A 55,409-nucleotide genomic window follows, 5' to 3' on the forward strand; every position below is an offset into this window, starting at 1 on the left:
ATTATTCTACTCCTTTACACACACAAACACAAAAGGTCACCTGATATAATTTGCATTATTTGATCATGTTAAATGGATGTTTTCCATACAAGAAGGTCAAGTTTTGCATTAGAACACAAAATGGATGTAACTCTTGACAATGATAAATTGATGGAAGTATCTAATGGTTGATGTGTTTCCACAGGGCTGTCGCTCGGCATATGGTAAAAACACCAGAATTAGAACACTTTGTGTAGTCTCACTGAACGCATGCTCAATTACTTCATGCTTATCAGCATCATCTATAGTCATTTTAGTCGTGGCTAATGAGCCAAACATGTCCTGTGGAGACCAAGACAATAAAACATGTTTATTGGTTCACCCAAGGTTTTGCATAGTGTTTCTCATAAAAATACACAATAAAACAGCATATGATGAGATTTATATGTTTAGTTAGGACCCAAAGAGACTACAGAGGAGAGTGCACAGTTAAATGGAGGTCCCTCTTTTTGTGAGGGACAAATAAAAAGTAATATAATTCAGATATGGAAATATAAATCTCCTAAAGCCAAAGAAATGTGCCATATACATCTAACATATTAATATTTTGAAAGTAAAATTCCAATATTCTTTTTTGCATCTATAATCTGCCCACTCTGTTGTGAAATATATTATAAACTCTCCATAGCTAGCTAGCTACATAGCTAGATAGCTAGATAGCTAGCTAGCTAGCTAGATAGATAGATAGATAGATAGATAGATAGATAGATAGATAGATAGATAGATAGATAGATAGATAGATAGATAGATAGATAGATAGATAGACAGATGGATAGATAAAATAGTTATTCGCTAATCGTGTCAACATCAGCAAACAATGATGTTTGTGTTAGTCTGCATGCTACTATGCCCACTAGCTAGCAGCGTAGATCATAGATATACAAGCAATAGAGCAAGCTGTATGTTTACCTCCAATAAGTTCATTAGAACTCAATGAATTCTTGAGCAATTTTGACACGGATTGGCTTGTTACGGATATCAGACATGCAGCTATGATACACGCCACATGTGTCATTTTATAATCGGGCCTTAAGACCATCACGGGACTTACTCAACAGACAGCCACTCAGAGGGAAGGATCTAGGTATATGTATGCGGACGGCTGTTTGCTTGAAAATATAATGTTTTGCTCCCTTTTTCTAAATGATCGCGTCACATTTCTAAATGTCTTGCGCAGCTCGACAACTTGTTGCTCTGTTGGCATTTGAACAAACAACTGGTCAAATCACAGGAGAAGATTTGCACGGCTATGAAATGATTCAGAGCATTGTCAAAAGAGCATCGATGGTATGATTCCATGTATCAGTAGTACTCCATACACATTCTATTTTAAGATGTGTCAAATGGTGTTCCCTCATTGTTTGAATCCATAACTGTCAAACTGTCAAAAGTGCACTGGCGCTAAACAGGTACCATGTAAACAAAACGTCTGTTCCGGTGACGTCCCAGCGATGATGATTACCATAATAGGTTCCCGAATAAATACGCATAATGCACCGTGTTATTTTTCTTTATTAAAAACACAAATTGTGGGGTTTTAGGGGACATTTCAATTCATTTAAATGTTGAACATTGATAGGCCTACAAGTAACTGAGTAGAGTTTAGTCATGCAACAAATTTAATTTGCACTGAGTCTCACTGTAGGCAATAAGTGTGGTCTGTTTTAATGACTTCTTCAGCTTTTCATTGGGGGCTCACTTTTACCACTTAGGTGGTGGCCACTGAAAAGACTTGAAACCCTCGGCTGTACAGAAGGAGGAGGGGCAGGAGGAGATTTGCTGAGCAGGGCGAGTTGCCACCAGGTGGAGGCGATGTCGCTCCTTCTGTCCGCCACTCGTCTCCTCTCCACTGCTCGACCACAGCTCAGCTCAGTCGACTGGGTGAGATCATTACCAGACACCAGGCTCCAAGCTCTGACATTCACCGATCGGGAAAGCAGAGCGAGAGCAGAAGCGCGAGAGCTCAGAGGGTCCTAGCCTTGATCCCGTGCAAGCGGCGGCGGGAAAGCCACCTTCGACCACGCCGACTCCTCCGTACTGTCGCTTCGGCTCGAAAGCTCGGTCTTGTCGCTGACATTTGCCCGCTCGGAGCCGGCTCCTTGAAGCTCGAAGGCGGATGCGGGCTTGTTTTGACTGCGGTAATAGCCTTCGCACCTCTCCCTCTACTGGAAAGGATTTGTGAGGGATCTTAACTTGACGAAGCTCCGCCAGTGGCCGGCGGTCCTGCAAGGGGCCCCGGGGACGCTTTCTGTCCTGCCGCCAGGCAAGCCGCAAAGGGCCCCGGAGAGAGCTTCTTTCAGCTTGGAGTTGGACATAAACGTCTCTAATTGGATTCCTCCTCCCTTGGCGGCTTCTTTTTTTTCCTTGTCATCCCATCGGCTGCAAACCCCATTTCGCAATTTTTCCCCGTTCCAAAGCAACATTGACGCCATTTTCCTCGGGGTTTTGTGTCAAAAAGCATCCAAGTATAATCCAGGAGCGTGTGACAGCTCCCCGGGAGGCTGTCATCCCATCCGTCGCTTGTGTAAAAATGTGTCTAAATGGATTGTAAATGATCTTGATAAATAATTTACACGTCAGGGCTCAGTGTGTGACAACATTAGACATGGGTAAGTGGCCTCCTCCTGCACCTGAAAACACCTCTCATTAATGTTGAACATAAAAATTTGCATTGTGTCTGTTTTTGTGGTGGATGCTTAAATATTACTGTTATTAATATATCGTGACCTCAAAGGTTGAGATTTAGTACCTTATTTTTTGCGGTTTTTGGAACATGTGCTTGCCAATGGGGGCATTGGCAAAGCTGCAGTTCTCTTGTCAGTAATTTAACCTATGGAGTATATTAGTGTTAATTGTACCTTGAGGGACAAAAATTCACTCTTGGACTCAGTGTAGGTACTAATAGTGGATGGATTTTAATGAAGCTGCTAAAGCGACTGCCCCTGAAGTTGTAAAATTCTGGATTTAACAAAAATGCCTCTAAAGTTGCACACATTTGGCAGAACCACCAACATGCTTGATGTGATGTCAGATCTCTGCAAAAAAATGTTGCAAGACCTTAGTTCAGTGAGTATCAAATGGTGTATTTGCTTTTTATTTGGCTTTTTTTGAGCAATACAAATTCCAACAGAATGGCCAGCCTTAATAAGGAAGGGCCATTAAGCCTAATGAAGAAGATACACCGGAAATGACATAAAGCAAAATGACTCGTATTCAAAGTAGTATGACCTGCATCGTCAGTTGTTATCAAAGTTAAGGCAGACTTCTGAGTTGTTAAAAACTGAGTTACATTTTTTTTTTTTAGTCTTAGCATTAAATGGGTTAACATATTTATACAGTTTTAATTAGATAAAGTGTTCACTAGATGTTGGTAATAGACTAGTTTACCCTTGGTTCACCTGTTTCATCGAATTTCTTGCTCCCCCGAGTGGATGTAGGAACTAGTAGTGGGAGCCCACTTCCATCCCTAAAGGTCCTTTATACAGTGTACACCAATATAGCCCTAATTATTGGCCTCCAAGGATGTTTTGTTTTCATTTGTCCCCTCCTGAACCACATTAATTGGTGTCTCTGAAGGGTTTCATGTGTCCTCTCTGGTGTGTGACACGATGTAACCCAGAATGATTCTACCGTATGTCTGCAGGTGAGGCCTGAAATGGAACGTCAAGGAGGCAGTGGCTGTCAGTAGCCCCCCACAAACCTCAGCCCTGCAAGATAAATAGACACGCATGAATTATCTGAGGAAAGTGTGGAAAATTGGCCAGGTCTGTCGGATATATGGCGTGTGAGGTCTAGAAAAATAAGGCTGACAAGCATATGAAGAAAGGTGCTTGTAAAGAGGTGTAACTAATGGGATTCAGGTAAAACTATAGCAGCATTTTGCAGTGCTAAAGTATGCTCGATAACAAATCCCATATTAGGTAATGGGATGCCCGTGCAATCTTTAAATTAAAGCATGAGGAATCAATAAGGTGCATCCCCATCCGAGCTGGATACCTCGGGTGGAAATAGGATCACAGGGAAAAGGGGGAGGGAATATGAACAGCATCCAAGGACAAACCTAAGTGTTGGCAGGCTCTCTTAGCGGAATATCAGCGCTGGATCACCTTTTGGCAGAGGGCGAGAGGGCGGAGGCAGAAGGGGTGAGGTAGCACTGAGATGAGGCAAACGAATGGAGGTTGGTGGGAGAGAGGTGAGGAGGAGGAGGAGGACGAGGGAGTAGGAGAGGTGTTTTTGCTGACAGCCATTTTGTGGCTTCTGCTGCTGTTAAATGTTAACATTCATCTGCATGTGTCGGGTAATAAGGTGAGAATGGTGCTACCTGGCATACTGTGTGTACACACTGTGTAGCGTTAATCCTTCAAGGGGAAGTCATCCCAAAAATCCACTTAAAGATATTTTATTTATTTCCCCCACTAGTCTAAACAGCTTTCTGATTAATACGTATTTGTGGAATATGAGTTAAGCAGAAAAATCCACCCATTTTAATTAATCTCAGGGGGCGGCCATTTTGTCACTTCACTGAAAATGACATCACAGTTGCTCAGGGCACAAGTAATGCATCAACCAATCATTGTTCAGTTTCAGAAAACAGGGGAGCCCCCACCTGTCCACGGTAGTATGCTGCTGATTAATGAGCATGGGGGATAAGAGCCCTTTAAAAAAAAAACATAGCTTTGATGGTCGTCTTATCTGAGATCACGATTTCGGTCCCAAAATGATAAATTGTTCAGCCCTATAATCTGAACCACAGACGGCTAACATAAAGACCCATTGTGATATCATGTACATGCGTTTCATTCAATTATCTCGACTAGTGAGCACAGCGAGCGCACCCTGAAACAGTGGGAACTTTTCCAGCACCTCAAGGTGCAATTAGGTGTCTTGATCAAGGGCAAATCAGCTGTGAGTGCTTGGTTGGAAAAGAGGTGGCGGAATGGAGTGCTGATAACTGCTGGACTTTCTGCCTGAATCTTGATAGCCAGTCAGGGGAATCGAACTGGCAACTGTTTAGTCACAGGGTGCATTTTTAATCACTCATGCAGACTGTTGTATGTTTTTGGCCCGCTGCACATGAAGCCATGCGAGTGAATATGACTGCTATGTCCTGCAGTGTGCAGGATTCTGCAACTAGTTTTCTTCAATGGTCGACCCGACCGTCAGCCACTAGTTTTGCTGCTATTTGAAATTGTTTCCTGATAAAAACATTAGGAGTCGCAATTTGTTATATGTTTTGTATATTTTTGCAATTGTCTAGGTCGTTATGTTCAGCCACATCACATGGTGTGCGGCGGCCCTATCGGTGTTGTTTTGATTGCCATTTGTTGGCCAATTAACATGGGGAAGGATAAACAAACACGAATACGACTGTTTTGTTAACTAATGTAGAGCGCTATTCTTGTTTGTGTGCGACTTATCCTCTGTCAACAAAGGACACCATGTGTTCATATGTAGTTTGTTTTTACAAGAACTTTGAAACTATGATCAAGATCCAGGAAATTAACAATGGTTGGCTTTTGGTCCACCATCTATTGAATGCCAAATCATCTACTATTAAAGCTTTAATGATATATTTAAACATCATGCTCATTTTACTCTCTTTATTTGACAACTGTGAGGCCCGATTCATCAATATGCTGGTAAAAAAAAAAAAAAAGTTCTTTAAATTCTTCCACATTGTTATTAAAGGTTGTCAATGTCAATTAAAGTCAGTGGGCTCTATTCTCAAGCCCAGCAAAAGGAAGTTTCTTTCTTCCTTTTGGTATTTTCGCAGCTGAGCGCAGTTAGAAATGAACATCTCTGCTGTTGTGAGCGTGAACACAGCCAAACACTTGCTTCCCAGCCAAACGAAGCGGCTCCTCCCATTTTTTTCCTTTTTTTTCTTTGAGAGAGCTCAGTATTGTTCATTTGGTAATTTTACCGATTCAACATGTCATCATCATTGCTGTCTCTCTTTTTTTGTATGTGTATGTGCGTGCATGTGAGTTTGTGCTCATTAATTCACCTGACACCTATTAAAAATCCCATACCCTTCACTTAAACCGAATACTTCAGAATCTCGCTAGTCGTGAAGTTGTCAGGAGACCCGAGGAAGGATCAAAGAAAAGAAAGAAAAGTGAAATCCAGCACAGACCAGACACCACATACTCACCACAGGGTTACAAACCAGAATCTTTCACCAACCCCAGAAACATCTAAATTCGAACAAATAAGGGAGATCTCAAGAGACCAAAGGAAAGACTGAAGGAAGGAAGGGCAAGGACAGGGCAAGGACAACCCCCCAGGGCCCACAGGCCGCGGCAGTGCCAGGGCACAACCCCGGGGCCCCGTGGGGGCTACCGGCAGGAGAGCAAACCCAGAAGCCCTGAGCGCCTCCCACCGCCACGCGACCCAAATCCCGGGGACCCCCCGTACCCAGGAATTGTTGCCGAGAGGGGCCGGACAGTGGAGTAGCGAGGGCACCCGCGCCCACCCCACCTCCCGCCGCATGGTGGGGCGGAACACTGGGGACGGTAGTGGAGAGGGGAGCACCGGGAGACAGACGGCACCCCCGAACCCCAGGCCCGGCGGGGAAAGGTCCCAGTCGTCACGCTAGCGTGCCTAGTGAAAACTAACTCTGTTACTGAGTTTGCCAGCTCGCTCGCTGACATTTCTTTTGAAATCAGTCGATGACATTGCGGAAGAAATAGACTCGCTAAAATCGAAGCGCACAAAGTATGTTCATAAAGACCTGCAAGCAGACCTGCGACTGTTGAAGGTGTAAAGTTGGCCAGGGTGATCACAGATCACCGCTGTAAAGTGGGCAGTTGTAAGACCGCCTTCTAATCCGCTCGTTCATGTCTATGTGAACCCAAGCTTTGTAACGGCTTTGCATGCTGTTGTCATATTTGTGAATGAAATATGATGATACCCACCATGCATATCCGCGGGGTCCAGAATCATTCTGACTACACCTCGATCAAATTCACCATTATCATGTTGCACAACTTACACCACAACTTTGACATGGTTCCAGCTGGTCTAAAGTTTAGTCTACTTTCAACCACCAAACTGCCAGGTGTGTGTGTAAGAAAATGCTTCCAGTCCGCTGGAATGCCCAGCATGGCGCAGCTGCCAAATTCCCAAACATGAGGCTTGCACTGGCATGAAAATCAGGATGCGCCTGTTTTAAAAATAGAGCCCAAAGTGTCACATTGTTTATAAAACATATGTAAGTGAACAAACATTGTTGGGTTTCATGATTGAAAGCAATGGCTATACCTTTTCTCCGTCTATCCATTTTCTATATTGATTTAAGTTCATTTAAAGGGAGAAAAAAAAAGATTGCTTTGACTCACACAAGGTGAGCAACTAGCTGAAGAAATATTTTTACCGTTTAGAAAATGATACATGCCACCTCTGGATTGGAGGTATGGAAAGCTGGTGCCACCCCTTTTGATCAGTCCCCCAAAGATTGGACCCTCCTAGAAACATTGCTTTAGTGATTGGATGGGAATGAAAACGGCAGACTTGCTGAAATGGCTGAAGCTCTGCTCATCAAAGAAAAAAAAATGAATTCACCTTGTGCAACCATACAGGTGTGTGTGTGTGTGTGTGAGAGAGAGAGAGAGAGCACGAGAGGGAGGGAAAGAGAGAGAGCTATTTGTGAATCCACCTCAAGCGCTGGGCTGCTGGGTATGCAGCCTTAAAAGGTTGTGTTTCTGCTGCCATCTCTCGCTCCCCATCTCTCGCGTGCGCACGCACACGCGCACGCACTCGCGCACACATGTTTTTGCCTTCGCTTCTGCGCCATTCACCCCCTCAGCTCTACCCATCTGCATTTCATCACCGCTGTTCTATCATAATGGTCTCCAGAGTGAGAAGCGGGCAAAAATGATGTTGTCCTATTCACAGCCTTTTACATCCAGCTCACTGAGTGAGTGACCTTCTGCTATTTGAGAGAGAAGCTGGTGTAGTGCTGGCAGTTTGGAGAACATAATAAAGCTATTTATGCAGCAAGTCTGGCCTCTCACAATCCCTCCGCTGTCTGAGGCGAGCCGAGGTGCGTATGCATATGTGCATGTTTGTGTACGAGGGAGAGCAAGAGCGAGGGACTAGGTGAGGGAGGCCCGTGGAGGGGTCAGTCTTAGATAAACTCGATGCCTGCCCGCCAGTAACAGAGAACTAACACAGCTTAGGGCATGAGGGAGGAGGGACAGACATGACCCAGCTAAGTAGTTTACGCAGTTATGACCCAGAATGAACATTGTCATAATTCATGTCGACATTTTGTTGTCACGCTGCAGTAGTAGTAATGGGTGGATTCCTCTTTGATGCCTGCGCATGGATGGATGTCTCTATGTGGGATGTTGTGGTTGGCAGCTGTCTCTTTTTCCTGTCATTGTTGCTCAGTCACATGACAGTCAGGGTGGCTTTCACACATGCCATGAGGGCGAGTCACCAAACTGACATTAGCGACGGGGGAGGCTCCCGAGGAACAAACAGGGTCATGTGGGTTTTAATCCACTATGTGTTGACTTTTGAAGACTTCGCATGGACCGACCATGGTTGCGTCTGATCTGCTGCCACTGAATTTAAAAGAGGCATATTGTGGAAAATTGATCTTTTGAGGTTTCTATATAAGCAATTGGGTTTCTCAAATGCTTGGCCAACCATCAAGTGTGAAATTACACAACCAAGTAAATCTTTAGTTGTCTGCATAATTAACATAATAACCACACACTGCACGGAGTTTCCCAGCAAATGACATGACCAGCTTGGATGGCAGAAGTTTTCGAGGGAAAGAACCACTTTGACATGGCGGCCAAAGTACAATCATCTCAGAGCCAGCTCGTACCAGCAGATTCCGCTAATAATGATATAACAAGTTGTCGACATACAGATTGAAAGTATTTGTGTTTGGTGATGTATTGCGCCACACAAATGCACTAATTGACAAATGTGATTCTGCGGTTTGATGATGAAATTCTAATTGAGTCTTTATGGGCAATTGCTTTAAGTGTGCGGGGGTAGTTGTGGGCTGGTAAGTGGTTCTTTTGCACCGTAAGAAGTGTAGCTTTGAGTTTTGTAGGGCCCACGGCATGCTAAAAACACTTACTTGATTGCTACATGAACTTGTTGATGGGGGAAAGAGGGTGCGTTTGTGTTTGGCGGTTTGTAGAGCTGAGCGATATGGTCTAGAATTCATATCGTGGTATGAATTGAATCCTTTCACTGTAATGGCTGGGGAATCCGGGTCCAGAAAGTAAAAACCCTACCTCAGATTGTGTGCTTCTACTCAACTGGCAGGTAAACGAGCTCGTCTCCAGTCCACCTGTTGAGTAGGAGCACCTGTGGCTAAAGCCAAACTCTTATTTCGCAATCTAAATAGAAGTGTAAAATTTATAATATAAATATTTATGAATAGGTCCCTTCGCCAAGTGTGTCTACAGCAACACTTATCTGATGTTTTGCTGCTCAACATTATATATCTTATGGTTTCTCCGCCTTCTCTTGTTTGCTCTTCTTGCTCAATATGTCGCATAATTAGTTACTTCTCATCCCCCTGTAGTGATAACAATACTCGGCAGAAATGTAGATTATTTGACGTCGTTGAGGCGAGGAAGGGGATAGTCACTTAATAGAAAGGACAGTGTTTTTTTTTTTTTGCCAGCTGTAGCTCATAGCCGTTGCAGAGCAGGTTAGCTTAGCATTTAGCATTCCCTCGGTAGGTGTCTGTTAAACGTAGAAATGTATGGCTACCGCAGATACGATGATGTCATCAACAAGCGTTATCCCAATTGGTCGATAGTCCAATAGTCTATTCTGTAGGTCAAATTTATACTGTCTTCTCCATATACTAGACACCCTGAGTATCCTGAGGGTGCCCACTTGTTTTCCATACTCTGAGATGTACTTCCATTAGTAGAATCACGCAGCTCGCCAAGTGTCAAGCAGGGTTATAATAGTTTTGGAATTTTTCAGTTTAGTTAGTTTTTATTTCGTTTTAAGTTTTGTTTTTTAAATGTAGTTAGTTTTAATTATTTTTCAGAGTGGTTCTGTTAGTTTGTATTAGTTTTAGTTATTTCATAAATGCTTAGTTTTAGTTAGTTTCAGTATTAGTTTTAGTTAATTTTTTTAAAGTGTGTATTGTGCGCAATATTTAAAAAACACCATGGGAGCAACGTCATCTGAAGGTGCTTTTCTATTGGCTGCTGCTAGATGACGTCACTTCTGTGTGACACACTTTCAAATGTCCTTATTCTGGGTAATATCAAAATAAATCACTCCCAAAGGCTCGTGCATTAAATTGATTACCAAAGACTAAAACAAAGGACATTTTTGCTATAATTATAGTTAGTTTTAGTTAGTTTTGTAAAAATAAAACGTAGTTTCAGTTAGTTTTCGTTTTTATTTTATTTTGTTAATGAAACAGTTTTTTTTAATTTTAGTTTTAGTTTTTTTGTTACTAACTAAAATAACCTTGGTGTCAAGTGAGACGGAAGAGGAGATGGTCAAACACTGGGCCGCCATGAACGTGCCAGTGAGATTGAACCCACTGGTCGTCATTCTAACGAAAGCGGATCTCTAAAGCTCCCTTTGAATCTAGTTCTACTTTAATCTTAATTCTTTGTCTCACCAAGACATTTTGTCCATTTTTGACGTCCATCTCTCTGGACTGTTTGAGGTAGGTCTTTTACAAAAGCAAGGCTCATAAAGGCAATGTTGGACATGTTCAATATAGAGTTATTTGAGAGCTTCGAAACTTGACCTCAACTCTTCAAGCACCTTTGGTATGAACTAAACAGAAAGGGTGACAGGCCTTCTCTCAGATCCAACATCAGTGACCTCTAACCTCACAAATGTATTTTTGGGTATAAAGAATGCACGTGTTACTGCTTAGCATCTTCACATTTTCCACTTTTTGCAAGTCCCAATCACTGAATGGTCATGTTTTCAACTTTTTAAACCTAGTGTATTTGACAGATGGATATAACTCTGGTCCTGGTGGGGGCCATACACACGGCCAAGCTCCTCTCCCTTGTGGAGGAGGTGTTGACATCTGAGATTACAGATGGCCAAAAAAAGCAGCACAAATCCAACTGCAACGACAAACAAAATATGTTCGGCTGTGACACTGCATTGCTCTCAATATCAACAACAGCTAGCTAGCTACCAGGAAGACAAGGAAATCAATCATAAAACTTATTATTCCATGTGCAAAGTAAATGGATGTCAGTAGTGTTGGAGTTCAGAAGGTTAAACATGCAAAACTGCCGCGAGGGTTCTTTACAGCTTCTTAATACCACACAGGGGTGTTCTGAACCTTTACGAATAATGTTTTATACATCAGAAAACACAATGGCTCAACAGGCTTTTTCTTGACGCGGTACAAAATATCCCTTTAATACTCTGCCTGTGGATTACACACAGTTTGTGTGTGGTCTTGTTGGAGTACTGCTGTGGATTATGATTATTCAATCACACTGTAAGCATGTGGTGTAAGGCCTGTAGGGTATTACGATGCAGATCAGCTGTTAGTACAGTAGCTTGGCCTGGTACTGAGAGAACAGACCAGGAAGGAGCAGGTAATTATTCCATCGAACAGTTTTACTCTAAGCTCGCTAAAAATGTTTGTAAATACAACTTTTCGTCACTTAATTCATCAATTAAGGGTTTGGCTGGACCCACTGATTGTTTTTACTCTTTATCTTACCAAGACATTTTGAGCATTATAAAATGATGGAACCAGTCCATATACAGTGGATTGAACTGTATGTTCAAGGGCACAAAGAAAGGTTCACAAATGAATGAGTGGTTAAATGAGTTTGGTGTGTACGAACAACCTCAACCCCAATGAGCACCCTTGATCCAACATCGGTGACCTCTCACTTGATAAATGTTATTAAAGGAAAATCAACCTTATTATTTATTGTTATTGTTATTATTATTATTATGTTTTTTGTTTTGTTTTGTTTGTTAATTTTTCCTTTCGGACAATCATAGAGACAATTTACAACATTCACTTTTCACATACAATTATACACGAAAAGAAAAAGGGCTAACGTGATGAAGCCAAAGCTTATTATTATTATTATTGACAGTAATATGTTCTATGCAACTGCCTAGTCTAAATATGGTATTCCGGTTAATATTTCTTTAGTAGAATATGAGTTATGCAGCAAAACCCAGTAGTTTTAATCAATATTAGAAGGCGGCCATTTTGCCACTTGCTGACGAGTGAAAATGACGTCACAGTTGCTTAGGTAACAACCAATCACAGCTCAGCTTCAGAAAACTGGTGAGCTGTGATTGGTTGTTGCCTGAGCAACTGTGATGTCATCTTCAGTCGACAGCAAGTGACAAAATGGCCGCCCCCTTGAGATGGATAAAAACGGCTGGATTTTGCTTCATAACTCATTCCATAAATGTAATATTAATCAGAATATCCTGTTTAGACTAGTGAGGTCACATATGACATTTTATTGTCAAAAAATGTTTATAAGGTTGACTTTAAATGGATGGATGGACAAAAAATCTATGAATCCATTTATATTGAATAGAAAGACTTCCCAAAAAAGTGAGAGCAGTTTCTTGTATTTGATGTAATGGTCAGGTTCCAAAACTTTCATTTCGTGTACTTGAGTCATGTACGCAGATAATTTTTGAAAAACATAAGTCAGTCTAACTAATTCAATATGGGAAAATTAGATCTATGCGAATGTTGATAAAGTCATTGCATGACACAGCACTCTACATTTATCTCATTGGCTCACAATGACTGATGGAATTCCCCAAAGCGAAAGACGTGTAGTCCAGTGTTTATTTGGGTTCCTTTTTGTAAAAAAAAAAGAAGAAAAAAAAAGACAGAAAACAGCACGCATGCATGCACAGCTTATGGAAAGAAGCCCAGTTACCTTAGCAAAATGGCTTCCACAACCTTTCTCGACAGCCTCAGGTTTACAGTATTTTAGAGTGCGGGTTTATGCTGTCATTTGCACATGTATTTATTTGTAGAAGTATGAAGGGATTTTCTTTCCATGCAAATGTGTAGATATGCCACTGCATGCATGTGTAAAAAAGTTCAGACTGTGTTTTTTTTCCAGACCAGCTCGTAAACCACATCTGGGGAAGGAATTTAGATTCCTTCTCTTCGTCTTTCTGTGTTGCCTTCCCATTCCCCCTGTGTAATTCCCTCCCTCCTTGCCTGCTCTGGTGAAAGGAAAAAAAAAAAAAACAGAAGTCAGCTTCTTTCATTTTTCCTCCTTTGTGTCCTCGGGGTAACTTCAGCCTGGTTTTGGAGCAGGGAAGAGGAATGTCTTATTTTGCACTGATCACTAGTGTCTGCATAGCTTTGCTTCACATATGCGGGAAGGCTCAAATGAGGGTAGGAGCAAGGGAGGGAAGATTAGCGAGAAGCGATGAAAGACGAGAGCAGGGGGAGAGGATGTCAAGTGAGGCAAAAAGTTTGTTTTTCCTCAGGAGGAAATGTAAATTAGAGCATTTCAGCATGCCTGTGCAGCTCTGTGGCGAGTTTGTATGTTTTTCTAAACATATCACACAACAGGATGCTAACGCTAATAAAGGTTCTGAGATGGGATGGAAGCATTGGGGAGTTGTCATTCTTGTGCTGATCATATCTTTCACCTGCTCTCTCTTCAGATTGTCCCTGGCTTCCCAGCGTGTCAGTGGGCCAACCAAGCCAACCGCAATAGCTGATTGACAACAACCTAGCTGCCCGACACACTTCCATCCTCCTCATTCGCAGCTTCCCCCATCCTGACTGGCTCTGGCGGGAGAGTGGATGGAGCCAAGGGATCTGGTTGGCTCGGCCCGACCCAAAGAGGCGGAGTTACAGGGAGGCGGGGCGGCGCCGAATGAAGACGGAACGGGAGGTATCGGCTTGGCACGTAGCCACGATGTGATTCACGGTGGCGTCAGTGAAGGGGAGGGGCTTGAAGAACACGGGGAGGGGCTTCTGGAAGAGCAGGAGTTTTCCATCAAGGAAGCGAGTTTCCAGGAAGGAAGTCTAAAGCTGAAGATCCAGACCACCAAGCGTACCAAGAAGCCCCCCAAGAGTCTTGAGAACTATATTTGTCCACCGGAGATCAGGATGACCATCAGACCTCCGGCTGGAGAGGGCAAAGGGGGGCGGCAGGGGCGAAATGGAGGTGTGGCCATATCGGGGCGGGCTCAAAAGGATGAAGACAGAGGACCGCCCAGAAAAAGGGTAAGTCTTCCACCGCCGTGATTAGCTTAGTGCACTTAAGAGCAGAATGCAGCTCACGTTTTTTTTTTTTTTTTGCCTCCGTACATGAATGAACCACTCCCTGCCTCGCACGCTCCGAGCTCCCTCTCAGTAGTTCCTGTCCCTGCTTAGTTACACGGGGTCAAAGTTTGCTGTGTAATTGAAACCAGTCATGGCTAGCTGAGATCACAGTGACACACACACAGGAGCTGAGAATAGGGCTGACACAAGCAAGTGACAGCTGGTGTCTGCTCTCCATTTGTGGTCATATGCAGACCCCTCCTATACATCCCCCCACACCCCCACCCACCTACTCCTTCGCACCCGTTACACATGCACCGGTGTTTGGTGCGTGTGACTCCGTGTACGTACAGGTCCATGGGGGAATCGAGTGTTTGCCGAGTGTGTTGACCTACACTGTGGAGTGTGTGCGTGTGTTCAAACCTGACAGCCATCACAGTGGCTCTGAGCTCGACAGGCTCAGCAGGAGCGACGGTGTCATGTAGTCAACAGTACTTCCTTCTAGTGGGCCCTCAAGTTAAATTTATTGACCTTGTGATTGAGGCGTTTCATGACTTACATTTTTACAAGCAGCTTACGTTTGCACTTGTAGGACCATTATGAAGATAAATGTCTTCATACTATTTAATTAGGGGTTGGTCTAGCCTCCCTGAATACTAATTCATCTTACTAAGACTAAAATTCTAGGCTTCCAACTTTATGGAAACAATTTCTGTTGCACCACGACTGTCAGGCAGATTGTTATAATAGTCAAACGCCATTTCATCACAATTTGAAATCAAAATAATCCTCACAAATGACAACGATCCAAAGTCCAATGCTTGCGCAGAAGGTCATTTCACCGAGTAAGGGTGCCATTTTGTCTTGTGACGTAAGCTTAGAATTGTCAATCGCCGGCGTAATGGATTGTTACTATAGCATTAACTGTTATCATTTTGATTTTTTTTTTTTTTCAAAATACACAATCAATTAAAAATCTTTTATTTGAAGTGTGCCTGTGAGTGCATAAGAGTGATTGACACCTCATCATTCACGCCTTCTGTTTCTGATTGGTTGTTTTTCCTCGTGTGCAATGTTTTTTTTGTGAAAGTATTTTTTTTTCCACAGATAATTTTACTCAGCCATATACGATTCTGACAGAATCAAGAGGAAAAATATAGCTGATATCATGGTATTAATATTTAAATTAAAAAAATATTTGGTGAATTTTTTCCATTCAACATAATCTATTTTATTTTTAAACAATATACAAAATATTAGTACAGAAGAAACATATACCTGTAATATGGTAAAAGTTTAAATCAATCAATAAATAAGTAAATAAATGTCAACCTTCTTCTGTTTTAATTATTCTTAGTGCGCAAAAGTGTCCCTTTACTGGTGAGCTATTTTTAGAACAGACCCGTAAGTTCCTCATGTTGTACTTGGGACTAACTAGTACCTTCTGGTACTATTTATTTTATATTTTTTTCTTACGACAGTGCACACATGAATCAACAGAGCAAAAAGGCATCCGTGTTTGCAAGGTATGTCTTTCGTATTGCTCTCTCCCTCCTCCTCTTCTGTACATAACAGCTCACCCTTCCCCTCTCTGCTCACAGAAGAGAAAAAAAAAGTTATTTGGCGGCATTAAACTTCAAACAGGCGGCTGTTTACTCAACTTTACAAACAAACAATCATATTTTGCCCGGCTTGGAAGTTGCCTCACTCTCGCCCTATCATGGGCTAGATAATATTTACATGTTTGCGCTCCCAAACAAACCAAAAAAAAAAAAGAATAGAAACTTTTTTTTTTTTTTTTTTATTCTTGGAGCGCAAACATGGATTTGCCCTTTCGTTGTCACATCTTTGCACTTGCTCTACCCTAATAATGGCTTCACAATATTGTGATAATAATTATGGGGGTCTAGACAATGTCTGATGCTGTTAAAGTCAGACCAGAAATGTATAAATAATGTACAAATAGTGTTTGTTTCAATTTTTGTATCAATGAATAAAGCCGAGGGACATGAACCCTGCCCACAGACGTCTGGGCTGCCAAGCCTAATCTGGCACCGCCGGCCCCCATTTGGACTGCAACTGTATGATTGACAGGGGTTGTCATAGTGACAGTGCGGCAGGGGATGGGGGTGCGGGGGGCTTCAAGCTGGTCCCAATTGAGGTTTGAGATTGAGGGAGGGGAGGGGCTTGTAGGATGTGATGGTGTTGATTCAGATCAGTTTCAAGACTTCATCCCTCACACTTTGCCCCCCCCCCACCCCCTCCCCCCTGCTCCTCAACATGCTTTCCCTCCAACCCCTCATCACCTGCCAGCCCAAGGGTGTATTACAGGCAGGCTCAGTGGAGAGGAACGGGTTAAGGAGAGATCCCGGGCTGCCTCATGCCCCCCACCCCATCGCCACCCCCCCACACACTTCCATATTCCTTGTGTGTGTGTGTGTGTGTGTGTGTGTGTGTTGAGGTTAAATACTCTCTTTGTGGTGTGTGTGGCTGTGTGTCAGGAGGGATGGGGGACTTTGAGGAGGGGGAGCAGATGGACAGCCTCTCGGCTTTCTATTGTATCCTCGTCCACGTTCCATCCTCCCGCTCTCTATCTCTTCATCCGTCCCTTCTTTCTCCACTTTATCTCCCTTCGTGTCTCCTCTTTTTTTCCGCCGCTCTCTCCCTTTCCTCCTCTTCCCGCTCTCACTCACTGTTGTCTTGTAGCAGATGGCAGCATGGGGCAGCAACAACAGAGCAGAAGCCAGAGTGTGAGCAGGGGATGGAGAGAGAAGAAGGGGGCTTTGGAAAGAGGAGGAGGGGGTCAGGCATATGGAGAGCCTGGTTAAGGGGCCCCTCTCACGGGGAGTGTGCATGTGTGTATGCTAGCACGGTGAATAGGAGAGGGGGAGAGGCGGGATACAATAGATGCACATTAATATAGAGATTTGACTCTAATAGACAGGGAAAGGGAGAAGCAGGAGGATATTCGTGTTGAGTGGCTGAATGGCAGGGAAAAAAACACGTTTTGAGCTGTCAGCCGTAAAGAGTGGATTATGACCACATGTGTATATGTATTTAAATTTTTTAAATATTTTTTTTAAATCTAAAAAAAAAAGAGGTGTATAACTGTTCAGTTACAGTTTCAGGCTATCATGCCAAAGCAACAGGTGACGCTAATAAATTACACAATCAACTTAAACAAATATATGATCGACTCACATTACATTTACTGTACACAACAAAATGATGAATAACTACATTTGGAATAAGAGGCCAGTAAAACTGTTTAGTCAAATATTATTACATTTGGAGATTTGGTAGCCAAATTGCTTGCAACATATCAATGTTTTTAAAAGTGAAGACAATTTGCCATTTCGATGTTTTAGCAAGAAACACAACGTCAATGGTGGTGAGCCACATAAAAAGAAGTGGCGGGACAGATGTGGCCCCTGGGCCTTGACTTTGACACCTGTGCTCTAGATACTCCCATGCAAATGAGCAACTGGTTTTCTTTTTTTATATAATCAGTAGTTTTTATTCTTAAATTCACATTGTGTATAGCAGCACATTTTATTTTGTTTTCTAGAAGTAAAGCTAAATTGATTAAAAAAAAATCTCAGCTTTAATGCAATTTTATAAAGTAAAATGTATTAAAAGTATTCCTATATTTATTTAATGCATATGTAGCAACAAAATTATTAATAAAAACAAAAGCATAAAAACGGTTTTGTTTCTTAATTCCACATTGTGTATAATATGGTTGGCATAATTTCAATTTTATATCGTGAACTTGAGTTCAGTTCGATTCGATTTTGATTTTTCCCGTAGTTTGCGGAGGCAGTAACTGGTTAAATGATTTAGTTTATTAAAAGGGATGTCAACCCCCCAAAAACTCTTCTTGACAATAATATGCAGCCCCACTAGTCCAAATACGGTATTTTGGTTAATATTGGGTTAGTGGAAAGTGAGTTAAACACCAAAATCCAGCAGTTTTGATCAAAATCAGAAGGCGGTCATTTTGCCACTTGCTGTTGAGTGAAAATGACATCACGGTTGCTCAGGTCTCAGGTAACAACCAATCACAGCTCAGCTTCAGAAAACAAGTGAGCTGTGATTGGTCGTTGCCTGAACCCCCTCTGCATCTGTGATGTCATCTTCAGTTGACAGCAAGTGGCAAAATGGCCGCCCTGAGATTTTGCTGCATAACTCTTCTCAAAATCAAAATATTGATAAGAATACCATGTTTAGACTAGTGAGGTTACATATAACATATTATTGTCAAGAAATATTCAAGGTTGGCTTAATTTTAATCAAAATAACACGTTCATTCATAGAATGCTAACTAATCATTTCTGCATCAGACAATCGAAGGACTAAAGGTAGGTTGAGGGAAACAAATCTGGACTTCCGTTATATTTCATGGCGGACATTTATAACGACGTGCAGACGCCTGGTGTCAGGGGACAAACCCACACACACGCATAAATGGGATATGATGCTCTTCCCTTCTCTGTCTCCAGCTGACATCACACACATGCTGGACGTCCTCTCACACACGGCTCTTTGTCTGGCCATGCTGTGTGTGTTTTCAAGATGAATGCGTGCGTTCTAACCGATCGGGTCTCGGGTCAACCACTGCATCAGTCTTCCAGACACACATGCCCGCACACACGCCATGTTGAGGCCAGATTGCAGTCGCTTTTCCTGGTTATCTGTCCGGTTCTCAGGATGCACCAAATGTGGCTCTTAATCCATTTCACTATCTGGGGAGCGAGATAAGCCAGAGCTTTTTTTTCTTCTTCTTTTTTTTTTTTTCCAGGAGTGCAGCCTAGTCAGTGTGTTGTTGTTATGGTTGTACATTCATGTGTGTGTGTATCCAAAGTGTACATGATGATAGACGCGCACTTATCTTGTCCTGACAGCCCCCTCTGCTAGGTGGTCCCCCTGGCTATGTGTGTGTGTGGCGGCTTGGTGGTCTTCCCAGCAGTGTTTGGGATTATTATGTGTTCGTCAAGTGCATTCACAAGGAAATGAATGCAGCGCACGGTGGCTGCGGCCAGTGCGAGTGTGCGCCTTAGCCTTTTGATGTCAGCTCTTTATCCCTGGCCGAGATGGCGGTTGGTGACCTGAGGGACTTGATGAGCTCATAAAATGGCCGTATGTGTGTGTGTGTTTTGCGTTTTGCTGTGAATCAACCAGCAACTGGCGAGTGATTTATGAATGTTTATGCTCATGAAAATGATCGCCTCTAATACGGCCTGACCACACGCTCACATTTTTTGGGTGTCTGGTGTCATCCTGGGGAAAATGGCCGACCTTTTTATTGTGTCCGTTTGGACTCTTTGAGAAAGCAAGAGCTGGGAATGTTTAAAGGGGCGTTTCTCGACGCTCAAAGGGGGAAGGGATCTATGTATCGGGTGTGTGTGTGTTTGTGTTAGTGTGTGCGCACAAGCTGGGGAGGGGTAAGTGATTTAGCACCGCTGAAACACCAGCTGTCCATCTGTGCCTGACCCCCATACACACCCCACACACACTTGAAACACACACGCACACACACACCTCATGTCAAACCTCTGATCTGCTTTTGGCCGACTCTCAAGCCCGAAGAAGCGTCCAGACAAAACACATTCTGTTCACCAGTCTCTCCCACAGTCTTCATGAAGCTAAGCAAGCTAATCAGCTCTGTTGTGATCTCGCTGCTTGCGGGTTTACATGAATGACTCGGCAAGGTCACACGCACACACATCGGGAGACACAAAGGAATGCTGAAGACGAGGTGAACTGTGACCCTAATGGGCATTGAAAAGTGGAGGTGATAGCTGGATTCCACATTTGTGAATGTGTGTTTGTTTGTGCGAGTGGGTCAGGGTTGAGACAACTGGAGTCTGGCCTTTGCTTTCTTTCCCTCGGGGCTGGATTTGTTTTTTTCGTGTGTGTGTGTGTGTGTGTGTGCTGACCATTTGGTTGGGACTGTAGCTAATTTCTCAATCAGACACACACACACACAAACCGTCTTCTCTATGAATCCTTGAGGTCAAGCCTCATTCATTCGCCATTGTGTCCAGTCTCGGCAGGTCGTTGTTGGCAGATGTAGGCAGACCATAATAAGCAGTCCAGCTCAATCGTTATTCTATAGTGAAGAGTTGACTAATATGCAACAATTAATGTCAACAACTTCAGTGAAGATAATTTTAGGGTAAAAATGGGAAGTTTTAACACTTTGCTTAGTCAAAGCCTCATTACGCAACCATGCGCGCGTGTGTGTGTGTGTGTGCATATCATGGCCTAGTGTATTTAGTGGTTCGGAGAGACAGGCCATTAAGGATTTAGACGGGTATGGGTGAGGGCTGATGGAGAGTCAGGTGCAGTATTGACTTTCACTATGTCTCACTTGAAACGTAAGTGTGTTTGTCAGTGAAATCTGATGGGCCCATCAGCTGCCTGGGACGTGCCTGTCAGAAGGTGTGTGTGTGTGTGTGTGTGCGTGTATGCTGGTTGGCGGGGTTAACGTGAAACCATGAGAATACATTCGCAATGTGTCGGCCAAAGCAATCTTGGTAACATTATACGGCCCATCTGTGGTCAATACATTAGATGATGTTAAATCAAAAGCCCCATTGACTTAAGTTGAAGTTGCTGAATATGGTTCCTTTCCCTATAAATTTTGCATTTAAATGATTATATAAACTCTGATAATGATAGATAGATAGATATAAAAGTTGTGTTTTTGCTCTCCAAAACACTCTCCTGTAAACAAGCATCCAGAATCAGTTTTTAATCCATTTCCATTTAAAATTAATAAATGGTCCCTCAGAGAGTGTCTAATGCTTTCACATAATTATAGTTTTCATTTGAAGTCAAGTGAAAATAAATGCTGTATGTCTACCAAATGTGACATGCTACAGAGAAGAGTGTTATTAACAACAGTCTAATTTGAATGATAAAAAAAAAAAAATCACCAAGTTCATAAATTGAGGTTCCAAGTCAAGCACTTCTCTCGCCTCTCGAACACTGAGGGGTGTGTTCGTCAAATGCCCCACTCAACTGTCAATCAAATCCCCCTGATACAATCTGGAAAAATGCATGATATTTTTCTAGCATTTTCTTCAACGAAATGTTTGAGCTGTGAAAATATATCTTCTTAAAGCCTCTGGTGGCTGGAATATATTCCACCAGGTCGTCCCGGGGCTTTTCCATACCATGACAATGAGGCATTCTAAATTGACGAGGCCAGCCTGAAGCTCCAGTCCACACGCTGGCTGTCAAGTCGCACTTAAAAAAAACACACGCACACAAAAACTCCCCCTCCTAGCTATGCTAACTTTCTCTGCTGGACACGTGGGCAATTACAACTGACAATAATATGCTCCGAAGCAGCCAAACCAACAGACTGTTTGAAAGGAATATATTTGGGGTGTATGCATAGCTAGCTAGCTAGCTAGCTAGCTAACATTGCTCCTGCACCGCTTAGGTGAACAAAGGCGCTCAATTTCTTATAAAACAGGGGAGGAAGTGAAACAGGGGTTTTTAGCCTTACACCAAAAAATAAGTAAAAGCGAAACAATAAAAACTGTTTATTGTTATGCTTCCCCATTTGAGGACTACATAGTTGTCAATCTTTGCACATTAACAGTAATTATCATGAAGCAAGTATAGGCCTAATTTAGAAGCAAAATTCTTTATTATACAAGGTATTTAAGTTGCCAAATCTGGTTTCTTGTCGTATAGTGTTGCACGCAAGTGATTATTTCAACTTATGATAATAGATTTAGGAGCAAGTTATCTACATTACTGTAGCCAGCCAGCCAGCTAGCTAGCTAGCTAGATAGAAAATTCCATTGTTTTTTTTATTCCCCAATCTTGTCCTGTGCTCATGCCTCACGCAGAGTTCTGTGGAACCCCATTCTATACGCCCTGTGTAATCCTGCTAAACAAAAACACAAAGTATCTGACAGTATATGACCGAACAAGTAGAATTGATATTTATGAGTCAATCCTCCCTCTCAGTTTCCTGCTGCTTTACTACACGACTTTGTAAAGTAATCCCTCTGTAGTCTCACTGTTTATTTATGCCAGTTGTCTCCTAAGGATGAATTTGGACATGAATAAATGATTGTAATTGTGTCTGTCGGTCCTTCCGTCTGCGTGTTTGTCCCTTGAGGCTGCTCAGACTAAACAAACAGCTGTTTCTATGAGGCAGGGAAGAGCCACCAGTCTTCGGTTTAGTGGTCCGTTTCAGCTCACACGCATTCACAAATCCCCCGTGCTCCTCATCGTTTACCTGCTTTGCTCTGTTGGCTTTTTTGGCCCCTTGAGTTTTTGGCCCTCTCTCTATTTCCCCGGGCTTCGCTGTAATACTCGCTCGCTCTCAGACTGAGAGGAATGTCACTCCATGTGACCTCTCACCTACAACAAGGCGGGGAGCCGTTCTAAAGGAGGGAACGAGGGGGCAGCTGCAGTCATGTGCCCAGCCCCGGAGGTAAACGTCGTTAGCAAAGTGCACATGCTGAAATGTGTGTGTAAATGCGCAGATGTTGCTTGAGATGCGAGTTGAAATGTTCTATGATGCTGTGATCTCTGCTGAGTGTGTTGGAAAGTGTGTGTGTGGAAAAGCAAGTGGAGTGCAGTCCCACACAAAGCCGTTTATTGTTTGTGCGAAGGGGCCTGAGGGGAGGCAGGCAGTGTGATTGGTTAAGACTATTGTGTCTCACTTTGCCCATTCTCCCTGTCACAGTGGATGTCATTACATTGGCTCTCGAACCCGCTGCCATTCCCACTGACAAGCCGGGGATCATCTAAGGACTGTTCAGAGCGGAATTATCCTTGACATAATCAATTATAGCTCTTCTTAATTCAGCATAGCACATCTTGAGCTCTGCCAGTGTCGGCCATGTAAGCTCGACATCGACAGATATTTAGGGGGGTGGTTATTATAAAACACTTCAAGTCACTTAAGAGAAACTTCAGACATAAGTAAATGTAACTTTTCAGTCTGAAGCAGCCATCACTAGTCTTACTCCAGATTCTGAATTCTGAGACTATATTAGACGATGTAATAACAGCACGGAGACTGCTCTGATTTGAAGTGTGACATTGTTATGCTACACTACTATCATTATCCCAAGATTCTGTCAATAGCACGGCTCAGTACTGACACAAATTATTAAGTTATGGTAAAATACTGTAGTGTTTACTCTCTATTTAATGGAAAGTTCGATTTGGAATCTACATTTGGCTACAATGTAGAGTATCCTGGTTTAAGTAAGCAATTTTAAACTAAAAAGTACAACTTTTTGATGTTTTAGAAGTTCAAACAGCGCCAGGCAACCACCAGCATTCAGTACAGCTGCCACTGTACTTTTCAATTCAATAGAATACGTTTGCAAATAAGTGAATGTGAGGATTTGTTGGGATAGGCCGATTATCGTTCGGGCCGATTATGGGTGGCGATATTTGGCATTTTACAAATATCGGCATCGGCCTTTTTACAAATCTGAAGGCTGATAAAGCTGGCATATCTCACTGAGCGATGAATGTTTGCGGATTTAGGGTTTCCTTTAGGATTTGTAAGGTGTTCACAGACAACATATTCAGACAATTTCAGACAAGATCTTCTGAAACCTTTTACAAAACCTGACAAAAACCCCAAATTTGCTATATTCGCATGCATTTGTCGCTCAGTGAGATTCAGGGAACTTTTCATTTCATGGATTTTTTACAAAAAATTCCATTTTATAAAAAAAATGAGGTTGACAGTGGGAACTCCCTACAATGTTTTATTTTTAAAAATGTAAGAAGAAAAAAAAGATTACAATTAAGAAATTATGTTGAAATTTTGGAAAACTATTTACAGTAGAAAACTTAAGGGAACTGATTTCTTGCTTAGTTTTTAATTTAACTTAACACATGCTGATAACTCTGGAAGCTTTTAAACAAAACTGTCAATTCTTTATAAGTTTAAAATGAAAAAAAAAAAAAAATGTATTATTATTTTTTATTTTATTTTTTTGTGCAAATTAATTTCAGCTTGAAATATCGGTTATCGTTTCCTTGACTACTAATAATCGGTATTTGTCCTTGGTCTATCACTAAACATGTTTTCATTTTTTCTCCTGGAAAAGAGTCAAATGTGAATCCATTCGAGTGGAGATATATGTGTACGTATGCATTTCAAATTAAAAAAAAGCTAACACGAAACATTTGTTGACTTTTTCTCAGTGGTCTTGTGGTTGCTGATGTGCCTATTCCGCAACTGACTCTCCCCAGGCTATATATTTATATATTTTTATTTTTTCTCCAAATTTTCAAATAGAAGTGTCCCTAACAAGACAATGATGCATTGCATGAGAATAAGTAATCAGTCAGGTCAGCTTCGCCTTGGAGACCCCTGTTTGTCAGAGAGGAAGTACTTAATCTCGCCACAGCTTCTGTCCTGAATTACCCATCATTCCACACAGGAAGTCATCCTTTAGGATTTAGGGCAGCTCACTGGCTCTTTAATTGTTTCCGTTTGTACATACAAAAGTCATCTGATTGGGTGTGCGGTTTCTTTGCGTGTGAAATTCTTTCAGTTCACTTCCCCAAACACATGCATTGATTACGCTTCAACAGGAGTGAGTGCTTGTGTGTGAGTGGCACTGCATGTCTACTTATCCTTTGGGATGAACAAGTGCATGAATAATTCTCTATACTGGATGTCAGCATTGACTATGAAAGAAGTAAATCGCTATCCATTGTTGCGCTATTCACAAACCCCACATGCGTGTGCCTGCACACACGCCATTAAAGCTAATAGCAGGGATTAGATGTATACTTTGTGTAGCATGTAAATGTGTGTGTGATTACAGCGCACGAGACAACCTCCAGTTGGGCCTTAATGACATGCCGCACTTCTGCCAATCACAGGCTTTTCTTCTGATTGACTCATTTCAGTGTGACAAGAAGACTCGGGTGCTTTTGTTTCTATATTTAGGAGCACTTCAATGTGCGGTATTTTCTGCTTTAAATGTGGGAGGGTATATTTTAATTGCGGACCCCCTGCTGTGCGTTAAATCTGGCTTCGGAATTGCAGCGAGCTAAGGGACAATCCGTTGAAATGTATTTGCAAGTATGATCGAATATGTTTGACCGTACTTGAAAATATGTTTAAGCTTATCTGCAAATACATTTAAAGATGAAAACAAATTCAGACCGGAAATCATGTAGTACAGACATAATAAATTATGTCATTTTTTAAATAATATCTACTTTATTCAATTTCGAATGCATTATGTAATGTAGGCCTAATGCTTGAAAAACAAAAAAAACATTTATTTAAGTCAATACCCGATGGCATTATGGGAGAAAATGTTTTTAGCATTAGCCTACAAGTTCGTTCCAACATACTTGTAAATAATTTTATTTTTTAAACATATTATCTGAGAAAATGCTATGTTTCTAGCATTTAGCCTACAGGTATATTCAAACATACTTGTAGGCTAAATGCTAAAAACGTAGCATTTTCTCCCATAATGCCACAAAGTATTGATTACTCCGTGACATTATTGGAAATAAAATGACGAACAGAAATCATGCACTGTAAATATAATAATACAGTAAATCCTAAAAATTAAGAACAGTAAAGAAGTAAAGAACATTAACGTACATCAATTTCAAAGTCTTTTTAAAATAATTTTTAGCATTTAGCCTCCATGTACGTTTAAACGCACCTGCTAATATTTTTATACGTGAGAAAATGCTAAGTTTTTAGCATTAGCCTACAAGTTCGTTCCAACATACTTGTAAATAATTTTATTTTTTTAAACACATTATCTGAGAAAATGCTATGTTTCTAGCATTTAGCCTACAAGTCTATTCGAACGTACTTGTAGGCTAAATGCTAAAAACGTAGCATTTTCTCCCATAATGCCACAAAGTATCGATTACTCCGTGACATTATTGGAAATAAAATGACGAACAGAAATCATGCACTGTAAATATAATAATACAGTAAATCCTAAAAATTAAGAACAGTAAAGAAGTAAAGAACATTAACGTACATCAATTTCAAAGTCTTTTTAAAATAATTTTTAGCATTTAGCCTCCATGTACGTTTAAACGTACCTGCTAATATTTTTATACGTGAGAAAATGCTAAGTTTTTAGCATTAGCCTACAAGTTCGTTCCAACATACTTGTAAATAATTTTATTTTTTTAAACACATTATCTGAGAAAATGCTATGTTTCTAGCATTTAGCCTACAAGTCTATTCGAACGTACTTGTAGGCTAAATGCTAAAAACGTAGCATTTTCTCCCATAATGCCACAAAGTATCGATTACTCCGTGACATTATTGGAAATAAAATGATGAACAGAAATCATGCATTGTAAATATAATAATACAGTAAATCATAAAAATTAAGAACAGTAAAGAAGTAAAGAACATTAACGTACGTCAATTTCAAAGTCTTTTTAAAATAATTTTTAGCATTTAGCCTACATGTACGTTTAAACGTACCTGCTAATATTTTTATATGTGAGAAAATGCTAAGTTTTTAGCATTAGCCTACAAGTTCGTTCCAACATACTTGTAAATAATTTTATTTTTTTAAACGCATTATCTGAGAAAATGCTATGTTTCTAGCATTTAGCCTACAAGTATATTGGAACGTACTTGTAGGCTAAATGCTAAAAACGTAGCATTTTCTCCCATAATGCCACAGAGTATTGATTACTCTGTGACATTATTGGAAATAAAATGACGAACAGAAATCATGCACTGTAAATATAATAATACAGTAAATCATAAAAATTAAGAACAGTAAAGAAGTAAAGAACATTAACGTACGTCAATTTCAAAGTCTTTTTAAAATAATTTTTTGCATTTAGCCTACATGTACGTTTAAACGTACCTGCTAATATTTTTATACGTGAGAAAATGCTAAGTTTTTAGCATTAGCCTACAAGTTCGTTCCAACATACTTGTAAATAATTTTATTTTTTTAAACACATTATCTGAGAAAATGCTATGTTTCTAGCATTTAGCCTACAAGTATATTGGAACGTACTTGTAGGCTAAATGCTAAAAACGTAGCATTTTCTCCCATAATGCCACAAAGTATTGATTACTCCGTGACATTATTGGAAATAAAATGACGAATGGAAATCATGCACAGTAAATCATAAAAATTAAGAACAGTAAAGAACATTAACGTACGTCGTTTTCAAAGTCTTTTTAAAATAATTTTTAGCATTTAGCCTACAAGTACAGTCAAAGGTATTTACAAATATGTTCAAACATGTTTGCAAATTCATTCCAATGTATTTTTCAGTCCAAAATGTTTACTCCACATTAGCAGTGCCACACTTCCGTAGGAAACACCAAAACACACTCCGAGTACTTTCTGCCGCAGGATGAACACAGCCACATTGGGAGTTTTGAATGGAGAGCCATTTTCCAAACTTTCCCACCCGACTTTCCCAGAAGATGCTTTGGCTGGCGCACATGTCACCAGATTGGAGATAGTGAAGCTTTGTCTCGGTGGCAGAGCGCAAAACATGCGTGCACGCGCATCCTCACAATTTTATGGCACTATGCCCTGATCCTAGTGATCTGCTGTGTCCCACCTTGACACCGCCAATCCCTCCCCCAAAACCTCTTTTCCTCCTCCTCCTCCTCCCTCTTTTCTCTCCCCTACTGCGGGTCTCCTCGGGCGCATGAATGGAAGTCTTTATTCCCGGGAGAACTGGTGGGAAGAACGAGAGAACGGGAAACAGGGACGAGGGGGGGGGGGGGGTGAGAGTGACCGTAAGATCAACACGGTTCTCTCTCTCTCTCTCTCTCTCTCTCTCTCTCCCCCTCCTTTTCTTTGAATGCCCCCCTCCCCCTCTTCTAGACACTTTTTTAGTGCTGCGGATACAAAGCTGTGTTAGAATTCATGGTGTTTGTTTGCAGAGGGGTTGTGCGTGTGCGTGTGTGCGTGCGTGTGCGTGTGCGTGTGCGTGTGCGTGTGTGTGTGTGTGGGTGTAGCTGTCAGAAACACAGATCACAGAGAAACAACACTCTGAATGGAGCTTGAGAGAGGTGGGGGGTAGAAGAGGTGGTGGCAGTTCCCACAGGGGGAGAGTGGTCAGGTCCCGAAAGGAGAAAAGCGGGTAAGGAAAGAAGGGATGAGACGAGGGGTGTGTGTGAGGGGGGGAGGGGGGTGGGGGCACTAGGGCAGTGTATGGATGGGAGGAAAATGGATATTATCATGATAAGGTGTCAGAGGGAACAAATTGCAAATGTTGAGGCAAACTCACTTCTTGTTTTTCTGCTGGTCCTTTTCCTCCCTCCCTTACTGCTGCTCTCATTCTTTCACTAACCCCCACCCCTTTCTCTCTCTTTTTCTGCCCCCCCTCTCTCCCTCTCTTCTCCTCTTTGTGTGTCTGTCTGGACAGCTGCCCAGTTCCATACACAGAGAAAAATGAAACACTCTAACCACCGGGCACGCTGCCAAATAAAGGGCTGCGAAAAACTATTTGAAGGGCAGCGTGTTTTTGTGTGTGTGTGTGTGTGTGTGTGGCTTGCCCCTGTGTATACGTGTGCAATGTGTGTGCCTCGTTGTGAGATCTGGGTGTGCCCGTGTACTAGGGTGTTCTTTCCCAGTATGCACTAGTGCAGCCAGGGTTGCTCCGTGTGAGGCAAAAGTTCTACTTGTGAGTTTCGACAGGAGTGGAAAGGCTTGCCACATAACAAAATGGAGGTGAGGGGATTGCAACCCCCTTTTATTTTCAACATCCACAGCCGCGTTTACCTGCTGTGTTTCCTTCACGTTTGTCAAGAGACTCTCTGCTGACTCAAGCGACTCATCACCTCTCACTCGGGTGATTGCAGCTCTTAGTCACTTATTATCCATGACCTCCTCCACTGCGCTCTGATGGTTACATCACCAGTGGGAGGGAATTTGCACACTTCCATATCTGCCTTCACCAGTTGGGTGGTAAAGCGCCTTTGCGAGACCAGCGCATGTTATTGCAGCGCTGACCCGGAGGAAGACGCGCGAGGAAAAAGGTTGTTGACCTAGCTGAGGAGGATGACCTTTAACCCCTCAACACAGGGCCGAAAGCCTCCGGGGAGTGTGTGTGTAATGCAAGATCACATCAAATAGGCTTGCTTTAGGTGTGGCCTCAGCAGTATAGTAAATACATATTAGGTCAAGCTGGCAGAGAATGAGCAGTGTGGAAGTGGTTGAAACCTCTCACGAGTCACGCCTGCGATTTGCTGCGCGGTCGTCTAAATCGCTGCCCCCTGGTGGAGGTCAGAGGTATCGCAGTTACCTCACAAGGCACATTTCAAAACAAGAGCATGCCGAGAGGGCAGACCTCTGCCAAGGCTTAAACACAATAAATGAATGACCCTGATTAAGGACCTTAAAAGATGAAAGGAGAATTCAAAGGAACAAAAAGTGCAAAGAACCGAGACAAGGGTGAGATCGACGTCCTCTTGGCTTGACGTCACTCTACTTGCTATAGGACAATGTTCACTTTTCCAGGTTACCGTTTCTAATACCATGTTAACTTAATATACGGATGATGTAAACCGCTGCTGCTTGCTAATTCACATATATGAACATTAGCTACTTTGTAGCTGTGCTTTATTGCTGATTGCCACATTGTTATACTCCACAGTGTCCACTTTGTTACAATGCAAACTTTGTTTGTTTCCCCAGTCACCTTTAAAAAAACAACAACATATAGCCAACAGCCACATGCCATTTTTCTGAAATGCATTCCCAACATGGAAAAGTAGAGTAAACCTTACCTGTCAAAAGAAATATATTGTTGGTGGACATTCATAACAGACAGTATGGATGACCAAAAATGCCCAAAAAATAAATAAATAAATAAAAGTAAAAATACAAAAAAAAATCTTAAATAAATGAATAAATACATTTAATTTGCACTTTCATTTATAAAAAGAAATAACATTTATTTATTTATTTTTATAAATAAAAAAATTGTATTTTCACTTTTATTTATTTATTTTAGGTTTTTGGGTCATCCATAGACAGGAGGATGCACACAAAAAAAAGGCAATAAAAAGCTACATCACATAACTCCCTTAAACCGCAGCTCTTCACGAGGGTCAGGGAACGAGCCCTGCTGCAAACTGACACCCCCAGAACATTTATTTGATCTTGTAAAATCACAGCAAAGCAATACATGTACAGTATTTTCTAAATGAAAGTCCTCAACTCATTCCAACATAATTCCTTGACACCAAGATGACGCAAGATAGTACCACAGTAGTACTTTTATTTCTTTACCCTGAGCACAAAAACAGCAAATAGGTGAGTTTTTCATTGAACGCCGAAAGCTAGCGACCCCCCCACCCCCTAAAATTTTTGAATTGCCGAATTCCCGAATGCTGAACCGTGAACATCCAAGCCTTTCACTGTACATAAGCAGAGGATGCACCGCAATCGATCCGCAGAACCTTCCGAACAAACCGACACTGTGACATTACAGCTTGGCCTGCCATACAATGACATTTCCATTCATTTCATCATTTCACATACACGGCAGAGGATTGCTCACATGGCAACAGCCCTCGCAGCCGCCAGACTCACAAAACTATTCATAGTTATTTGTGTGACTATGAGAGTGTGTTTTCTCTGGAATCATGGATTGTTTGTGGCATAGAGGAAAAGGGTAGAGGCGAGGAAGCTGTGAACAAAAAGCTGAACTGGTGCCAATAAATCTACCTCAACTGGAAAAAAAAAGGGGGGGTTGTTTTCTTTCTTGTATTTTTCTCTCCTCTCACTGGTAAGAATACGATCTATACGTGTTGTCTTTATTATCGGTCTGTGGCCACTTTGCGGTTAGTGGGGAGAATCCATTTTGTTAGCATGTTTATGTTGGTGTGTCTTTCTAACCAAGGCCGTCTTATTGCCTTGTCTGTATCGCTCGGCCTACATTAACTCTTTGACTGCCAAAAACGTTAAATGACGTTTAGTAAAAACCTACTGAGGGCCGCCAAGGACGTTAAAAAACGTTCTCCAATTTTTTATTTTTTTTTGGGGGGGAAACGGGTGGAGGAAAGCCTTGGCCAGCTGTGGTGAAAGTTTCAAGCAGATCTAGTTAGCCTAATGGCTATTTTTGGCCCCTAGATGGCAGCAATGACTCTCTTTTGACAAGATTGGGTAGGCGTCAGTAGAAGACGTAAGGCGGAGCTAGAGGGGACATTGGCTGGGGAAGGGAAGAGAACATGGCGACCGGTTGCAAGCAGCTCACGCTCGAGCAGTTTTTTTCAAAGACGAAATGCATCGACCAACGCTAAAGAGCACATTGATGATGACGATGATCATCATCGATGATGATGATGGTGACTCCGAGGTTGGAAGCGTTGACGCGGCAGTAGAAGACGTGAGGCGGAGCTAGATGGCTGAGGAAGCGAACAATGGCGACCGGCAGCTCACACTTGGGAATTTTTTTCAAAGACGAAAGGCATCGACCAACGCTAAAGAGCACATTGATGACGACGATGATCATCATCGATGATGATGATGGTGACTCCGAGGTTGACGCCGAAGTTGGAAGCGCTGACGCGGCGGCTATGACGACGTCATAAAGGTTCACGGGCTAGCGATGCTAACACCGGAAAACGCGGAGCACAACCGAGCACGCTCAGGCGGACGTTCAATCGGACGATGAAGAGTACCCCGAGTCCAATGCATATTCATCGGAGGAAGTGTGTACAGTCTGCTACTTGCTATTCCCCGGAAAAAAAGGCCGTCAAGAAAGTGTAACGTCTGCACGCGAAACGGACAATCGAAGTGAAACGTATCTGTTGTGCAAATCCTGCTCCCTCTCCTTGCACGCAGGGGAGTGTTACAAAAAGAAAAACTGTATTTGAAACATCCACATAATTGTAAATAGTACCACAGTTGCACACATTTGTAAATAGTTTGCGAAATTGTTTTGTCAAATTGTTACACTGTTGAATGGAAATAAACGTATTTTGCAATCTAAAAACACTTTTTCATTGTTGGTGGTGGTGTATTACAGAAGTAAAGCACTATTTAGGTGTTTGTGGCATCATTCATGGACAAAAAGAAGTGTAGAATTCACTAGAGTGCATGAAATAAAAAAAGCTCTTTTTCTCCGCTTTTTGTTTCAAAACATCATTTCGGTGAAACTAACCATTTTCTATTGTTGATTACTGAAGAACGGAATAAGGCAGAAACAAACTTTTTTTTTTCTGATGAAAGATGAGAGTCCAATCTTTCATTTGGTAGTATGTGTGTTTCCCTAGTCCAAACACAACATTTTCTGTGGACCTTGAAAGATCAGTCAAAATGCTTAAATCGGCTGGCACTGGCGACAACCCGTTTCTGAAAACGTCTGGCAGTCAAAGAGTTAACCTGCGGCAGTAAGTAAAATGAGAATTGGGGGGGGGGGGTTATGGATCAGATGAATGAACCCCCAGCATCTACACTCCCAATCAAAAGTATCAAAACTGTGAGGCCGATTCCTTTATTTTTGCTGCGGATTGAGCATGACATCAAACGATGCATATGAGACAAGAGATCGACATTTTATGACCATTTTATGTGACAACTACAATTAGTTCAACATGTAACTAACGTTAAAACCAGAACGCTGTCTGCGTGTGAAAGAGGATGGAAAATCAATTAGAGCCTTTAGACAAACATTGCCCACAGCCAATGCAAGCATTTGGAGGATAAAGAAATCCACTGTTTTCCTAAGTAACAGCCATCAAATGACCAGAGCAAGGAAAACAGCAGCAGCTGACGACACAAACATTGTGAAGAAACTGTGAAGAAGTCTTAAAAACAACTGTTAGTGACATCAGCAACAACCTCCAGAGAGCAGGAGTCAAATATCAAAAGTTACTCTTGACAGAAGAATACAGCAATGGGCCGAAAAAGATTCAGTGACAACATTTTATGAAAAAATGAGATAAAGATGACCATGTTTGGAAATCAGTTCTGACCGTCCACATACGAGCTCATTTTTTAAAACACAGACAAGACTCAAAGTGATGTTATGGTTGGGCTTGCTTGGGACACCAACGTTATTATAATGAATGAAAACAAACAAAATAACTAAAACTAAAATTGAAAAAAAAAGAAAAATAGGGATGGGCACTTGTAGATATGAGGCCGATACCGGCCTTATTTCATATTCGCGATGATGGCTGATATTGGTACACTTGTGGTTGTTTTATGATCAGAAACTAGAAATTTGAATTTGAAAGAATAGAAAATTGACATTCATTTCGTGCAGTTTTAGGGAAAATGAGATATTGTGACATATATATCGATCTTTCTTTTGAAATTTTATGTATCAAAAGAACTAGTGGTATCGGTACTTGGTATTGGTGACCACGAGAGTTGTGTACTTATACTGGTATCGGTCAGAAAGAAAAAAGTGGTATTGAACATTCCTCTAAATATTAGTGTGTGCCAAAAAATCGATTCTCATAACAATCGCGATTCTCATTTAGTACGATTCAGAATCAATTTTAAATGTCCCAAAATCGATTTTATTGAAATAATTTTATACTGTCTTCCCTTTGTGTGTGCCTTTTATTGGGAGCGCTGTTCATGTTGTACCCAATTTGGCCTCTTAGGGGCAGTGTGGTTCCACGCGGTCTGACACACTGTTAAGTTGTAGCCACATTAGAGAGTAGAAGGAAAAAGTCACCATCAAGTTATGCCAATAAAAGTTGTTTTTTTGCAGCGTGGAGACTTTCTTTTGAGTGATAAAAGTGCCGCGAGTAGCGCGCTAATTAGCATTCGTGAGTCAGACTGTAGTAGATCATTTGGTTTTGTTTGACATTAAAACAAAGAAATGTGAAAATTTAAGATTTGAGGTATTTTTAAATTTGGGGGAAAAAAATATTTATTGTAGAAAACTATAGTATTTACTTGCTTAAGTTTCCATTTACTTTAAGATGTGCTGATCACCTTGGGAGCTCCTTGAACGTTTTGTTCGAAATTTCAAAGGATGTCAAATGTCTAAGATTATAAAAAAAAACACGACATTTTGAAATGTCTGAACATTTTTCAATAAACTTGTTTTAAGACATTCGAACCGAGTCAAGATTGCCATTTGTATTAAAAAATAAAATAAAATTGACGCCAATATTTCCCCCACCCCTTTTACTGAAAATGAATATCGGCTTCAAATATCGGTTATCGGCCTCCTTGACTACCAATAATCGGCATCTGTATCGGCCCTGAAAAAAAACAAACATATCGGTCTATCTCTAAATAATGGGGATCCCTATTTTTGAATAATAAACAAAAAAATTTTTTTTAAGTCAACAAACTAAAAACTACTATAGTGAAAAATCTATAAACATATATATTATAAACCATCTTGGGATAAGCTCATTGATCTTCACTAAGGTCATAACACATGATGACAGCAGCAACAAAAAAGTATCAACAGCAAAAATAAAAGGAATAAGCCTCATGTTCCAACACTTAGATTGAATTTGGACTCCGTGTACTCGCACCCGGGCATCCAGTCGCACCACGAGCGGAATGTGTACGTGCGCCCCAAACACTCTGGCATTATTAATCATTCATGCTGCTCAGCGTTTGCGTGCGTGCGCGTTCTCAAGCTCGCACGTTGCGTTAATCAGGTTTCTCATGCTCATGAGAACGAGCCATAATAAACCGCCTCTTGCAAGCAAGCATGCGAGGACAAACCCCGGGTGTCACTGCCTGACTGAGGGCGAGAGAAATGAGGGTAAAAAGCAGACATTGGCAAGCTCAACTATAGAAAACAAGCACTTTTTCTTCCAGTAAGTACTTTGTGATGACTATATTATATATTCAGAGCTGTCTGCGAGAAGCTAATTATCTGGCGAGATGCTGCAGCATCTTGATTAAAATTGGTGCCCTGGCTGTGCACATTTCCGTGTTTGTAAGCGATCGCGCAAAGGAAAGCGTAAAAGTGTTGACAGTGTGTGTCTCTGGTACGCGTGCGCTTGCGTGCCAATGTGTACATGCTGAGAGGCTGGCCTGTGGTTAGGTTACATCTCCCTGCAGCGCGGCAGAGCACTGTTTGGTTGCGTCATACTGAGTCTGTTAATAACGGGCTAAACCACAAAAGGCCGTCCGCTGCTCCGTTTCTCATCTTCTGGCAGACGCTGATTATGCGGCCATGACACGTTAAGCGCTGTATTGTTGTACAACACAGCGTGTCAAACCTTTTCATTCCCAGTTTGAAGTGGTTGAAGGTGAACGAGATGTGGATTTAAAGCAGGCTGAAACTTGTGAGGTTGAGCTTCAAAACATTTTTCACTGTGGAAATAATCTGCCCGAGGGTCAACCGTGTCCGACCTGGGCCTCTTTTGATGATATGTGGGTATAAATCGGATATGTGCACGCTCATCTGTACATCATCAGAAGGCAAAATATGTGCTACTGTAGTTACGTGCGGCAATGACATGACGTTTATCTTTAGTAGACGATTGATAATGATTTTTGGTCAAAAATACAACAGACTGCAACTGTTTGTTAAATGCAGTGGCGCAGTTATAAGCCTGACTTTACATTTTCATACAAATCTTACAGTACAAGTTTACTGATGAGTATTTTCTAAATTTGAGTAAAAAAAAAAAAATCGCAATAATCGATTTTCAGATTTGTATCGGGATTAATCGGTATCAAATCGTGATACCAATTGAATCGCCAGGTACTCTATTTTCAGATTTGTAATCGATTTTCAGATTTGTATCGGGATTAATCGGTATCGAATCGTGATACCAATTGAATCGCCAGGTACTCGATTTTCAGATTTGTAATCGATTTTCAGATTTGTATCGGGATTAATCGGTATGAAATCGTGATACCAATTGAATCGCCAGGTACTTGATTTTCAGATTTGTATCGGGATTAATCGGTATCAAATCGTGATACCAATTGAATCGCCAGGTACTCGATTTTCAGATTTGTAATCGATTTTCAGATTTGTATCGGGATTAATCGGTATCAAATCGTGATACCAATTGAATCGCCAGGTACTCGATTTTCAGATTTGTATCGGGATTAATCGGTATCAAATCGTGATACCAATTGAATTGCCAGGTACTCGATTTTCAGATTTGTAATCGATTTTCAGATTTGTATCGTGATTAATCGGTATCAAATCGTGATACCAATTGAATCGCCAGGTACTAGGCAATTCACACCCCTAGTTGGTATATAGTAGTATAGTCAACTAGTTGACTATTCAGTTCAACACCTAAACGGGATTCTTCATTAAGCAAAAGAGGCGTAAAGAAGGATTTCCCCACACGAAACAGATAAAGCATTTCCATCCACGGTTCGGAGCCGCTCTTCTAATTTACTAATCCTCTTACTTATTACAAGGATCATTACTGCTAAAGGACATCGAGGAGTAGCTAAACTTGCATCAGAGAACAGAGAAACCCATTTCAGTTAACTAAGCACGCACACTGCAAATGTCTAATCTAGAAAAGTCGCCATTTTGTGAATACAAACTATTAATATTGCTGTTTTCTTAACAGAACAGATTTAAGATGTTATATATTATTTTCTTTTGATATATACATTATTTTGTATATTAGACAATCTGTTGTGTATTGTAGAACTTCTGCTAACATTATACAGTTTTGTATGCTGTACTGAATGTGAACTGAACCGACTATTAAACCAAGGTATGCACTGAATCATCATTTTTGGTGTTAACATTTCTTTAATGGTGAATTATGAAGGCGTAAAAGTCTCACTTGCAGGAGTGCAAAAAATCATCGATTCTTACATGCATCGTAATGACAGATGTAAACGTTTCTGAGTTAATCAATATATTTCAATAATTGATAGGCTATGCCATATAATACTGTCCACCGTAGCTACGATAGTCTCCACTGTCGATTATTTTGTAACTTGTGGTGAGCCGCAAGTTACTCTGGGAGCCGCAAAATAATTGAATGATAAACATGATATGACATCATGACACTTGCTCACTGATAAAGCATCACATGATGGCAGCAGCAAAAAAAAAAAAAAAGGCACACAGAAACACTATGTCTGACAATTAGGGGTATGAATTGACTAGTACCTGGCGATTCGATTTGTATCACGATTCATAGGTCACAATTCGATTCGATACCGATTAATCCCGTTACCAATCTATAAATTGATTATTGCGATTTTTTTTTTAAAACTCAAATTTAGAAAATACTCATCAGTAAACCTGTTCATGTACACTGTAAGATTTGTCTGAAAATGTATTTATTTATCTGAAAATTCAGTTTCATGTTGGAACAGTACTGAAATAAAAATATTAAGGCTTGTTCCATTAATATAACATTAAATATAAAAAAAAGAAAATAGATGTTTAAAAATCGATTCGGCCGCATATCGAATCGATTCGAAAATTGTGCGCTGTAATATCGCGATATATTGCCGAATCGATTTTTTTCCAACACCCCTACTGACAATATTAAGAAAAATGCAGTCACCCAAAAACGCAAAAGCAAAGTTGTGTACCTAAAAATGTAACATTGCATTACAAATAATCTTCTGAAAAAATATATACCGGTGTTTTTTCATCTTCAATGTTAATTAAATTACTCTCACAAGTAAGTACTTTTCAGTGTCATCGACACATTCAAAGTGTGTTTGTGATGAATAATTGCCTCCAGCACTGAAGTAAGGGCTCTACAATAAACTCATCATCAAATTCTAAATGAGTTTTTCCTTCTGCGAAGTGCAGTATGTCGAGCATATTCGCGCAATCAATAAAATGTGCTTTAAAACACCGCAGCACTCTGTAGAGTGCAGACCTCGTTTGGATCAGCACCAAATTGCATAGACACTCACTTCCTGAAAATTGCCATTAGGGGTTTGTCCATAATTCACCGAAAAATAAAGCAAAATGACCCGAATATCCTATCTTGCAAAAATGAACGAACATGAGTCCGAGCTTTGACAAACGGCGATGAAAACGAGACCCCCTCGGCGGAGGTAGTAATAGCGAGTAGAAAATAACAAAAGGTGTTACGACTGTGCATACTTGGAATGAAAGGGCAGTCAAGGACACAGCTGAGTTTCACAACTGTTTTACACACTATGTGCTGTCAGACCACCCCCCCCCCCCCAAGCTCTCGCAGCGTGCAACATCCTTGCCACAGGAATTTAATTGCTCTGTAAACAAGCCTTTTGTTTGGCCTGCTCGTATTAAAAGCCTCTCCGTCCCCAGCCTGGAGTGAAAAAGAATCTCAGAGCTTCAAGTCAATGACACAATATAACCTGATCAAATATGTCGTTATATGCGAACTGATTGTCCTTATCACACTGCGGCGCCTGATCTTATGAAGACAGGAAATTGTTATTGTTATCGTTAAATGGTCACTTTTCTCTTCTCTCCGCTTTGCAATGTTGTTATGACGAATGCCGCGAGCGCTCATTGTTTCTTTTCTGTCTTCCGCAGACATACGAGCGGCAGTTCCGAATGGCCGAGCAGAGAGAAGGAGGCCTGTTGCAACTACTGGGAGATCCCGCGCCGCCCAAACACCCGCCTCGCAACGCTCTTCTCCCCGCGCCCACTCTCTCCCCCGTCCAGGCGTTACAGCTCGCACCCACGCAACAATTCCCGCACGTTCAGCAGCACCAACTCAGCCCCGACTGGATCACATTCAGAGCGCCTTCGGTGTCTCCGGCCAATCCCGCAGATTCCGAGCAGGCCGTCGAATTAATGGGAGCCAGTAGGAGTGCAAATCCTCTAATGGATTCAAATGCCGCTTTCCCGAGAACTGTGACTCAAAGCCACTCACCTCCGAGGTTTATGACTCCAGACCTTCAGTTGCCAGTTGTTACAGATGCCAGTATTCTCAACCTTACCTCTCTCAGCAGGTATTTGCCTTTATAGAGGTTCTATAGTGGTTTTAGTCATTCATTCATTTTTTTATCTTTTTCTATTGGGTTTGAAAAGGGCTGCAGCCATTGAATATTTTTGTATTCGGAGCTCCTACAGAAAATGGTAGTATTTGGATAAAAATAAAATACATATTTTTGCTTGTTTAAAAAACATTTATTTTCCCCAAATTTAACCCTGGAGAACCCTTTTCTTCTTTGGAAAATTATGAATTATACATTAAATGACTGCTATAAGTTCACTGAACACCAAAATAATTTTTTTTTCAATGTTTTTTTCAATTTATTCCCTAATTTAGGATTAGGGCGAAATTTGACCCTTTGGGATTTAGGGGTATCATTTCGAAAAATCTGAATAACAAAAACTGTCAGTAAACTATTTAGAATTTAAGAAAATAATCAATCAAATACACAGCTACATTGAACAATATAATTTTTTTAATTTTATTTGTTGCATTTTAGCCATCTTGTCACCACCACTCTGGCTCATGTAAGTGCAATATTCATCCACTAGATGGCCCCGTGCAGGGGTCAGAAGTGGCACACACACACACCGACATAAAAAAAAAGAAGAAAAAAGGTCTTTGTTATTTGAGTAGCAGAATTTATAGGGGCCAAATTTGACCCCGTGGGTTCTCCAGGGTTAATGTGTGTATAGCAGATGTATATCCTTTTCTGGAAACAGTGAGTATGCGTCAAAGTGCCATCAGAATCACTGTATGATCTTATCAGCGAAAACAGCACAGTTAAATAAGCCTGGTTTGAAGAAAAAAAAATGTTCACCTACTAAACCGCCTTTGAAAAGCAGTGTGACGGCACTTGCCAACCTAAATGGGCCACTAGCTTAGTGGCTAGCTGCTTCCTAACGCTGTTCAACATGGCGTAAATAATTAAAGAGTTTTTTTTGTTGGTGTCCTTAATTAGAGATTGAACATGAATTCAGGATGACATTGTATTGATATTGTTTGTGACAGCAATATAAACTGACCCCAATTACAGTCGGTAAGATAGCCGCCATGTCACCAAGGCGCACTTCCAGGAACAACTTCAAAATAAAAGCATACCAAATCATTATGTCCATGTAATCGTTGGTAAGCTTTATTTTGAAGTTGCGGGTGGCTCGACTCTCTTCCCGATTGTGCACACAAATAAACGAGCACTCAAGGCAGAAAAAAATCCTTGCGCGTTTTATAAATTGAGGTACTCAAATTACTCAAGGACTTGTTTCTCCCTTAGTTTGACAGTGACACTTCTTTTAAGCGTGATAAAACCAAGTAGACACATAATAGCTTGACTCTAAATGTTTGACTCACACTATTCAAAAATAACGAGAGCATGGTTAATCCACTGTTGTTTTGTTTGCATGACTGTGGTTGATGTCTTGATGTCACGGTAATCCCATTTTCTGCCATAATCCGATTCATTGTACAGTTTTGTGATACATGAAACCTTATTTCTACAGCAAAAAAATTCTCATCTGTATTGTTCTGTGTTCTTTATTCAGGGGGAAAGGTTTGCAGGAAGTTAATGAGCAGCTCTTTGGGAACATCAAGAGGAAGTATGGCAGGAAGGACTCCCAGAAGATGCTCTCTAATCCTCACAGTGCTGACACGCTGTGGGGAAGGCAGCCCGAAAAAGAAACAGGAAGCCTATCTAATGCGGAGGACAGGCAACGCTACAGACAAGAAGAGACGACTGAGCAGATTCACGAAGAAAGGGAGCAAAGAAGGAAGGATGAAAGAGAGCGAACAATGACTGGTAGGAGAGGGGAGGAAGAGGACCGAGGGATGGCCGTGCTGACAGAGGAAGGAAAAGGAAGAAAGAGGCGGAGGAAGCCTTCTTTAGATGAGTCCTTCTCTATCGAGGAACAATCCCTACAACGGCAGGATTTCAAAACCACAGAGAAGTACCAGCATAAGCCGCCAGAACCCAAAGTAGCTCATAAGTCAGAGATTCACAAAAATGATTCCAGGCTCACAAGTCAGGGGGAGCTCAGTGGAGAGAAAACGGAAAGACTGGACAAAAGAGAAAAGGGAGAAAGGGTAGACAGGGCAGAAAAGGAGGAATCAGTTAGGAGTGGGACTGATCCAGAATCAACTTTTAGTCTGAACAGAATGAAAAAGAACCCAGCAGGTCGTGCCAAGAACAGTATCGATGCACATAAACACAGAGATCTTTCCCTAAACATCGGCAAACCAAACTTCTCTCCAAGTCCCAGACTCCCTAGTCCAAACCCTAGCCCTAGTCCTAAGGGAAGCATGAGCCCAAGTCTAAGCCCCAAACCCAGACCGAACTTCAGCCCCAGTCCCAGACCGAACTTCAGCCCCAGTCCCAGACCGAACTTTAGCCCCAGTCCCAGACCGAACTTTAGCCCCAGTCCCAGACCGAGGGCAACCCTGAGTCCGAGTCCAAGCCACAGCACCATCTCCACAGTCAGCTCCAGATCAAGCAAAGCCAAGGACCGATGGTCATACCTGAAAGCAAAAAGTCACAACAGCATCACCTCACCCCAGAGGGACAGCTGCAGTAGTCCGTCGATGGTATTTGACCCACCATCGGCATTCCCCATAACTCCTTCTAGTCCCCTCTATACAAACACTGACAGCCTGACCGTCCACATGCCCATCAAAAGAAAACGAGGGCGCCCCAAAAAACAGCCCCTTCTAACGGTAGAAACCATCCATGAGGGAACATCCACTTCACCCCCAAGCCCCCTCGCACAAGAAACTGCCGCGCTAAACCGCAGGAGTAAGACAAATCCACCAACCACAACAATTAATACAACATTAGTACAAATGTTGTCAACAACTACCAGTTCCAAACCCGGAGGTCCGAAAGTCAATCGTGGCAGAAACAATTCAAGGCCAGTAAACAAAGTCAAGCTTGGGAAGATGCAAAGCATCCTGAATGAGATCCTGTCAAGCTCCAGTAAGAACAGCGCTCTGAAGTCTCCTTCCGCACCTGTGACCTCTGCTATGAATGCCATGGCATCAACCATTGAGGCTCGGCTGGGAAAGCAGATCAACGTCAGCAAGAGAGGAACCATCTACATCGGTAAAAAGAGAGGTCGCAAACCCCGAGCTGAAACGCAAGGCTCGAACCTACCCAAAAGTGTCAAGGACAAGCCCTCCATGACGATCTCCACATCCAGTCTCTATGAGAGCTCGATTTTGACTGCCACCACTTCCGCTCCCAGCTCCGGTGCTCCACCAATGAGAACCAGCCACTCTGATGCCACTATGCCTAGTCTACAGCCCATCTCAGCCCTGCCCCCCAAACCTTTAGCAAGAGGATTTCTCTCCGGGGGATGGAAACTGTCACCTCCGCGTCTTCTAGCTAATTCACCCTCACAGCTTTCAGAAGGCGCGTCGGTGAAAGAGGTCACCTTGTCCCCCATCAGTGAGTCCCACAGTGAAGAGACAATTCCCAGTGACAGCGGGATCGGGACCGACAACAACAGCACTTCGGATCAAACCGAGAAAGGCCCCGCTTCTCGGCGCAGGTGCGGTTTCTGTTTTGTATGTAGCTAACATACTCACAGTGGTGCTGTTGTTAAATGTTGTGCTCTCTTGTGCCAGGTATTCTTTTGATCTGTGCGGGTTTGAGGCCGCTGAGGCTGCTGCTCTAGAAGCATCTGCCAGAGGAAACCGAGCTCGAAGTGAACGACAAGCTGCTGTGGACAACTTCCTTTCTCAGCAGGAAAAGAAGCAAAAACATAATCGGCGTAAGAGGAAGTGTCTTCAGAGCCGGGATCATCTTCACTTTCTGTCTGAACTCGAGGAGGTTGGCCGCATATTTTATTTTCGCATCACCTTTACAATTTCAATGATGTGATAATGCAGTCCATGATGTATTTTCCTAATCCTTTCCAACTCCTCACCACTAGGTTGTGTCAAAGCTCCAGCAGCTGCGAGTGTCTCACAGAAGATACACCTGTTACCCTCAGAATCCTTATCCCTCCATTTTCCGCCTCAACTTTCATCATTACTACCCGGTCACCTATGACTCCTACCCCTGCGACTCCACTTCGTATATTCGTAGAAGTGCTGATCTGAAGGCCAAAAGGAGACGGGGTCGTCCAGCCAAAGCCAGTGAGCCAATGGCCTCGAAGATACCTTTCGTTCAAGGATACGGCTATCCACTGGCAGGGGGAAATTACTATGCAGCGCCGTATGCCATGCCTTACACACCCCATCTAAGTCTAGGCTATTTCCCCCCTGCACCTCCGTTCTACCTGCCTCACCACTCCCTTGGTCACGTTCCCCCATCACCCTTCATGAGACCTGCTGTCCCCCCTCCCAAGGTTTTCCACTCCAGTGGACACTCAAAGCTCCAGCAAGGGGTCAAGCATCGCAGCATCACCGGTCAGCATCAGGGGCCCTCCGCAAGAGGAGACGGATTGGGACCCATCGGCGGTAATAGCGCAGGTGGTCTCGGGGGCGTTCGCCTCCATAAGAGGAAGCACAAGCACAAACATAAGCACAAAGACGAACCCCTACTTTCCCCACGAGACCGGCAAGCGTTGGGTGGGCTTTTCAGTGGAGCCAAGGCTAATTCACATCGCAACATGCTTAGTGACGCATCCAGTCAGGGCCCTTCAAAGCATCAAGACAAGCGGACCAATGGTAGAAGCTCAAGCCTGGGATCCACTTTAGGGATGTTCGAGTCGGAAAAGCTGTCCTCGCACTCACTTTCTGATGGCCACTTCCACTTGCGACAGACGGGACAGCCAATGAACAGCTTCATGAGCAGCTACGGTAGCCAATCACAGCAACAAGAATCGGCGTCCTTCCTCTTCTTGGGGTCACAGGAGAATGAGTGTGGTTCAAGGAGTAGGAAGATGAGGCAGACTGTGTTTGGAGATCAAGGCCTGATGTCACTGCAAACTGCCAGGCAGGAGCCGGTACAAATGAAAGAGTGCTCCAGTCCCCCTCTCTCTGGTAAGAACCACTTACTGTGCATTAAGATAATGGGAACTTAAGCACTTACATTACACTACATGCTGTGTACTTTTACAGACAAATCTGTAGTCGGGTTCCAATGCCACTTTTTTGGGCTGATTGCATTTTACAGTTAATAACAAAATTACTCATATCCTGGGCCAGTTTCTTAATTAAAGTTTTTTTTTTTTTTTGGTAGAGATTTTAAGAATTGTTAAAGATATTATAGTAATAAAAAAAAATAAAATAAAAGGTTTTCACCAGTGTTAAGCTTGATACTAAAAAATAGTTATACTTCATTTTAAAAGTAACTCAATTACTCTGATGATTACTTCTACAAAAAAGTAATCCGTTACTATTAAAAGTAACTCTGTACTTTAAAATAAATAAATAACATACACTGTTTCTTCATGCTCAACTAAAGTAAAGTAATGAGCACATTTCCACGTCGAAAAACTCGTTTTGCGCTCGCCTTGGCCCTCCATGAGTGCCGAATCCAATACACAATGTGTCTTCTTCGTTAGCATGGCAGCGGCAATCCATTGTAAACAGCAAGTAGTACAATACACTGCAGCCATCCATTCATTCTTTGATTCTGAACCGCTTATCCTCATGAGTGTCGCACAATTAAATGATTCAATTAAATAATTTATCAAGTAACTGACTAACGCACCATATTGTAACTGTAACTGAGTTACTGTATTTAAAAAAGTAATGTGTTAGAGTATTAGTTATTGTAAAAAGTAACTAAGTTACAGTAACGTGTTACTAGTAACTAGTTACTGCCCAACACTGGTTTTCGCCATACAAGCATATCCAGACTATGGAATATGAATAACTTCAAATAGTAAAAAATAATAATAATAATAAAAAAAAAAATTAAAAGAAAAATGACAATAGTGACTATTTTATCACTAGACATGTTCAAAACCTTTTCTTAAACACATATGTAACCTGTCAATTTAGTCAAAGGGTGAGCATGTTTGCCAATATAATTGGTTTGCAATGCATTCTTCCGTTCTTTAGTATTTATAATGCCTTCATTGCCTGCCAGGGCAGAGTTTGCCCAATTTTAAATAAATATGTTAGCAAAAATATAACTTGATTTAAAGGCATTGAAAGAGGTGCTATTGTCCAGAATTACCACAACCAAACTAATGTGCTTTTTTTTTTTTGTACACTCCAAATTCTGCTTTTGAGCACATCTGGCTTGGGATCGAGAGAACGTAATGCATGGATGGAGACAACTATAATTCACCAATCTCTCCTTCCCCCCCCCCTCCCTTCCTTCGCTCCTGCCAATGCCTTTGCCAGAGATATATTATTCACACAGTGTGATTTATTTTCTACAGACACGCCGTAAAAAGCCCTTGCCTGTGTTAAAAGAGCTGGCTGGCAGCCAGGGGTTTAATGACTGGGGCCTAGTCCAGTGGCGGGGAGGAGAAGGCAAGGGCTCAGTTAAAATACACCCCCCCCCCTCTCCACACTCCCACCCCAGGGTATCCAGGATGGATGACTCATATATACACTACTCCCCTCAAACCATCACATCTCCTTGTCCATGTTTCCCTTCCAGTTTATGTCTTCTATCCTCCTTTTACACATTTTTTCCCCTTATTTTCCTTGGATGGTTCGGAATCCACACATCCATATGCAGACGTCTCCCTCCACTTCTTCCTCCCCCCTCACTTCCCTCTCTTTTTTTTTCCAGGTCTCCCCTCCCCCTTGCTCCCCCATTACCCTCTCCTTTTCCTATTCCCTCCGCCCCTCCTCTAGCATGACTTACTGCTTCACTTCACAGCTTTAGTCCAATTAAAATACAAGCGCATGTGCACGTATGTACATGGACACACACACACGCACACACACACACACGTATGTATGCAGCACAGAACCTCACATTTAACACCGCCATGTATATTGCGAGACCATTTTTTCCGCATTAGCTCTGCACCGTGTCTACTATATTATGATTTACTCGTATTTGTTCAGCACATCTCGCTGACAACTCTCACACATACTTGCACTAAGTGTTCCTCTACTGAATTGATGAGGACAATTTCCTTTAAGTCACATGCTCGCACCTATTCCTGATGCCAAGAAAGATCTTATAAAACAACGGTCGTCAAAGATCAAACCTGCAATGTGTGTGTGTAGCAAGGGTTTCCTATTGCGCAGAGAAACAGGTCGTCAGCGCTATGTGGACCCTCGCACTGTTGAAGGTCACCCGTTTTATGTTCCGTGTATGCAGCTCATAAATTTCATCTACTTTGTGCGGATGTCCGTGTGCGTGCTCGTATGCGTGTGAGACGGAGCTCAGTTGAGCTGATAACGTGTACAGCTCATAAACTCTTGATACTTATTGCTTTCTGCATTAGACTAATTTCATTGTCTGTCCTGAATTCGCAAGTAGCAATAGAATGTGATGTTCCTCGGAGATGTAAATGGAGGGCGGTCAGGCCTCATTTTATCCCTCCTCAAACTGAGTTCATTAGTAAATACCTTGGAATGGAATTCAAAACCATCAGTGTCATGTACCAACTACAGTATGTGGATTCTAGGTAGGAAAGTTTGGTGTCAAAGTTGAGAAGTCCTAACACTTAAGTTGAGATAAAGCGTCTTCAGCCACCACCGACTCTGTTGTTATATAGCCTTTTTCGCAGCCATTATTTTCCATTTATTGAAACAATAAATAGCTAACTAGAGTACACAAAAAAAACAAACATTTTAGTGACATCCGGATAGGTGTGGGCTCAAATCTACTTTAACATCATACTATCATCACACTATAACATCCATCCACCAGAATCATAATGGTGGTGCTGTTCTGTTTACCATCTTTCATTAACAATAAAATAGCCTGCTAGCTAGCAAATGACACGATGGATAAACAAACCACGATGCAGAAGATCGTGTTAACAGTGTACGGCCATTACAACAAAAAGCAGAAAGCAAACACTCAATACAGTTTGTTATTAATAATAACCTCAAGCTATATAATAAATATAATCACCAAGTAAACACTGTTTCAATATCTTTTCCAGGACAAAAACGGTGTCTTTCCAAAATATAAGTCGGGCAAAATCTTGGCATCTCCAAAATTACAAAACACTTTGCTTGCATTACCAAACACTGCATTATTCAAGTTGGTATTATATTGTTATCATTTGCTGATGTGTACAAAGCAAATTTGACTATTTAGAGTGGGACTAAATAGACTCAGTTTTAAAGTAATATTTACACTTGGAAGAGAGTAAAATAAAGAAAAAAAGTCACTCAAGGGTTGAGGAACGAACTCAAGACCTTCAGCTTGGGAGACAGCCGATCTATTCCCTGAGCTACGCAGCTCCTGCTGTGTGTTAGTACAGTATATCGCTCGTGTCAGCTGGAATCTTCGTAACTCTAAGAGACCAAAATTGCAGTTTTTGGTCTCTTGGAGATATGCAAAAACTAGGAGGGGCATAGCTCAGGTGGTAGTGTGGCAGTCTACCAAGCTGAAGGTTGTGAGTTCGTTTCTCTATCTACCCTTGAGCGACTTTTTCTCATCCAATTCTTTATTTTACTCAGTCAAATTTACTGTCAACACAACACCGCCCGAAAATCCTGCTTCATTGCTAATTGAATGCATTTTTAAAAAAAGAAGAAAAAAATGTATACTGTCATTGATAATGAGTCAGTCTGCACTTGCTCTGTCAGCCTTTAATAGTTCCCGAAAGCAAGTGACTGCGCTTACGTTATCGTTTCAAACTCTTTTTCAAAGGTCTTAGAGCCACCAGCCATGAACACACTATGCACTTTCTCCAGAAAATGTTAGACATTAGACAATACTGAAAAATCAAAAGTCAATCCAATATGCCATATTGCCTAATGTGTATTGAACCGGGGGCTTTTTAGAGCTCACTGTAGATTTGTGATACTGTGGCAAAATCAAAAATGGTGGCCTTGGAAGGAGCGGGAGTAAATAGATAAAAAATAGAGAACAGCATTTTGTCTACACGCTGCTTGGGGACTCGTGGCTGATTGCGCTGGGTGGGTAAGGGGGGGGGGGGTTCCTGGGCCTTAGAGATGGAAAACAAAAAGAATGACAGAGACGGACCAAGCTCAGAAAGAGGTTACTGGAATCAAGAAGGAAATTAGAAATTGCTACGTTAATTACACTGTGTGTGTGTTTGGATGACTTTTGGCAGCCTTTGCTCCGGATGCACAAGGTTGTGATTGTGTGGAAACATATGAAATGCTTGAAGCAGACATTTCTGTGGGTTTCCTCCTCTCTGCTCCCAAGCAGACAATTACGGGATAGGATACGCTCTCCTGGCTCAGCTGGGCTTTCAAAGGCTTGTATGAATATGTCAAAATTAGCAGGAAGCTCTTCAAGTCAAAGAAAAAAAAAAAGAAAAAAAGACATTCCCTCCATGAGCAAAATTGCCATCATGCTTTTCTTAGCCTTGGAGAGGATGTTCATTTTAATCAAAAGTGGAAGCCTTTATGAATTTTGTCCTATTTATTCACCTTCCCCATTTTGACTCTTGCAGGTGCTCCCGGTAAGCGGCGGTATAAGCGCAGAGAGGTGGAACAGATCCAGAAGGAGGTGAGAAGGATGCATTCTTTGAACTTCGAACATGTGCAGAAGATCCTCCGTGCCAAGCGCCTGCAGCGACAAGCCAAAACAGGAAACAACATCATCAAGAGACGACCCGGACGGCCCCGAAAGCAACCGCCGGATGATGAAACGGCTCCGGCCAACAGGAGGGAGGAGAACCGGGCCGACGGCCGCGGCTTGGACGCGTTGGCCGTCGGTAAAAGAGCTGATGGAAGGACTCCGGGGATGCCGGTTCTGGAGAGGTGCGATGAACCGGCAGGTCGCCAGAGCCTCAGGCCCACTTTGACCCCGGAGCCTCTGGAGTTTTCCAATCACGATTCCATTTCGGCAACCATCGAGAAGGTGGTTCACCGAGCCCGCTCTCTGCCCCCGCCGGCCAAGGGGGGCAAACGGCGGGGCAGGGGCAACAGCAGGGACAACTTATGGGTCCCCTCCAATCAATAGACCCGCTCCAGAGAGCAACTCTGTAAATGAACAGAAGCGCCGAAAGGAGCCGGCGCCGTTTCATCCTTATCAGATCCAGTGCCCTTAATCCGATGACTGCTCGGTGCGCTTTGATTTAGGAGAACGACACAGGTCAGAACGCTTGCCGTGTTCGAACGTGAGCCTTTTAAGGCTTCCTTGGATCTGCTTTCATTTTTGATCCTCAATCCGATGCTATATAATTGTGTGGTACTAATGACAGTGTAGGATATTATGTGACTCTTTATGTATCTGATACGGTGATGTTTATGGTACTTCATGATACTGTATCGGAATGTGGTGTGAGCCATATATTTACCAGCAAGGGTGGGGGGAGGGGGAAGGGGTTTGGGGGTTTATGATTCTTATCAAACTGTGCAGCTCAGCTTCTTTTCTGCCTTTCTGAGGGAGCCTGTCAAAGAGACACAGCAGTAATTAGGCCCTTGTACTTCTTCTAGTGTTTGCTCTCACTGTACGTCGCGTCTGTGTTACCTTACCTTCTTAGTAGGGATTTTTTTTTTTTTTTTTGGGTGGGGCACCCCTACAGCTTATTTTTTTTCCCTTCACCTTCTCCCGATCTAGAGGTTTATCACAACACAGGAGTGGTTGAAACCTATTCTGGATGCTGACTTAAAAGGCAATATGGTGGACGAGACTGTCCTCGACTGTACATAAGACACAATTTCCACTCTCGCTTGCCTTGTCCAACAGGAAACCAGCTCACAGATCCGATTAAATTGTTGTACTATAGACAATGAACGTTGCATATTGTTTCTATAACCAAAAAACTGACATGGATGCATCATGCGACGCAAGACAAGTTTGTTTTCAGATAGAAACCACATGTATTCAGTCATACACTCATAATTGTGTTTATATCTTGGGAGGGGGGCGGGGCCTTGTATACAGTGGGAATATCAGGTGTGTTTTGTGTTTTTTTTTTTTGTTGTAAAGTAAACCTTAAAAGTTGGTTTAATGCACTATAAAAGAAAAAAAGCTGTACACTTGCATCAATCAAATGCAGCACTTAAATGCTTGTTCCAGCCTTATGGTTTTTGGCCTTGGATGGTTTGGAGATCCATTCCAGTGAGCATGCATTACTTTTAATCAATTTGTATATGCAGGCTGCGCAGCCAAAAGCGTCAAACCCGAAGCCCGGCTATGAATTGAATGGAGAGGGCTCACTCCAATATAGTGTTCTGAAAAGCTTACCCCACTTTTTATACTTTCATCTGAAAAAAAAAAATTAAATATTTTTGGGACAGAAAATCAGAAATCCAGTATTTTGAAACCAAAGTCTCAGTATTAATCGTAAGGACGCTTTATTTAACAGAATTTAAATGCGCGTCTTGATGGTGTTGGAACCAATGTAAATCACCCCGTTGTGCACTCTAGAATGTAGCCAGGATTGTTTTAATGTCAATGTGTACTGTGTCCTTTTATCAATCTCTTCACTAGTGTTTATTCCGTATATAAAGAAATATTATTCCGTGTTCTATTTCAGGAGATTCGGGGGTTGGGGGGGTTGGACAGGGTGGGATTCTCAGTTGCAGCAGCTCAACTTGTGCCTTATGATTTCTGTTGTTCTCTTAGAGGAAATGACATTTGACCTGAGAAATAGCAAGCAGCATTTAACATTCAACCCAAAAATAGTCACGATTGTGCTTCGAGCGTCACGCATGTATCTTTGGTCATCTGAACCGCAACAAGTGGAAGTGAATTAGAAAGTGGTGACTGGTGAAGATCGAGTATTCAATGTTCTGTGCACTGTGTTAGTGTGTGTTGGCTGACTTTTTGGCATCACTCGAGATAACATTCAAATTGGAGATACTTAAGAGTTAAAGTTCACTTATGTTAGCAGTACCACTTTACAATAAGGGTTTTTAAACTGGTAATGAGGCTTCATGAAACCTTTATAAACGGCTTCCATCAATACAGGTAGAGCGAAAGGACTTCCTGCCAAATAGTTATTAGCCTGTGCTTAGTGCTATTGTTTTGGCCATCTGCTAGATATTAGTCCTCCATTATTCAATGATGCTATGTGGAGATTACAAAATCAGAAATGTAAAACTACATTTAAAAAAAAAAAAAAAAAGAGTATGGTAGTTTGTTTTTGTTTTTGCTCAAAAGTGACCCTAATTGGCAGAAGTTGCATATATTCATGATTCATGAATATTTTCCAAACATCGTTAGCATAATTTACAAACCATATAACACGACTTTGTAAAGTGGAACTCACATCAGCACTGTTAGTTACCAGTAACATGATTAGCAAAGGAGGTTGTCATGTCTACATATCCTTGTTACAGTAGCTATGCACTTGGCCATACCTGAGAATTACCTTAACAAAAAATTCTTAAACATAAATGATGGAAATAAAATGATCTTGTGACAAACACCAGTTATATTATCATTTCATGTATAATGCGTATAAAACTTTTAAAAACAATTCCAGCTTTAACTACAATTTTCTTTGTCTGCAATTGTAGGCGTGGCATTTGAGTAATTTTCATCATATTCACCATCAATGAATCGATTCATGTTTAAGTATTACTTTGAAAGGAAGTGAATTAAATGATGCTGCCATAACGGAGGACTAATAAGTGTTTGTAATCTAACCAATAGTGAATAGCTGTCATGTTGATTATTTTTAGACCGCAAATAACATCATCAGCAACAATCAATTGAATTCTTAAATATCAATGAATTACGATGGCCATTTGTTGCAATTATGGTATTGGGTGATTGGAATTGTGTTTAAAAAAAAACAGTATTGAAGAAGTGGTCTGTATTTTGCGGAGCTCCGAAAGTGAGTCGGGGTAAACAGTGAAATACGTTTGTCATTAGGATGAGAAACTTTCTCATTTAAAACATTTAAAAGGTTTGAAGTCTTGTAGTCTGCTACATAAGTTACCGCTCGCAGGAAAAGACGTTTATCATCCTAACGAGAACGTTTCTCATTCAAACGAAGAAACTTTCTCGTACAATGACAAACTTTCTCGTCCCAATGACAAACATTCTCGTTCTAACAAGAGACTATTTTCTTGTCTTAATGAGAAAGTTTCTCATTCTAATAGGAAACTTTCTCGTCCCAATGGGAAACTTTCTTGTTCTAACATGAAACTAATTCCTCGTTCTAACAAGAAACTTCCTCATCCCAACGAAAAACTTTCTCGTCCCAATGAGAAATGTTCTCGTTCTAACAAGAGACTAATTTCTTGTCTTAATGAGAAAGTTTCTCATTCTAATAAGAAACGTTCTCGTCCCAATGGGAAACTTTCTTGTTCTAACAAGCAACTAATTTCTCATCTTAGTGAGAAACGTTCTCATTCTATCGAAAAACGTTTTAACAGGAAACTAATTTCTCGTTCTTAACAATAAATGTTCTCATCCCAATGAGAAATCTTGTCATTCTAAACAGAAACTAATTTCTCGTCTTAATGAGAAAATTTCTCATCCCAACGAAAAACTCTCTCCCCCCAATGAGAAACTTTCTTACTCCAAAGAGAAACTTCTTGTTCCAACAAGAAACTTTCTCATCATGAGAAAATTTCTTATCCCAAAGAGAAACTTCTCTCGCCCTAATGAAAAACGTTTTCAACCCAACGAAAAACTTTCTCGTTCTAACATGAAACTAATTACTCGTGCTGACAAGAAACGTTCTCATCCCAACGAAAAACTCTCTCGCCCTAATGAGAAACTTTCTCATCCCAACGAAAAACTTTCTCCCCCCCAATGAGAAACGTTCTCGTTCTAACAAGAGACTAATTTCTTGTCTTAATGAGAAAGTTTCTCATTCTAATAAGAAACGTTCTCGTCCCAATGGGAAACTTTCTTGTTCTAACAAGCAACTCATTTCTCATCTTAGTGAGAAACGTTCTCATTCTATCGAAAAACGTTCTCGTTTTAACAGGAAACTAATTTCTCGTTCTTAACAATAAATGTTCTCATCCCAATGAGAAATCTTGTCATTCTAAACAGAAACTAATTTCTCGTCTTAATGAGAAAATTTCTCATCCCAACGAAAAACTCTCTCCCCCAAAGAGAAACTTCTTGTTCCAACAAGAAACTTTCTCATCATGAGAAACTTTCTTATCCCAAAGAGAAACTTCTCTCGCCCTAATGAGAAACGTTTTCAACCCAACGAAAAACTTTCTCGTTCTAACATGAAACTAATTACTCGTGCTAACAAGAAACGTTCTCATCCCAACGAAAAACTCTCTCGCCCTAATGAGAAATTTTCTCATCCCAACGAAAAACTTTCTCCCCCCAATGAGAAACTTTCTTATCCCAAAGAGAAACTTCTTGTTCCAACAAGAAACTTTCTCATCATGAGTAACTTTCTTTCTCAATCTAGTGAGAAACTTTCTCGTCCTAATGAGAAACTTTCTCATTAGGATGAAAAATGTCTTTGCCTGCGAGCGGGAGCTTATTTAGCAGACTACTAGCCTTCAAATGTTTTAAATATCTTTCAGACATACCATAATGCTAGTAAAGTAGAAATGTCCTTATAATCAAGTCCCAGGTGGAAATATAAACAAACTCGGTCCTGCACTGTCATTCTCACTCAGAAATATAGTAGTAGTTATTGGTTCTCCTATGTTGGCATGTAATGGACTACTTTCTCATCCTAATGAGAAAGTTTCTCATTCAAACAAGAAAGTTTCTCATCCTAATAAACTTTTTTTTTTTTTTTTTTAAATCTCCCAATGTCACTTTTAGGGGCTCCGAAGTATTCTGAATGCTCCAAGGGCAACACCCTTGCTGGTTTTGCTGGAGATCCTAAACTTAGGCCAGTAGTAATCCAAACTTTCCCTATCACAGCGTAGAAGGAAGCATCTCCACCTTTTCAGTTTCCGACCTGAAATCGGAGTTCTTTGCCCGCAGCCATTTTGGGTTCAGTGCAGTAGCACAAAGATGTTTGTTTGGGTAGCTCTCGGAGTACGTCCCCCTACCCCACCGCACCCCCAAAAATACACTCATCCCAGCCGCTTGCGTGCTTGACCTTGCTGTGCGTGAAGACTCGCACCGGCCTGCAGTGTGTTGTTGCTTGTAGAGTTGAACGTGGTCGATGTCTGTCTTGTCTGTTATCTGCTACCAGCCGATGCTCCGGTGCCTTTTAACACTGACAAGTATTGTCCTAAACCCGAGCTTTCAACATGGACTGGCCATGGGTTGGGATTATGACGAGGGTTCATGGTATTGTATGTTGACCAGCGGCTCTGACTTTGACATTGTGATTAGTTGTGTAATCCATCAGCAGGGATACGCCGTCATTGTCCCTTCAAAGTGATCGTCCCGTGAGACAGAGCCTCATACGTAGTCATCCTCACAGGAATACAAATAAAATGCAGATGAATCAATAAGAAAACCAATAAATGTACTTGTTTAGAGCACAAAGTGAGGGCATATTTTGCTTTGTATACATAGTGAACTTGAACCTTTTTCTAGAGTGGCTTTCCTTTCTTCGCATGCTCAACTCGATTGTATGCGTAAGTATTTTAGACGAGCCGAAAGTTGAATTTGGAGCAACACTTGTACATTGTTTGATATTTTTTTCTTTTTGTAATGGATTTTTTAATTCATGAAGCATTTTTGTACATTGTATGAATATTCAAAACTGCAAATATTTGACATATAGAGTAAATACTAGATGCGCATGCATATGCATATATTCTTCACCGTATGTATGTGTAAAGCTACACATATATTTTGTATTTGCATTTGCTAGCATACAGATATATGTCTTTAAGCACATATATACATGCAATATATATGTATATCCATGTCTGTCGGCATGCTTTCGGTCATGTTTATCTCTCATGATCTTGTAGGTATTTTGTTTTGTTTCGTTCCACTTCTTTTTCCCGAGAAAGAAAAGCTCATTCTTTTGCTATCCTTCTGTTGGCTGGCTGCATTGAGCACTTATTAAGACGAACTACAGTTGAAGTTGTTCATGTTATCCATTGTGTGAAATAATAAATGACTTTATTGACATCTTAACACGGTGCACGTTGTCTTTGTTGCCGTCTGCTGTGTTTATACGAGTGCTCTTTACACTTGACACTAAACGTCAGATGCTTGGAGCGAATGGAGCTTTACTACAGAGAGAATCCTCTCATCAGATTATGGCGCAGTCTCTCTCAGATGCACGCACACACACACACATATAGCACACACACACGTACTTACTCTCTTACTTGCGCAACAGCCATGCCTCCATCTCGAAATCCTCGCCG

At 41.6% G+C, this 55,409-nt stretch overlaps 1 protein-coding gene across 1 annotated transcript; it reads left to right on the top strand.

Annotated features, from left to right (window-relative positions):
• Window positions 1-1,859: 1,859 nt before the first annotated feature.
• setbp1 (SET binding protein 1) lies at window positions 1,860-55,173 on the top strand. The gene is made up of 7 exons (XM_077561843.1): window positions 1,860-2,648; window positions 13,681-14,248; window positions 38,726-39,147; window positions 40,673-42,670; window positions 42,747-42,951; window positions 43,055-44,108; window positions 48,641-55,173. The coding sequence occupies exons 2-7, from the start codon at window positions 13,823-13,825 to the stop codon at window positions 49,150-49,152; spliced, it is 4,617 nt and encodes a 1,538-aa protein (XP_077417969.1). The 5' UTR covers window positions 1,860-2,648; window positions 13,681-13,822; the 3' UTR covers window positions 49,153-55,173.
• The last annotated feature ends 236 nt before the right edge of the window (window positions 55,174-55,409 follow it).

The sequence above is a fragment of the Vanacampus margaritifer genome, chromosome 3 (genome assembly GCF_051991255.1).
Source record: "Vanacampus margaritifer isolate UIUO_Vmar chromosome 3, RoL_Vmar_1.0, whole genome shotgun sequence".
Classification (NCBI taxonomy): Eukaryota; Metazoa; Chordata; class Actinopteri; order Syngnathiformes; family Syngnathidae; genus Vanacampus; species Vanacampus margaritifer.

Excerpts from the sequence above, each read along its gene's own strand:
- setbp1 (XM_077561843.1), top strand. The coding sequence starts at position 13,823 with ATGGAGCCAAGGGATCTGGTTGGCTCGGCCCGACCCAAAGAGGCGGAG. Across the intron at positions 14,249-38,725 it reads GAGGACCGCCCAGAAAAAGG|ACATACGAGCGGCAGTTCCG; the intron begins GTAAGTCTTCCA and ends TGTCTTCCGCAG. Across the intron at positions 39,148-40,672 it reads AACCTTACCTCTCTCAGCAG|GGGGAAAGGTTTGCAGGAAG; the intron begins GTATTTGCCTTT and ends TTCTTTATTCAG.